This window comes from Ammodytes marinus (genome assembly GCF_949987685.1).
Source record: "Ammodytes marinus genome assembly, chromosome: 17".
NCBI classification, from domain to species: Eukaryota; Metazoa; Chordata; class Actinopteri; order Uranoscopiformes; family Ammodytidae; genus Ammodytes; species Ammodytes marinus.
This window is the reverse complement of record NC_137221.1, coordinates 21,811,770-21,882,303: the sequence shown is the minus strand read 5'-3', so window position 1 is coordinate 21,882,303 and position 70,534 is coordinate 21,811,770. Positions and strand designations below refer to the sequence as shown.

Below are 70,534 nucleotides of genomic sequence, written 5' to 3'. Positions count from 1 at the left end.
CTCTTTGCGCTTCAACAGTTTCTGGATCTTTTCCTCAATATCTGAAAACACAGAATACACACACATCAACACATACACGACACACACACACACACACACACACACACACACACACACACACACACACAGATAAACACACACGACACACATACACTACACACATAAACAAACCATAAACACATACAACACTATACACAAAAACACACTACACACATAAACACACTACACAAACAAACACACTACACACATAAACCTACACTACACACATAAACAAACACATACACTTACCAGCCACTTTATTAGGTACAGCGGTTCATTTTCTTGTTAACACATATAACTAATCAGCCAATCACATGACAGCAACTCAATGCATTCAGGCATGTAGACCTGGACGTGACAACTCATTGAGGTTGAAAACGTCTAAATTCATAAATGCATTAAATTGCTGCCATGTGATTGGCTGATTAGCTTTTTGTTTTTATAAGCCATTGAACAGGTGTAATAAAGTGGCCGTTGAGTGTATATTATACATACACTACACAACACACATAAACACAATACACACATAAACACACACACACACACACACACAAAATAAACATAAAAACACACATACACACACAAACATAAACACACACTAGACACAAACTACACACACACTACACACATACACACACACACACACATACATACAAACACACACTACGCACATACAAACACACTACACACATAAACACACAGTACACAATTAATTGAAATCACGGTTTCTGACCTTGTATGAGTGTTTGTTTGCCGTCCAAGTCTCTCCTCATATTTTCCACTTCCTCCATTATTTCCTTCAGTTTCTTCGCAGCGTCTCCTTGTCCCTCTTTACCAGACGCTTTCTGCTTCAGAAGCTCAAACTGTTTCAGCACTTCACCCATGTCCTGTTGGACAGAGACACAAGCTGATTGGCTGACAGCTGACTCTGGGAACCCTAGCAACAGCACTACTATGTCAACCAATGAAAAGAAACACTCAGGGCAAAAAAGTTGGGTGTTAATACACAGCCTAGGCTCTGTAAACGGCGATCAAAAACGCAGTGGCTCGGAGCGAGTTAGCCACGGTTAGTATAAATCTAATCAAACGTTCTGTGGACATTGTACACCCCAGCCTTTAAGGAGAAGGGGGAAAGGCTCTTACTGGCTTTGTGTCTGCAGTGTTTGTTAAAGCAGTGTCTGCAGTCCTGACTGCTTCTCTGGCCGCCTCTCTGTTCTGATCCGTCTTCTTCTTCAGCGCGTCGATCTCATCCTGTAGATCTATAGGTTTCATCATCTTCGTCTCCACGGCCACCAGTTTGTCTTCCATCTGAAACGTCACAGAAAAACAAACAGCTTTAAAGGACAGTTTGTTTAGCTTGTTGCCTCATTATCATGTTCAAGGCTATAGGCGACAGCAACCATTCCTTTAACTGTGCGTGCATGGCCATGGTCCACTAGGTAGCTTAGCTCAAATACTGGTAGTCAATAGTTAGCGTTAGCCTGCCTCCGCTGATAGACAGAATATACACTTTTACAACACCACTAAACGCTCCTGTGTGCTTGTTGGGGACGCAGTTTATTTACCACTGATATGCGCAAATCACAGAGGATGGACTTGTCTCTAGGTCGCAAAAAACAAAACGCCTGTGCTAAGAAAAGCAACATAAAGTGTTGTTGAATAAACCGTGTTCCCAACAAGCACACAGGAGCGTTTAGTGACGTTGTGTAGGCTAACGCTACTTATACCACTACCACTTTTTGAGCTAAGCTAACTGAGAGTAAGACAACAAACTGAAAACAAAAAAATTAAAAAAACTATTCCTTTAAACACGTCAACATCAGCAGGAAAGTTAAGTGACAGCTGAGTCAATATTCAGTATAAAGACCGTGTTTTTGATGAGATATATAGAATATTGACCTTTTGGACTGAGTCTTTGATGGCGTCTTGGTTGGCGCTGGATGCTTCCAAGTTGTCGTTGGCTTTCTCCTGAGATTCCTCTGCTTCATAAATGTCTCTGGTGATCTCAGTCACATCAATGTTCTTGGTCCGCTCCCTGAAAACAGGCATGAAGTTTAAAAGCTAATAAATTCCTACATGATTAGATCAGCATCCTAACGTGCTGTTGTCAGGATAGAATAACCCTAATCCACAAACCTTTGAGGTGGAATTATTCTTCTAAAGCTAACCAAGTTTCTTGCTCCTCATCTAATTTTTTCTCACTGTAGACTCATTTATTTTACTCTATCTGTAACAGCACAAGCATGGAATAACTCAATTCATCAATATGTATTTAGAGAAGGTTCAGCATGATGACTGCTTCTCCAGTCTGCAGTCTCTGATTGGATGAATTATTTCCACCTGGCTATACAGCACAGCACAAACAAACGTGCCTGCACAGTAGCGCTAAGAAGCGCACAAGCATTTACAGCATCCTCATCATGCAAATGGTTGATTTTTTGTAAATATTTGAAAAAGGATGTGTAACCACTACATCACAGACAACCCCACGAATGGTTCTTTTTCTGAAATCACATTATTTCCACATATTGAACAGTGTGTGTTGTGTCCAGTCACTGACTTGATCTCCAGAGCTTTCTTTAGCAGCTCTTTGGCCGTCTTGGTTGGTCCCTCCAGGTCCTTCAGACCGTCTTTAAAGCGCGAGGCGTCGGCCAACAGATTAGTGATGTCATCGATCATTGATCGGATCTGGTCAGGTGATACGGGCAGCTGGATGTTCAGAACGGCGCGCGCCATTTTCTCTATGTCTTCAGGAGCGACCATCTCATCTGTAAGAACAAACAAAGACTGATCAGTTTCCACGTGTTAAACGTTTTAGTCACTAGGGCTGTCAGCGCCAGGCCTGCCACAAGATTATCTTCATAGTATGTTTGGGTGTTCTCCCTAGACAGAGGGCCTGTTCAGCGTTATAACACTGAGCTAGGAGGTAATGCTAATCCAGGGTTAGGGTTTTGATTTGATTTATTAATAAGGATCCCCCTTAGCAACACACTGCAGTGAGATCAGTATGGAGAATAAACTGTATATATATATACTGTATAAAAGTGTATGAGGTCATATTTATCACACTAACCTATGAGGTCATCACTATGAGGTCACCTCTATCACACTAACCCATTAGGTAATCTCTGACGCGCTTTATCAGCTCCTTGGTTTTGTTCTTCTCGCTCTCGAAGGTTTTCATGTCTCCGTTGATCCGATCCTGCAGATCTTTGGCCTGGTCTTTGGTTACCTGCGCAGCACGTTTGGCATCCAGGATCTATACACACACGCATGCATGCAAGCACACATTCCACACACACAGACACACACACACACACACACACACACACACACACACACACACACACACACACACACACACACACACACACACACATTACACAGAGTCCATCATTCATTATTATTGCTGCGGCCAAAATAACTGCAAGCTGGAATGAGCTAGAAACATCAAATTTATAGCAGGAAAGGGTGTGGAAAAGCTTCCCAAGAAATATGAACCTCCCTGTCCCCATGGAGGAACTATTCTTAACAGATGAAGAATACAGTTTTGAAATTTTCCACACAAAAAAAAAGAAATTTGGACCATGTTGCCGAACTGTGCTATATTCAATCAAAAAACATGGCTGCTATGAATCGAAATATCTTTTTAGAAGTCGGGACTTATAGTTAACATGGCCATAACTCAATAGGCAATGGCACAATCTTTATACGGCAAAGCTGGATTATGTGTGGGCCCATGAAGTGGCTTGTGTGATCCCTGACCAATGTGGCTGTGAACCTGCCTTGTTCTTGGAGTCCTCCAGTCTTAATGGGAGATCGGCGAGTTGGTCTTTAGCTTTCTCTGCTATGTCTGAAGCCTTCTGACTCAGAGGAAGCGCTCCATCACAGTTCAAACCGCCACACTTCCTCTTCCCCAGATCCACACACAGAGCGCCACCACATCCAGAGCATTCTGATAGACCGGGTTGTCCACACACCTGTAAGTGCATACACATGGAGAGAGAAGATAGGATTTAATAGGATAACATGCCTTTTTCGTCATTGTATCATTAACAAACGTAAAATGAAATTCAGAGTGCTGCTTCTCCTATGGCAGTCAATCAAAAGTGCTTCCTATCAAGTATTTTTGTCTACTGTTTTTTTTGTCACTGTGTGTGCACTGTGCAGTACAGAGCAAACCTGCCTTAAGGATTTAGCACACATAAGACTCTCAAAAACCCACTTTCCGTTTAATAATGCTCACTCTCACTCTCACTACATACTACACATATTGCTATGATGTGGGACTGACCCTTGTTGTCAAAACATAAAATGTGTATGTTTTTTGTCCGTTCAGAAATCTTACTGCAGTGGGGAAAAAACTATTTTGAGCCTGTTAGTCCAGGTTCTAAAGATTACTATATATATTGCTTTTATTAAACAGCGTTGGAGAGAGACATAGATGAAATGGGGTAGAGTGGGGAATGACGTGCAGAGAACTGCAGAGTCAAACATATGGTTTCCTGGGAAAAAAAGTGAAAAAGTTCTGTCAATTGAGAATGAACGAAGGGTTGTGAACGGTTTTAATTCTGACCTTCTTGTTGAGGTCGACCACACTGAGCTCTTTGACTTTCTTCTCCAGCGGCTCCAGCTCTCCACCACCATTGTTACTGCTACTGCTGCTGTTGCTGCTGCTACTGCTACTGCACATGCTCAGTCTGCGCTTAATCTCCTGCCTCATGTCCATAGAATCTTCCACCGCTCTGTTCCCTTCCTTCACCTTCTTCTCATCCAACATGAAGGATTTATTAAGCTTCACGATCTCGGCCAGCATCGCTACAAACACACGCACACAGACACACATACAGACACAAACACACACAGACACGTCAAGTCTAAACATGATAAAGTTTTTACATTTACAGTAGCTAGGAGGAAGTTGTAGTTGTTGTAGCGCCCCCTTTGGATTTGATTTGATTTGATTTGATTCAGTTTATTTCAGACATATCAAACATACAAAACAAAATGAAAAGCATGGAAATACAATAAAAAAAATTATGTTTTCACAACAAAAAAAAAGAAAACAAATTATCTGTATTGCTGGATCAAATCGATAGTGTTTTTTTTCTGACAACCGCGCTTGCTGTCCTTAAAGATCTTTGCTAGTACACAATATCCACGTGTTTGGTACATTTTATGCGTGGCGTTTATACTTCTCCTAAAAATGTATCAGATGAATGAATAACTTTTCATTTTGGTCATACAATAAAAGAGAAAAACCTAACAATTTTTGTGATTATGCACACAAAAAAACATACATGCATGCATCAATCCAGTTCACATTTATGCTTTCTAAATGATCCTTAAAATAACCCAGAATATCCATTATGAAAGAAACAAAAAATAAGGAAATTTACTCTAACTTTAATATGGAGCGGTTACTTGGGGAGTGAGTCTAGAGGGGATGCAATGCTCCAATGCAATGGAGACAGTAGGCAAAATCTTTTCATGTTTCATGTAATAGGCTAACAAAAGAGTCAGTATGGATCCTTCACCCCACAGTCCCTTAATACTATACTTTTTATCCCGGTAAGGTTAGGGTGAGACATGTTTGGGCAAGGAGCTCTGTGTGAAGCCCCCTGGGGTGTGTGTGTGTGTGTGTGTGTGTGTGTGTGTGTGTGTGTGTGTGTGTGTGTGTGTGTGTGTGTGTGTGTGTGTGTGTGTGTGTGTATGTTAGGGTTAGTGTTAGGGGTTATTATCCACATCAGTTCCAGGAACAAACAGGATCCAACGAAAGAAAACACCCTTATTCTCACCGCTGACAAAAAGTTAACCTCTGGATCTACACACACATTCTGCTTTCATAACTAAAGTCAAGCCGCACCAAACCGAACAGCACCGCTCAGTGGAAACAAGGCTTTAGACTTTAGACAGTGAGTTGATATGAAAGTGGAGTGTGTGTGTGTGTATGTATGTATGTATGTGTGTGTGTGTGTGTGTGTGTGTGTGCGTGTGTGTGTGTGTGTGTGTGTGTGTGAAATACAAGTGTGTTAATGTTCAGCATATTCCTGCATCATAACTTTGAGCTGCTCACTTAAAGGACTATTTTTATTTAAATTTAGTTTGTAATTATTTAATTATTTATCGAACAATGTTATAATACAAGTTAATAAATGTTAAAAAAGAGCTGTAATCGCAATACTGTGAATCCGTGGGATTTTTGCTTAAAGCTGGGGTATATGATTTCTGATTGGTCAAAGTTAACATGAGCTGACACTTTGACCAATCAGAGCGAGGCTCGTATTCTCTGTTCTTATTGGCTGTTGGGACTGTCCATTCACTTTGGCACGACTTTGTTGGTGTGTAGAGCGTGTCAGGGAGGGACCGTAGGGGAGGGACCAAAGAGAAGAAGTTGAGCGGTTGAGGTATTTGGATTCGAATCTCTAATCCCAACTGCCATTTTCTCCCCAAATCCTCCACCCCAGCTTTAAGGTCTTCATGCCATCAGAATATCATTCCCGCCCATGCCTACATGACCGTGACTTAAATATGGAAGCAGAAAGATGTGTTTGTTTTACCCTCTGGATCTTCATCTCCCTCCTCATCATCATCCTCATCCTCCTCTAGTTTCTGTGTCACCAGGTTGAGAAGCTTCTGGACTTCCAGTCGAACGTTGTTGATGTCGGAGTTCAGCAGAGCGGACGGGTCAATGATGATCATGTTGGGGTCGATGGAGTCTTTCAGCTTTCTGCCATGATGAAGACGAGATGTTGGTTTATCATTGTCCCTTTGATTCAAGTCACTGAGACACTGCAGGTGACTAGAGTTAAGATGTTTAACTTCTACAGACATGATCATGAAACTTTGCCAGTTGATTGCTGACATTAAAACTATTATTATTTTCTATTCCAATTTTCCGGGAATGTTTCATTAAATATGCAAAATCACCGCTTCGATTGGTGTCTGTTACTGTTACTAGGCCAGGGAAATTGTGCTTTCGTATAAAATAAAAAATGTAGGCCTATAGGACATTCGTTTTCAGATATTATTTTGAATGTCCAATTAATTATTTATTTGATTTATTGTATACAAATGCACAATTTCCCTGCCTTAGTTTTTAATGAGGTGTATGTGTTTAGTGTGATGTAAAAAGCACTGATGGGAGGTTGGGGGGGGGGCACTCAAAATGTCTTTGTATCTTGAATACAATGACAATAAAGGCTACTTATCTTATCTTATCTTGACTGATGCTAAGCTAACGGCTCAAGCGCTGAATGAGCGTGTGTATGCTGTGTGAACTTACTCGACCTTCGCGAACATCTTCTCCACCAGCAGTAGCTCCAGTGGAGACTGCGCTGTGAGATTGGACAGGGCGGCCATCTTTTGCCACATGTCCAGCATGCGTGTCCGTTTGCGACGCTGTTCGGGCGACAGCTGGTCTCCATGGCGAGGGATGAGTGTCGTCATGGTCTCGGCGGCACGCTTGACGTCGGTGATGTTTCGGGCCCACATGTCGTAACACGGAGAACATTTCTCACACTCAGGGAACGATGAGTCGTAGCCCAACGCGCATTCTTCACAGAACATCCCTCTGACGCCGCGCCGACACAAGCACTCGCCCGTCTGGGGGTCGCAGGACGGACGCTCGGTGCCCGCCATGTTACAGTCACATGCTGAGGAGACAATGAACAGATTAGGATACATTACAATACAATACAATACAATACAATACAATACAATACAATACAATACAATACAACACAATACAATACAATACGATACAATACAATACAATACAATACTATGTTATCCATGTTACAGTCACATCCTAAGGAAGTACAATAAATACAATATCATCTACTAGAATAGAATAGAATAGAATAAATAATATATTATAATAGATATTAATATAATATCATTCATGTTACAGTCACACGCTGAGGAGGAGACCAAGACGTTAGATTGAAACTCCGGCTTACACACAACATATTCACAGATGGTTTAGGGATAAAGCTAAGACAGATAAGGGGTTAGGGGTTAGGGGGTTAGAGACCACATACTCACAGATACACTGGGTTAGGGTTAGAGCTTAGAGCGGTTAGGGTTAGAGTTTAGAGGGGTTAGGGTTAAAGCTTGAGCCTTAGACGGATAAGGGGTTAGGGGGTTAGAGACCACATACTCACGGATACACTGGGTTAGGGTTAGAGCTTAGACGGGTTAGGGTTAGAGTTTAGATGGGTTAGGGTTAGGGTCAGAGTTTAGACGGGTAAGGGATAAGGGGTTAGGGGATTGGTGACCACATACTCACAGATACACTGGGTTAGGGTTAGAGCTTAGAGGGGTTAGGGTTAGAGCTTAGACGGGTTAGGGTTAGAGTTTAGATGGGTTAGGGTTAAAGCTTAGACGGGTAAGGGATAAGGGGTTAGGGGGTTAGAGACCACATACTCACAGATACACTGGGTTAGGGTTAGAGTTTAGACGGGTAAGGGATAAGGGGTTAGGGGGTTAGAGACCACATACTCACAGATGCACTGAAGTTCTGGATTCCCGAAGTGATTCTCTCCACATTCGTCACATTGTCTTCCTCCAAACTCAGGACGACACGGACACTGGCCCGTCACCTGAACGCAACATGATGGTTAAGACTTATACTTACTTATTATTAGCTTTAGTATGTTCCATCAATACTTATTATTCAATATTTATGAGCTTCAGTGTCTGTAGTTCATGTCTTTTACTGTACAACACATTATTCACATTTCACTTTAATCTGAACAAACTTCAGTGTGAGTCAATGAGAAACTGAACTGTTCTTTTAAGCCTTGTTTCCACTGAACATTAAGGTACGGTTTGGTGTGGTACAGTAACCCTAGACTGTTTTGTGTGTGTGTGTGTGTGTGTGTGTGTGTGTGTGTGTGTGTGTGTGTGTGTGTGTGTGTGTGTGTGTGTGTGTGTGTGTGTGTGTGTTTGTGTGTGTGTGTGTTTTTGTGTGTGTGTGTGTGTGTCTGACCTTATCACAGACGTTGGACAGTGCGTTGGTAGGGTCACAGTTACATGCGATACACCCAGCTGCTCCCTCTATGTTCCAGTATTCGTCCTCACACATGTCACACAGAAGGCCCACGGCCCCCGTTCGACACGGACACTGACCCGTAAGGCGCTCACAGAAACACGGGCCGCCCAGGGGACAACGGGTCACCTCCGTCCCCCGACGATCACAGGAGCATTCTGGGTAAAAAAAAAAACTGATCACAGGGGCATTCGGGGTAAAAAACACCACATATACCACACTACTGCAAAATTATTCATACCCCTTGAACTTTTCCACATTTTGTCAGGTTACAATTACACATGCTAACTTTATGCTAACACAAAGTGGCGCATAAAGTGGTTTTAAATGATTGATTTTTTATTAAAAAAAGTATGGCGTGCAAAGGTATTCAGCTCCCTGAGTCTTTGTAGAACAACCTATCGCTGCAATTACAGCTGCAAGTCTTTTGGGATATGTCTCTACCAGCTTTGCACATCTAGAGACCGACATTTTAGCCCATTCTTCTTTGCAAGATAGCTGGAGCTTTAAATTCAGCGTCAGATTGGATGGAGATAGTCTGTGAACAGCAACTTCAAGTCTTTACAGATATTCTCAATCTGATTTACTGCAGGTCTGACTGGGCCATTCTAACACATGCTGGAAGGTGAACCTCCACCCCAGTCTCAGGTTTTCTGCCCTGTATTTGACTCCATCCACCTTCCCAACAACTCTGACCAGCTTCCCTGTCCCTGCTGAAGAAAAGCATCCCCACAGTGGGGTGATGTGCATTGTTAGTTTTCCGCCACACATTGCGTATTGCATTCAGGCCAAAAACGTCTAGTTTGCTCTCATCTGACTAGAGCACCTTCCGCCACATGTTTGCTGTGTCCCCCACATGGCTTGTGGCAAGGGTTGGAGGAAGGTGCTCTGGATGGATGAGACCAAAATTGAAGTTGTTTGGCCTGAATGCAAAACTGCCAGCAAACTAACACTGCACATCCCCCTGAACACACTATCATCACAGCGAAACATGGTGGTGGCAGCATGATGCAGTGGGGAATGCTTTTCATATGTGTTTGAAAAGTTGTATTGTAACGTTACCCTTGCAGTCTTGGTTGAGAGCATTGCCGTAGTATCCGGCTTTGCACTCCTGGCATTGTGGTCCGGCCGTGTCGTGTAGACAGCGTAGACAGCGTCCGGTCACAGCGTCACAGGCGTCACGGTCGTCGGGGGCGATGTTGTTGCTACAGGGACACGGCTCACAGCTGGCACCCAGCAACGCAAGGTTCCCATAGTAACCAGGGCCGCAACGGTCGCAGCGCGGGCCTGAGGGTCAAACAATGATGATTCATTTAGTTTAGTAGTTTAGGCTTCAATGCTGGGGAGGGCGGGTCTAAGAACTGCAGTGGGTTCCATAATAATAACGCATCCAACACCGGTCTAACAGAGGTTAGAGGGGAAAGGTCAGTTCCTATCTGTGTGTGTGTGTGTGTGTGTGTGTGTGTGTGTGTGTGTGTGTGTGTGTGTGTGTGTGTGTGTGTGTGTGTGTATGTGTGTGTGTCCGTTAGTGCGTTCGTTCGTTCGTACCTGTGTGACCCTCCAGACAGCTGCATGTCAGAGTGAAGGATTCTGGGTCGTGGCTACAGGAAGTGGCGAAGAATCGGCCGCTGCCACGAATTTCCGGACACGAACAGGGATCACAGGAGACCGGGTTAGGCTGGTAGCCATCCACACACCTAAAGAAGGATTAGAACATCACAACATTAGAACTATCTAACCCTAATCATGGGTGAGATTTCACACACCTAAACAACCGGGTCAGAACCACAACATTAGAAAAAATATCTATCTATAAATATATGATGACAGCTATCACCTGACCATTATATATTCTATAGTAAAAAAGCCCATACGTTTTTCACTTCATGTCTAATGAATATGTGAAAGAAACTTTCACTTTTTGAATTGAATTGAATTAGATTAGATAGATAGATAGATAGATAGATAGATAGATAGATAGATAGATAGATAGATAGATAGATAGATAGATAGATAGATAGATAGATAGATAGATAGATAGATAGATAGATAGATAGATAGATAGATAGATAGATAGATAGATAGATAGATTTCTTTATTTATTAAACCTGTCACAGCGAGGTCCAGCAGCGTTGTCCCTGCAGTTCAGACATTCTCCTGTTTCCGCGTCACAAAGCTCAGACAGTCCGTTACATTCACACGGTCGACACGACGGGAAATCCCAGAATCCATTGCGACAGCGATCGCAGCGCCGACCCGTGACATCATCACGACACTCACACTGACCGCTGAGCTGATTGCACGGAGCGGACACGGAGCCGCGGGGGTCGCACTCACAGGCTGTAAAACACACCGCCATTAAAGGGTTAATACAATGCAAATACACACCGATACGCCAACATCATCATGAAAGATTCAAACGTTCTGCTCTGAATCCTTGTTGTTTTACATTTTTCTACTGAGGTTTTCTTACGTTTGCAGCCGTCGGGTCCAAAGCCAAACGTCAGAGGCGCACAGGTGTCACAGCAACGACCAATCACGTTGGGTTCACATTCACAGATCCCGCCCACTTTACTGCAGGACTGTCCGACAGAGCCGTCGGCGTTACACCTGCAAACTGCAAACAGGGAAATAAGTCAGAAGCAAACGTAATGCTGTCTGAAGGTCTGAGGAGATTCAGGATGGAGCATAGGAACACAAACCTACAGCATACAAACCTTCCTGTTCATGTTTGTGTGGTAAACAGTCAAGATGTTTGGTAACACTTTATATTAATGGTACATGAATCATCATCAATTCATGTCTGAATTCATGGGTGAAAAAATATGAATTAATTCATTTAGTAACGATTGACATACCTTAGCTGATGCATTAATTAATGTATTGTTCCTGTGTTAAATCATGCATGAGATACCAAACATCCTAGTGAATTACTGGTAGTTCATGAAGTACTACATGGATGAATTCATTCATTTTCATGCATGAACTCCGACATGAATTCCTGATGATACCCTTAATATAAAGTGTTACTAGATGTTTTCATGGTATTTACTTACGCACGGCTCCGTTGTGGACTCTGGCAGACATGCTCATGCCCAGCTCCTCACAGACATCAGGCAGAGGTTGTTCTGGGTTAGGGTTAGGCTCAGCAGCCAATCCAACGCAGCGGAAACGTCTGAAAGCATCCAGGTCGTTCTGGGAGCAGAAGTCTGTGACAGACTCAATGCTGGGAATCAGACCCATCTACACAGACGACATAAGGAAAATAACAGCGGTTAACTGGAAAATTCTAGAGGAAATTTTGAATCTGCCTGAAAATCCATAAAGCAGATGTTACATGACGGTATTTCAGTTCATGCAAATTAGGCAAAATCCATCATGGTCTAATGGTCCAAGAACCTTTTTTTTTGTAGAGCACCTGAAGCTGTTTGAGAGATTTCAAGTCAATCTGACTTACATGTTGAGAGGTGTGGCCCGGGTCTGCTGCGACAAGGACTGAGCCTCTATGGTACACGCTCTAACCACTATGCCACTTTCAAAAAGTGTTGGAAGAATATCAACACTAAGGGTGTATTCACACATGCCGTGTTTAGTTCGGTTGAAACAAACTCAGATGCACACCTGCCTTCGGTGCGCATCTTTCAGGCAGGTGTGAATACAGCAATCGCACTCGGGGGCGGACCAAACAAACGCTCCGAGACCCAGCTGAAGAGGTAGTCTCGATGCGCTTCCATATGCACTCTGCTGCAGTTTGTTTGTGGTGTGAATTTGTCCGAACTCGATCCGACCCAAATGCAGGACGCACTGTGCCTTTTCTTTCTTTTCTTTTTTAATAAATTGCAATCAGCTTCACATTATGGGAAAGTGTTGTTGTGGTTTGACCGGGAGCCCAGAACAATATATTACATTTGATCGAGAGGCCGCGTAAAATGCTGAATGTGTTCAGATGAAGGAGAGGGGAGCGTCTCCCGCACAGTGCCAACAGGTTCATGCTGCGCAAGAAGTGTGTGTTTTTATTTTGCTTCCCATGTACGGGACCGTCAATACTATTCTCTATTTGGTCTGGACCAAAGCAAGTGAACTAGTGGACTTTCCCAGTGTGAATACACCCTAAGTATGAGCGGGACTGTGTGTGTTTTTCCTCAGTGGAGCTTAGGGTCTGAGGGCAGAGGGTGTCATACTATTTATTGACACCGTGAAGCACAATGAGGAAAACATTTCTGTATTTGTGATATTGGGCTATTTCAATAAGACTGATTTGCTGCTTCTCACCGAGTCTATCAGAACGTGAGCCACGTCAGAACCTGCAGGTTTGTCAAAGACAATATCCACGAAGTAACGACCGCCTGCATTCAGACACAGCGGGGAGTCCAGGACCGCCCCTCTGACAAACACACAAAGAAACAAAGAGGAAACAGGTTGATTCATTTTGTGACTCTCCACGAAACGTCTGAAGATTTAAGACACTGCAGGTGAATAGGATAAAGTATTACACTTATAGATATCATCATGAAAAGTGAATTTGCTTCATGAAGCATCATGTCACGTCTCACCTGGAGTTTCCAGAAAGAGTCACAGTTTTACTTCCTGTTGTTTCGCTGCTGCACCTGCCGTCGCCCGGCAACACTGTGGTGATGCTGACTGTAGCCAGCCAATCACATGGTGCCTGCACAGTTCAAGTTCAAGTTCAAATTGTATTTATATAGCACACTTAAAAGCAGCCATAGTTGACCAGAGTGTGGATGATATACACAAAAAAAATACACAAGACAGACAACAGTAGAAAGAGGCCAAGGTGTCAAGATGGGTCTTAAGCAAGGACTTGAAAGTTTCATCTGTCCGGGCGGCTTATATATGCCTATGTAAACCATTCCAAAGATTTGGAGAAGCCATTGCAAAGGCTCAGAAACCTTATCTTTTTAAATCTTGATCTGGGAACATGCAGGACCGTCTGATTGGATGACCTCACTGCCTTGATTGGAGTATGAACATGTAATAACACTGATAAATAAGAAGGCGCTGAACCATTTCAAACCTTAACAACAAGCAATAGAAATCTTTAAATCAATCTTTAAGCCAACAGTAAGCCGTAAAAAAAAAAAAGTTAGAGTTTCATTTGAGTATTTAATCTCACCTCGGGCTCGTAGCGAATCACCAGTCTGTATTCTGTGGAGGTCAGGAGGTTGTCCACGGTGAACCTAAGCCCCGCCCCCGACAGCACTCTGACCAATCCCAGGCCGGTCCAGGTAACGGGCTGCCCAGCTGTTCTGTGACGGGGGATGATCTGCAGAGCTTGACCCGCCTCCAGAGGGATTCCACTCTGCTGCAAGGAGAAAAACACATGCGCAGTGACGGCTCTGTGAACGGGCATGTCGCTAGCTATACCGTGGCCCCTTTTCTTTGCATACCACTTTACTAGGCTGAGTATTAACGCTGGATTTAGTTTTGTGCACACACAGTATTGACAGGTAGCAGGATTGTGAGGACATACTGCCTCCATCTTTGAAAATAATCTAGGGGAAGAAGGAGAAACTGCTGTTGTAGGTGGAGTCAGAGAGGCTCTGTAAACGGGCATGTTGCTAGCTACGGTGGACCCTCTGTTTGCATACCCATTTTCTGACAGACAATAGAGTTTTCTGAATCGGAATCTGAAGCCTCCCATTGGTCAGAATCATGGATGAGACGTCTCACCTGTCCTTGTCTCCGTCGGCGACGCCGTGTTCTCCGTATCAGAAGGGCCCGGCCTGTGACATCATTGGTGACATCATAGCCCTGCTCTCTTAGGAAACGCTCACACTGAGGCAACAGGCCGGGGTTCAGCTGCAAATACACGGAAACACTATTACATATTTGGTAACACTTTATAATAACTATCCATTGTAACTCGTTAATAGATCATTAGTAAACTCTTAATTAATGATTATTAATGATTTGTTAAGTGTTTGTTAGCAGTTTGTTAAGGATTTATAACAATGGTAGATAGTTAATAGCTTAATAATTGAATCAGTTCATCTGGGAGGTAATCCGAGATACTGACGAGGCTGAAATAGGCTATAGACTATACACAGTGCATGGGCAACTGAGGGCAGCCCCATTTTCAAATATTTTTAAATAAACTCAATACACACTGTGCATGCCATGGACTTGAACGTGACGTGATCAGTTAATCTCGGATTACCTCCCAGATGAACTGATTCAATTATTAAGATATTAACTATCTACCATTGTTATAAATCCTTAACAAACTGCTAACAAACACTTAACAAATCATTAATACTCATTAATTAAGAGTTTACTAATGATCTATTAACGAGTTACAACGGATAGTTATTATAAAGTGTTACCAAATATTTAAATAGTATAGAGATTTTCTTCAAACTGTAGACAATTGTCCACTCCGACTAAACAGTAAAAGTCTCCTTACATATTGTGCGTTGGTAGTGACCTTGTACCATATTGTAGCTTCTTAGGAGCTCTACTTTCTTTAAAGCATTGCCTACCACCACTGGATTTTCACCATTCAGCTATTGTATGGAGGCATATAACTATGAAGAGGTCATTCTAGTTTAAACCTCCAACCTAGGTGTGGGAGTAGCCTGGCAACACCCGCCTAGGTACTTTGGCTCAATTTTCATTTCCCTTCAGTAGTCAGTCTGGGTCTGCAGTATATTAGTGGGTTTTCTCCACCATATTTGTGGCGGTCCAATCAGCGAACAGAGGGAGTGGCTGAGAACAATGACGTTGAGTTTCAGTTCTAGTCCGAATCCGGCGCATGACATAAATCAGGACCAACCGTTATGCGATTGGTTGGCAGATCCAGAGTGGCACTGGGCAGATCCAATAGTTTTAAACTTTACTTTACACAGCCTTCAAGTGAGTTAACGTTTGTGAGTTAAAAGATTCCAGACCTTCTGTAACAATGAAATGAAGTACAATGGTCTGGTCTGGTAGGACCATGCTACGTGTGGGAGAGGTTGTTCCCACGATGCATTTCTGCAATTTACAATGTGGCATTTTTTGTGAAAGGGATGTTTGGTGAGAAACAGAAGAAGAAGTCTCACCTGTCCTTGTCTCCGCCGGCGACGCCTTGTTCTCCGGACCAGAACGGCCCGTCCAGTGACATCTTTGATGACATCATAGCCCTGCTCTCTAAGGAAATGCTCACACTGAGGCAACAGGCTCAGCTGCAAATACACAGGAATACTATCATAGAATACATGGGAATACTATTTAATATACAGAAATACTACACATTAAATAAACAAATAGGCTTACTACATGTTAAATACCACAGGTTAAAGTAGCTAGGAGGAACTTGTAGATGTTGTTGATTCTAGCTCCCCCTTTGGACCAAAGCGGTAGTGTTTTTACCACACCATCACCCGCTGTCTTAAAGATCTTTGCTAGCGCATGCCGGCGGTGCGTGCATTTGTTTGGGAAGCGAGTGAAAGAGAGACAGTAGGATGCATGCATGGTATGAGGTAATCTATATAGCCTACATGTGACTATGTCAGATTACTAAAGGTAATATGACCATGATGAAGCAAATTAAACTATGATTTAGTAGAGTAAAAACAGGCTTTCCCCGTCTGCCTGCCTAAAGGCCAGGACACACCGGCCCGATAATCGCCGTCGTAGAGTCGGGAGGGGGCGGGGACACGAATCTGTTTGGTGTGTGCTGTGAAATCGGTCGTCGTAGATGTCGTCGGGCTTCTTTCAGTTGGAGCAATTTGATTTGTGGAGGGCTAGCGAATCAGTGAAGCCCGGAAGTGAGGCGGGTAGCACAAACAGCTAACAACAATTAGCCATCGTTTTAATGTGTTTGTTTGTTTCGTTCAGCGAGTACTCACATGCATCAACCCTTGTCGACTGCTCGACACCATGCTCGACACTCTCTGCTAAAAATGGTGCTCTTTATGGTTCATAAATATAAATACGTATTTATATCTATGTTTATGGTCTAGAGAGCCGTCCCATCATTTCCGGCTTCCGTATTTTTTCGGGCCACAATACAGATTAGCGCCGCCTGCTGTTATGGAGACATTACGTCCCGCGCAAGCGCAGAGCGTACGGAAAGGCAACAGTCGGTTTGGTGTGTTCTTTCCACTTTTTCGGCCGCGACGGGAAGACTGGAGCTCCCTGAATCGGCAGTCTCCATTTTCGGGTAGTCGGACTGGTGTGTCCTGGCCTTAAATGGTTTGGTCTGAGTTGGCGGGCGAGTATTCAGCCTCGAGCAAAGCCATTAATAACAACCATATAAAAACAGGTGATCATTAGAGGAAAACATTTGATTGTTTCACATTATTTTCAAAGTTCCTAGTATAGGAGGTTTGTATACACATAAATACTGCAGGTGTAATACTCACCAGAGAAGAAGGTTGCTGAGTAGCAGGAATAGGGATATATGGAGGAGGTGGATAAGTTTCAGGAATAGGAACATAAGGGGAAGGTGGATAAGTAGCAGGTATAGGGATATAAGGATAAGGTGGATAAGTATCAGGACTAGGGATATAGGGGGAAGGTGGAGGAGTATCAGGTATAGGGATATAAGGATAAGGTGGAGGAGTATCAGGTATAGGGATATAAGGATAAGGTGGATATGTTTCAGGACTAGGGATATAAGGGGAAGGTGGATGAGTATGTGTAGTATCAGTATGAGGATGATACGGTTGTCTCCCTCCATACAGCGGCGCAGCAAGCTCTGCCTCATACAGGAAGTAATCCAGAGCAGGAAGGAAGTACCCGGGGGCGGGGCTAGAGCAGCGACGACCAATCATGTTTGGTAAACACTGACACTGTCCGTCAACCGGAGAACAGCTGGGGGGAGGCAAAGAGAGACACAATCAACATCTACACAATCAACTTGGTTCCCTGTTTTAAACCGGCTCTTATCCTGTCAGTTTTACCTCGTCGTTCTTAAAGCTATAGTTCGTATAACTACCATCGCCCCCATGAGGAATTCTGAGTAATTACACTTAAACACTGTCGGCGTATCTACCCGTGGTGAATCTTCGATGATCGTGCGTGGATTTTATACCTGCTGCTGTGCGTCCAAGTTTTTTCTTGGTAAAAAAATCAACAACTGAAAACTTTTCTTGGCCGCTTCTTGGGGTTTTCCAGTGTCAGGAGGGCGACACCAGTTTTTAAACGCTGCCATACTGAGAAATACAGGCAGTAGTTTTTAGGAGCTGATAGGCTGGATCAACTCGTTTGGCAATGGCGTCAATGTAACCGTCATTCGCTCATACGAAAAAGTTACGCACTGTAGCTTTAACATAGCGGGGTAGGAAAACTTGTATTTAGAAAGGTCCAGCATGATGACTGCTTCTCAAGTCTGCAGTCTCTGATTGGGTGAATTTTTTTCAATGTGGCAATAAGTCACAGCATGAACACAGCCTAGACTCTGTAAACGGGTATGTTGCTAGCCTTTGTTTACATACCAGTTTACAGAGCCTAGGCTGTGTATCAACACTGGATTTTTTTTTTAGAGCGCACACAATACGGACAGAATGGGGACCGTCATGAGATATTGACTGATTTTGACAAAAGTGATTCTGACGACAGCGTTCACCAGATGAACAAACATACGTGTTTCCTTGAGCTCCTCCGATGTCACAGTCACACGGTAAACATCTGGATCCAGAGTTTCCCAAACCCCAGAAACCTGCCTGAAAACACACACACACACACACACACACACACACACACACACACACACACACACACACACACACACGTTTTAATTAATAACATTTTTATCAAAGGCTTTGTTTGAACATTAATTTATATTCATGCTCAGTTATGTTAAAAAATTTTCTGATCTAATTTTCCAACTGTAGCAAAGTTCTGTCTGCAAAATAAATAATAAGCATTCTCATATTTTGTTTTTTTGTTACATAAATGTTGTTTGTACAGACATATAACTGTGTAATCTGATCTAAAATATAATAATATGATTTGATTTCAAACAGAATGCGGCAGCAGATGTTTGAATTTTCCTGTCTTTGTTAAAGGTGCAGTGTGTAACTGCAAAATTGGCAACATCGAGTGGTGAGATTGTAGTTGTCAACGCTCCCTTGCTAACCGCTCCCTTTGGGAGAATTTACAAAAGCTACTGTGGCCCTCGAGGACAGGAAGCTAGTTACTAAAGATGGCATTCTCCACCACTGCCTCAAGTCTTTCCACAATATCTAAGTAAGGCCGTTACGTTTGTCCATTCTGAGCTACTGTAGAAACATGGCAGTGCAACATGGCGGCCTCAGCGCCCCACTCCTATGCAGATATAAAAGGCTCATTCTAAGCTCGTATAAAAACACAGATTATACACTTATTAAAACCTACTGATGAATATCATATTACATTTCTAGTCGGTTCTGAAAAAATACCATTTCTACATGCTGGAGCTTTAAAATGAAACATGGATCTCACAAAGGTCAGTGTAATCTGAGCAATGATATCCAGTAATATAATATTAAACCTACCAAACATTGGTCACACAGTGGTCCTCTCGCCAAACGCTCACACTGACAACTTCCTGTCTGCTGATCACATGACCCGACACTGCCCAAAGGATGACACCTGCATACTGAGACACACACACGCATGCACGCACACACAGATACACACACACAGACAAACACAGACACAAACAGACACAGACAAACACACACATGCACAAACGCAAAAACAAACACACACACACACACACACACACACACACACACACACACACACACACACACACACACACAGGATTATATGTGTTCTAGCTGAGAACTTAAAAGGTCATAACATAGTAGTTGATATAACTAATATAATATATCAATAGTTTCTCACCCTGGCAGCCTGCTGGGTCGTCGGCTCTCAGATTGTAGAATCCGTGTTTGCAGCGATCGCAGCGTTCTCCGTCCACATTGTCTTTGCAGTCACAGCGACCGGTGAGAGGGTCACACAGGCCGCCGCCATGGGAACCAGAGGGGTCACAGTCACAAGCTGCAGATAGGAGAGGTCAAAGGTCAAGCCTGTATTCGTTGTTGCTGTGTTTTACAGCTGTATTACATTATGTAGAATTATTACTAGGCCGAATATTAAAATGACTTCAAAAAAGTGTTCTTCATGCACTTCTCACATGCTATCATAAAAGGCCTGTCCATCCCAAAGTCCTGGTTATAAATGAACATTGACGCGTACGTATACAAGTATGTGGGTTAGGACTGGGGTTACGAAGAAGCCTTTCAGCGTACATATACAGATGTGTGGGCTAGGGTTAGGGCTAGATAGACGTGAAGTTGTAAAGTCATCAGTGAACATTGCAGCGTACGTATGCAGGCGTTCGGGTCATCCGTGGCTCTCTGAGGATCCTGGAATAGACCTGGTCGACAGCGTTCACACTGCGGCCCCGTTCTGTCATGGCGACAGTCGTCACACACACCACCGCTCCTCCCGCCGCTGGCTTCATAAAGAGCAGCGTCAAAGTGACACGAGTCTGAGTGACCGTGGCAGTTACACCCTGAGAGAGACAGGACAAGATTCATTGGAAAAACAGATTAATATAGCGTAACCAGTGTGTCTGAACAACCAGTTTAAATATGCTAAATATTAAAGTAGGCAGGAGGAACTTGTAATAGTTTTTTATTGTAGCGCCACCCTCTGGACCAAAGCCGTTGTGTTTTTTACCACAAGAGGGCCTGCTGGACTGAAGATCTTTGCTAGAGCATTCATTTGTTAAGGAAGCGAGCGAAAGAGAGACAGCAGGATGCATGGCCATGAGGTAATGTATTCATATGTGTGTCAGATTAATAATGTTAATTAGACCATGGTGAAGCAAAGTAAACTTTGTTTTAGTACTGTACGGGAAAATTCTGAGAATAAAGTTACAACTTCGTAAAGTCTTAATTGTATAGGAAAAAATAATAATAATAAAAATTCAGCAATACTGGTAATCTACAAAACCTGATTTTGATGCAGGGGAAAAGACACTTCTGATAATAATTCTCTAAAATAACACACATTCTAAATATATGACTTAATTCTCATCATGTTAAATTAATATGGTAATTTTCTCCAAAAATACATTTCCCTCAAGGTGGCCCTAAAACTTCATCTTAGATTCTGAACCGAGCAAAGGCATAAATTATAACTCTATAAAAATAGCTCTCTTTCACGGATGGTCTTGTTTGCTACTACAAGTCATTTATGGTCATCAGAGGAAAAATTTGACTATTTCATAAACATTTCAAAGTTCCTTGGAGACACTTTAAGTACACTTTAAATTAATAATAATTGTAGACAAACTAAATTGGCTAAAGACTGATAAATGCTATTTTATTGTTGTAATAAAGGTTTGTATTTACTCCTGCAGATGTGGGCTGTGTCTCCTCCTCCTGGCCTCCAGGGGGAGTCAAAGTGAAAGTCCTGACAGCGCTCACAGTTCTCTCCAGCAGTGTTGTGATGGCACACACACCTACCATGGACCTGCAGAGAAGAAAAACAATATAACTTTACCCGAATGAAAAAAAAATAAACTTTACCTGAATATAAACAAAGCTGCACATTATTTGTATGTGTATTCTGTTAGTTTGTAAACTCAACATTTATGTTTTTTTTTGTTTTTTTTGTGTGTGTGTGTGTGTGTGTGTGTGTGTGTGTGTGTGTGTGTGTGTGTGTGTGTGTGTGTGTGTGTGTGTGTGTGTGTGCTATTGTGGGGGTGTGCCTTTTCTTTTTCGGACAAATGGATGTCCAATTACGTAATGACGACATTTTGGGGTGTAAGGTATAAGGGTAGAGTTAGGTTTAGGTTAAGCTAAGGGTAAGGGTTGAGCAAGTAGTGGTTATGGTTAGGGCAAGTCTCCAGGAAATTAATATAAGTCTATGTAATGAAGTGATAAAAAAAAGCCCAGTGTGTGCATGTATATACGTACCATATTTTCCACTGTGAATACGTCGCCCCTGCCTGGGTCCACTGGTCTACACTGCTCTGCATGTCCGTTACAGAAGCAGCTGCCCCTCACCACCATGTTGTAGAGACTATAGTAATATTTCTCCTGAGGATTCCTGCGTTTGCGTCCCAGCGTGTCCCCGAGCGTGAAGAGACGCGTGAAGTTCACGCGGATATTAGTCAGCGTGATCAGATCTGAGGATCAAAATATACATATACAGTATGTCAATGAATCAGTCAGCTTTGTTGAAGAAACTCGAGGTCCATTTTAAATACATACAACATACAAGTTAAAGCACCCCAATGTTTCTACATATGTGACTGGTATGGTTCAGCAATAAGGTGAGGATTTGACAGCAGCGTAATAATAGAATTATGAGAATCATTCAGTTTGACAGGTACATTTATACATCAGATTTATATGTTTAATATTAGTCAGATGAACTCAACAGAAATATTTTACGTAGCCAATCAGCGAGCAGAAGTCTCACCTTGGATGTTGGGTGCATAAGGGTTTTCTATGTGAAAGATGGGATCCAGAGCTTTCAGCACCACCTAGTGGACAAACACAAGATTATGTCACATCTTTTATTATTATGTGTTAAGATATTCAGGCTGCAGAACATTAAAGGTGCAGTGTGTAAAATGAATGTAATATTTCAGAACAGACTTAGGTAGAATGATTTGAAATGATATATTCTGTGTGTGAGTAAACTGGTTTACCTCTCCATCCGTGGACGGCTCTGACCCGGAGTATCTGCTGTCACACACGACGTCATCGATGCTGTCGGCATGACGATCTGACACCGAGGGGAAATACAGAGAACAGTCCTCTGCAAAGTAACGAAACACTTTCCAGGTCCGTCCAAAATCTTTAGAGCGCTCCACCAACATGGCCGCCGGACGGAAGCTCTGCGTAGAGAGACAGAGAGAGGCTGTTTCTCTATGGTTCTCATGGCTCATTCATAAGTTGAACAGTTGATAAATATTAAAGGTAGAGTCAGTGTTTCTTGAGAATGCTTGTTGTCAAAATCAAGTTTTTTCAAAGTCAGTGAATATCTCTTCAAAATGTGCTTCCTTTCCGTATTGTGTGTGCACTGAACACAAATCCAGTGTTAATGCATAGCCAAGCCTCTGTTAACGGGCATGTCGCTAGCTAGTGGGGCCCCCTTTGTTTACATACTCTTTGTGTACATGCCAGTTCAGAGAGCCTAGGCTGTGTATTAACCCTATAGTTTTTCTTTGCAGTGCACACACAGTAGGGACAGGTAGTGGATCGTGTGGAGGTATTTGAGTGTCTTACCTTGAAGGTGAGGACCATATGACTGAACTGGAACACAGTCTCTAGGTCCAGACGGATACTGACCTGATGAACTCCTGACAACACACAGCTTAGTTAGTGACATCATTATCATATGTAATACATTATCAATCAGGTGTGGGTATTATACATAGTATAATCTGGGTTTTTGTTTTGAACCAAAACCGGCTCATCTTTACAATTTCCAACGTGTTTAACTGTTTTAAATTCAAAAGAATATTTACCATGAGTGTGTTTTATCCGCGATTGATCGTTTAAACCTGGTGACCTTTGTGAGCTCACCGTTCTCAGACTTCCTGCCTGTGTGTGTGTGTGTGTGTGTGTGTGTGTGTGTGTGTGTGTGTGTGAGTGATCTCACCGTTCTCAGACTGCCACCACTTCATCTTCCTCTCGGGGTCAAAGGTTGTGATGACGTTGTCGATTCGGTGGCTGTTTGGGTTGCTATAGCGATCGTACGGCAGCCGCGAGTCACATGTGAAACATTTCTGCTCCTCCTGGACACACACACACACACACACACACACACACACACAGTCATAACTGTTATTATATATTATATATTGCTATTGATCATCATCATTCCATTTATTCAATTTGAAGGTTGACAAAAGCTTGGATTCAATTTTCTCTGTGTCTAAGGTTCCCGTACACACGACAGCGATTTATAATATTTCTCTGCACACCAGCAATGCAAAAACCTATTGAAAACATAGTTCAAAAAAAGAGATGTTTTGCACATCCATGTTTAGTTGCTGGTGCTGAACCAAAATGAATATTCAAAGTAAGAAAGTGTAGTCCACAAAACAGCTCAATGCTCCTAAAAATCCTTTAATGTGCAAAAGCACACATAACATTTCGGACGACAATTTGGCATTCCTCAGATACATTTTGATTATAGTGACCCATGACCCTTATCTAATCTAGTCACATCACATGACCGGAAGGGTGATGCAGTTCAATAAACATACATTCAAATGATATACACTTAAGCATCAAAAGTCACATAGACATTTGTGACAAGATAATTACAAGATATAAAGATCAAAACGATCAGAAACTGCAGTTTTCTAAGTGGAGTAATTAGGATGACAAAACAATGACTTCACTATTTGAAAATGGAACATGTGTCATTTCTGTCTTTATTGAAAAGGCGTGGGGCCAAGAGAAAAATGTTGCCTTTTCATCTACGTTTCAGTTTATCTGGTGCCGGATGTACTACTAAATTATAAATATTGTATTGTGAAGGTGTATGAGCTACACACTTTTGTGTTCAGCTGTGTTCAGATCAGTGTCATTCATATAGCCTATTGAAATTTTGAAGGAACATCATCTTGAGAGGGTTAGGGTTACACAAACACACACACACACACACACACACACACACACACACACACACACACACACAGAGAGAGTTAGGGTTAGGAGAAAAACAGATATTTGTTTAAAAAAAGTGAGGAATGAGGAGGTGACGTGGAAATGATTCCTCAGGGGAAAGAAAAGGTCGGATCGTGAAATGACAAATCAGAACATGTTGCAGTATGAACCAGCCAGGAAACCTTTCACGCACTTCAACAATATTAAGAGACAGCTATTCACACACACACACACACACACACACACACACACACACACACACACACACACACACACACACATAGTAACACACACAAACACACACACATACACGCATGCACGCACACACACACACACACACACACACACACACACATACACGCATGCACGCACACACACACACCCACACACACACACACACACACACACACACACACACACACACACACACACACACACACACACACACACACACACACACACACACACACAGTATCTCAGACATACACGCACACACACAGAACCCGCCAGGAACATTTCAACAACTCTTCAAAGAAATACAGACACACACAGAAACACTACAAACCTTGAACTGTTAAACACACGGATAGAGTCCACATCCATCCTTGGCTTTACTGTTTGGCTGCTGTGCTACACATCACTAACTTACTGTAAAAAGCTTCTGCTCTCTGTTGTTTGTTTGTGTGTGTGTGTGTGTGTGTGTGTGTGTGTGTGTGTGTGTGTGTGTGTGTGTGTGTGTGTGTCAGTGTGACCTCTGACCTCCAGGTATCCTATAATGCAGTAGTTCTGGGGTCCGTCCAGTCCGCATGTAGACGAGGCTGATAGCTGCCCCTCCCGACCCAACATCAGATCACCCAGCGCGGGGTTACAGGAGCCACCGGGGCACTGGATATCCAGAGGACCCGGACGGTCTGGGTTAGGGTTAGGGGAGTTCAGAGGGTCCTGGAGAACTCTAACCCTAGGGTCCTCAAGGTCTGGGTCTGGGTTGGGGTTGGGGTAAGAGTATGGGGGTTCCGGACGGTCTGGGTTACGGTTAGGAGTGTCCAGAGCATCCTGAAGGTTAGGGTCTTGGTAAGGGTCTGGGTCTGGGTAAGGGTACTGAGGTTCCTGGAGAACTCTAACCCTAGGGTCCTCTGGGTCTGGGTCTGGGTTGGGGTAAGAGTATGGGGGGTCCGGACGGTCTGGCTTACGGTTAGGAGTGTCCAGAGCATCCTGAAGGTTAGGGTCTTGGTAAGGGTCTGGGTCTGGGTAAGGGTACTGAGGTTCCTGGAGAACTCTAACCCTAGGGTCCTCTGGGTCTGGGTCTGGGTTGGGGTAAGAGTATGGAGGGTCCAGACGGTCTGGGTTAGAGGGAGGGTAAGTGTATGCGGGGTACGGATGATCCGGACGGTCTGGGGTAGGGGGGTGCAGAGGATCCTGGGGGTTAGGGTCTGCGTAATGGTCTGGATCTGGGTAAGGGTAAGGGTACTGAGGGTCCAGAGGGTCCTGGAGAACTCTAACCCTAGGGTCCTCAGGATCAGGGTCTGGGTTGGGGTAAGAGTATGGAGGGTCCAGACGGTCTGGGCTAGGGGGAGGGTAAGTGTACGGGGGATACGGATGGTCTGGGTTAGGGGGGTCCAGAGGATCCTGGGGGTTAGGGTCTGGGTTAGGGTAAGGGTTCTGAGGGTCCAGAGGGTCCTGTAGAACTCTAACCCTAGGGTCCTCAGGGTCAGCGTCTGGGTAAGGGTAAGAGTATGGAGGATCCAGATGGTCTGGGCTAGGGGGAGGGTAAGTGTACGCGGGGTAAGGATGGTCCGTACGGTCTTGAGTAGGGGGGTGAAGAGGATCCTGGGGGTTAGGGTCTGCGTAATGGTCTTGGTCTGGGTAAGGGTACTGAGGGTCCAGAGGGTCTTGGAGAACTCCAACCCTAGGGTCCTCTGGGTTAGGGTAAGCGTACGGGGGGTACGGACGGTCCGGATGGTCTGGATTAGGGTAAGTGTATGGAGGGTCCAGAGGGTCCTGTAGAACTCTAATCCTAGGGTCCTCTGGGTCTTGGTCTGGGTCTGAGTTAGGGTAAGTGTACGGGGGGTACAGACGGTCCGGATGGTCTGGGTTACGGTTAGGGGGGTCCAGAGGATCCTGAAGGTTAGGGTCTGTGTAATGGTCTGGGTTAGGGTAAGGGTTCTGAGGGTCCTGTGGAACTCTGTCCCTAGGGTCCTCAGGGTCTGGGTCTGGGTTGGGGTAAGAGTATGGAGGGTCCAGACGGTCTGGGTTAGGTGGAGGATAAGTGTACGGGGGGTACTGACTGTCTGGGTTAGGGGGGTCCAGAGGATCTTGGTGGTTAGGGTCTGGGTAATGGTCTGGGTCTGGGTAAGGGTACTGAGGTTCCAGAGGGTCTTGGAGAACTCTAACCCCAGGGTCCTCTGGGTCTGGGTTAGGGTTAGGGTAAGAGTATGGAGGGTCCAGACTGTCTGGGTGAGGGCGAGGGTAAGTGTACGGGGGATACGGACGGTCTGGATGTTCTGGGTTAGGTGGGTCCAGAGGATGCTGGGGGTCAGGGTCTGGGTAATGGTCTGGGTTAGGGTAAGGGTTCTGAGGTTCCAGAGGGTCCTGTAGAACTCTAACCCTAGGGTCCTCTGGGTCTGGGTCTGGGTTAGGGTAAGAGTATGGAGGGTCCAGACGGTCTGGGTTAGGGGGAGGGTAAGTGTACGGGGGGTACTGACTGTCTGGGTTAGGTGGGTCCAGAGGATCCTGGGGGTTAGGGTCTGGGTAACGGTCTGGGTTAGGGTAAGGGTTCTGAGGGTCCAGAGTCTCCTGGAGAACTCTAACCCTAGGGTCGTCAGGGTCTGGGTTAGGGTAAGCGTACGGGGGGTACAGGGGGTATGGAGGGTCAGGACGATCTGGGTTATGGTTAGGATCCTGTAGGTTAGGGTCTGGGTAAAGGTCTGGGTCTGGTTCTGGGTAAGGATACTGAGGGTCCTGGAGAACTCTGGGGTCCTCAAGGCCTGGGTCTGGGTTAGGGTAAGTGTACTGGGGGTACGGTGGGTCCGGACGGTCTGGGTTAGGGGGAGGATGATGATTTGAAGGGTCCTGAGGGTCCTGGAGACGAGCCGCTGGAAGGAAAACTACACAAAGAGACGATGATATGACAGAGAAAATTCAAACCTCTGATTCATGTAAAAATGTTCAAGCAAACATTTTAATATTTCACTCAGTTAAAACTAGCGAAAAAAATTAAGATCTGACTCTTTAGATCTAAACCTGTGTAAAGTAGAGTCAGTGACTCAAAATCACTTTGTTGTCAATTGTCACTGCAGCAGAAATGACATCACATGGACTGAGCCTCCGATTGAAATCAACCAGCGATGAGACCGATATATAAGCGAGAGGCAAGTTCAAGGAGCCATGTTATATAAATATATAAAATAAAGAAGTTAAAGTATATATCCCAACTGCTGCATACTGCATGTAAACTACGTTATTTTTATGATCAGCTGTAGTATGTAGGAGAGGAAAAAGAAAGAGTATGACACTTGGAACGCAGGGTGTGTTTCTTTTAGTTTTTCTAAAACAACATGCAGATTAAGGTGTCAGTATGAGCTCAAACATTTCCCCCTGATTTAAAAAAAAAAAAAAGTCAACAAGTGGAAATATTTTCACCAGAGTTCAACAAGAGATTATGGGTGGCAGAGAGAACAGAGAACTGACAGTACGCCTACCTAATACATATTATTTATTACACATCCCTCCTTCATTCTAACTCACCTATGAAGAAGATGAAGATCATTTTGTGCTGAATACTCTGGCCAGTGGTGAAACACATATCCAGTTACTGAAACGAGTGAAAGAAATGTATAATTAGGCCTACATTACATTACATAATGGTTTCAGAGATTTGTGTCTATTTAGCTTCCAGAACATGTCTTTCATATTAGTATGAATCAAAGTTCAAAATATTATGTTCAGGTGATTATTTGACTAAATCTTGCATGTTTGCGTCTGTGAAAATCTCAACTTCTGAAGCACTTACAACAACTTAAGTTTCCATTATCCTTCTAAGAACTATTCTGAAGGTTATTATGGAAGGATTTGTCCATATGTTCATTGCCTGATTTGTGATAGATCTTCCTCTTAAAAAAATGCCTTTTTAAGACCTACACATAGTATTTTGTGATTTATAAAATGAAGAAAATCTATGGGCAAAATCTATTCTGTAAAAACTGTACATTAACTAGTTGTAAAAATGAAATAAAGATATGAACTCTGGCTCTATCCAAGACCTTCATTTTTGTTTTTAAGGAGATGTAAATGTTAACATAATTAGTTAGATATTAACACATTTGCATATTTATTTTAACATTTCTGACAAAATTGCACTACAAAAAATGACAGTTTTAATGACAGTGATCGACTAGCAAAGTTGCATGATCTATAAGTTAAACAGTTTACCCTATTCACCTGCAGTGCGAATGCCTTAAATATGACCCCGCCCCCCCGTTGCCCCTGGAGCGACTAGTGAACTCTAAAGGGGAATGTGTCGGGGGCCTCAGCTTAAATCACTGACCTTTTTCTACTGAAGTTTTAAATACTAACAGTAGGAATATTTACTCGTGTTTGTCCCAGTCCCTGCATTTCAGTATGGTTTAGTTTGTCCCAATAAGTCAGATGCAGCATGCTGAAAAATACCCACATGTAGGCCTACTACTACATTTGGTCCGATTTGTGATATTGGGCTATGTAAATAAAAATGTATTAGATTTGATTCAGGGAGCCATGTTATGATGATATAAATAAGGAAAAGTGTGTCCCAATTGTTGCATACTGCATGCTAACTAGGTACTGTTTAATGACCAGTGAGTCCTTACAATGTGAATTTATAACGTAGCAATGCTTGAAGATATTTTGTTATACGTAATGAAATCAAGAGAAACAAGTTTATTTAAACATTTCATACACAGAGGTAATTCACGTGCATAAAGTATCTAAAAGATAAATAAACAATAGATGAATAAAAGAGGGAGAGAATAATTGAAAACCATTGATGTACACGAAGAATAAAAAGAGCATTAAAGTCACAATGCATAGAGAAAAAATGCATAAAAACAGCAGAGGACATTGTGTAAACTACGGTCTCCCTTTAAGCTTTGTCAATACAACTGCTAAATTCAGATCAAAGCAGAGGTGAACATGAAGGTTTTTAGTTTAATTTTAAAGGTAGCAGGTAGGTCATCAGAGCAACTTGTTCATTCATAGAACATTTTAGTTCAGTCTATTGTTAAAGAGAGTATTACAATTAAAGATCAGATCAAACTCAGCTAACCCTAAAAACTTTCAGGCTGAAACGTGAAGGAGTTGCCGCTAAAATCACTGTAACTTTATCTGCATTAATGCGAACACAGGTAATAACATTATGAAGCTATTCTTAAATCTTCATTAAGCAACAACATTATGCATTATACATGATGCATGAATGATAAAGTAAAAAAAAAAATCATTAAATAAGAACGACAGTCATAAATCAGCTGAAGGTCGAAGCCTCCGACCACCAGCACAGAGAGGGAAACATTCACCTACCTGCTGCTGCTGCTGCTGGAGGAATGAACAAACCTGGGCAGGTAACAGCACACCTGAGCCACAGCTAGCCCCGGGCTGTCTGTGTGTGTGTATGTGTGTGTGGCAGCGTAAAATGACTGAATACAAAGACGCTGGATTTAGCAAAGTATGGAAGACAAAACATTCCCATCTTCTTACATGTTTGCTCGGGCGGATACAGTTTATTACATCATCCAAATCAAAATGAAACACAAGAATTCATAACTAGACAATTTGCATTACTTGTGTGAATGCTTGATGCTTGATGCTGAAAAGCTGAGACTAAACTGGATTGCTGAAGGAGAATTAAGAATTGAAAAGTTTTTTTTACAATGGGCAGGCCATGTAGGTGGCGAGAATGTGTAAGTCCTACAGCTTAGGTAAGGTTTTGAGCTAAAAGGTGACAAATATGTCTACGTTTTGATATATGAATTGTGTTTTAGAAGTTAAAGGTGTAGAAGATGAGAATTAGTGAGAACATTTTGAAGAATCAGAATGACAGGAGAGCAAGAGTAGATTTTTTTATTTCCTTTATAAAACTCTACACAACATTAATGCAACACACAAAATTATAGAATCATGCCGAGGTTATCAGATGCTGTGATTTCTTTTTTTTTCTCGCAAAATCAACTAATGTACCTTTAACGAATCATCTCACCAGTTTCTGATGTTGTATGTGGTATCATTGTAGTCCCTGACCATGAAAACATGGGGGTGACAGCACCTGTTATACGTTATCATGTTTGGTTCAGGAGTTGATGCAAAATGCATAATTAGGTTAGGAAAGTAAAATGGCCATTTTTCCAAGGAGTGGTTTGGGTGCAAAACAAATGCTTGAAATTAATTCAGAATGGTGAAAAAAATACTTGTTTTACCCCTCACAAGCTACTTAAGGCCGAGGTTTAAGGCTCCGGGTACCATAACTTTTAGCAGCTTTTACGGATTGTCCTAGGGAAGTTGATTTTCAACTTTTTAATATGCGTTATTAAAAATCTTTACAAATACATTGGTGAAGAAATCTAGTGGTAAGGAATGTATTCCCAGACTGGCCCAATATCTGATAATATTCCCTATTGATCTGATCTGACACATGGTATCATGAAAATCACCTGGGATTAATAATGACAGATATACGAGATGGACCGTGGATTAGTTTATATGAAGATTATGTTTATGGTTGAAACACTCACTTCCCAGGGATCCCTCTTGATAAGCAATCAAACAAGATATTATACAATAGTTATTCAGGAAACTATATCACATAACATTAGACATGTTTTGGGATTTTTATGAATATGTTTTAAACATTAGCAAACATTTCTAATTCAAAATAAACTTTTCCAAAACATTCAGTTAATTCCAAACCATTTCCAATTTTTTCAAATTTCATAACTTCATGACTGTGGGAACCCTGTGGGCCTTTCTGAATACAGTATATGGTCTTGGCCATGGACGTATTATAAGGGGTTAGGTTCTGGGTTAGCTACATAGATAGATAATGGATAGATAGATACTTTATCTTTCCCGAAGGAAATTATGAATACTGGTTATGGTGTGCGAGGCGTTTCTTCCTGTACCATCTCAGGATCACTAACGCCGCCACCTCTTCCTGTTTCCTGCGGCGGCTGCTGCTGATTGGTTCATACGTCACCTGAGGGAAACAATCCAATTTAAAGCATAAATAACGTCAATACATCTAAAATCTCTCAGGTTTGGTTTCAGAAACAGGGTGTGCGGATGTTTTTCTATTCAAACATTTTTATAAAAGCAATCGCTGACGTCATGCCATGGTATACGATCATGACTTCACAGCTATGAACCAATCAGATCGCTTGATATGAGTGACACGTTTTTTTAAATAAAGAATAACATTTGAGAAGATTAAAACCTCAGACGGAAACTTTTCCTCCATTCCGGATCTGATGGTTTCCAGATGAGATGAATCACACGAAACCTGCACATTTATAAGAAGAAAATATAGATTAGAAGAAGAACGTTAATAGTTGAACTACCAGTACTAATAATAATGTTGTCATTTGGCATGGGCTGGTTTGAAAAAGTCAGGGTGTTAACATACAGGTTAATAAATGTTCTGAATATTGTACTTGTTGTTAGAAATGAAAATAAATTTAGTTTTTTTACCCAGATATTTCAAAAATATTTGGGAGCTGTACTCGCCATACTCTGATACCATGAAACTTATGTTACTAAAGGTGCTACGAGGAACTTTCTGAATGTATTTCTGAAACGGTCTAATTTTTCCTCTGAAGATCATAAATGACAACCGCAAACAAGACCATCAATGCAAAGAATGCTATTTTTATAAAGTTTTTTCTTAATGCCTTTGTCGTGGGTACGCTTACCCAGGAACTACAGCTGGCGTAGAAAAAAACTCTACCGCTTTTGTCCAAAGGGGGTGCAATAATTAATATAAACTGAAAGTTCCTTGGAGCACCTTTAAGGTTATAATAACGACAGGATATCATTCCAGCCCATGCCTAGTTCATATCATATGAATATGTGATGAGGTGTTGTTACCTGTGCAGCCACAGCCTCCAGAATGTCCTTCCAGTGGACCCTGTCCCCACTAACCAGCGGTAAATCCATGTGTGTCAGTGTGATGCTGTTTGGTTTGGGAATCCTCATGGGCTCCTCTAGAGCGTCGCACAAATCTGACAGTTCACTGTCAAACACAGGACAGACGACCACAGATATTCAAGGTGTTTTTTATATATATTTCATATTAAATTATATATTTATATTTTATATATTTTAAAGTGCCAAATCCCAACAGAAGTCATTTATCTACGGTCCCTTGGCAACAGGTGCACTTTTATTATATATACAGTACCAAATGTTTGTTTTTTATCTAATTCATGTGCACGTTTCAGCGTCTACTGCGTTGCTTTGACCATTTGTAGGCTAAACAGTAATATCGTTGACTCTGGAGCGTAGACGTAATACCGCCCAACACTGATTGATCTTTGACTCCTGTGTGTATGTGTATGTGTATGTGTATGTGTGTGTGTGTGTGTGTGTGTGTGTGTGTGTGTGTGTGTGTGTGTGTGTGTGTGTGTGTGTGTGTGTGTGTGTGTGTGTGTGTGTGTGTGTGTGTGTGTGTGTGTGTGTGTGTGTGTGTGTGTGTGTGTGCTGTCAAAATTAACGCGTTAACGCAGGGTGATTAACTTCTGGAATTAACGCGTTCATTTCTTTAACGCAATTAACGCATGTGCAGAATGATCCGCCCCATGCATCCCACCCGCTCTACACTACAGTCACTCTAACGATGTGGCTGACCCAGGATCAGTAGCTGCGCGCGGCCAAACATAGCAGCACGCTAGTCTGTTTTAAACTGCTAACCACGGACCTATAGTTGCTGCTAACGGCCACGTCTGTGTCGTGCGCGGCAGTTGCTCTCGGAAGCAACAGGAGAAACATTCTGCTCCGTCTGTAGTTTTCAGAGGTGTGTGTGTTTAATACGTGACATCAACCTAACGTCGGCTCTCTGTTACAAATGAACAGTCCCATAGAACGTGGTCGCGTGTGCAAACACACACACACACGCACACGCGTGCGAACTGCAATCAGGTTGTATTCAGGGATGCAAAACCATGGATTCACCAAATAAATGCCATTCTATAGCCTATCCTATATTTGCTCAAAGACAGGAATAGAGACAGCCAAATTGAAGTATGGTGTGGTAGCATATGTTCTAGTTGATTATAATTTATTTGCAGTATTATTCACACCATCATTTGGATTTTCAATGAATAAAAATGCATTTAAATGTATATATTCACCTTCAGTCCTTTATCTTTCCATTCATACAACAATATGCAGAGAACATTTTTAATTAAATTTTTCGGGCCTATTTCGAATGGTATAATTAATCGTGATTAATCGTGATTAATCCACAGAATCCTAATCCTTTGACAGCCCTAATAACTATATCTTTTATGCCGGGACTCACCTGTACGGAATGAACTGCGAGCCTTCAGGGTCGAACCTCTTCCAGGTCTTATAAAACATTGGGAGCTCTGCCTTGCTGATTGGCTCGTCATCCTCTGAGTTAAAGGTTTCCATGACGACTGCGATGATCATGTGGACAACCAGCAGGGAGCTTATCAGGAAGTAGGAAGTGAAGAATGCTACGGTTAGCATCGGGGGGCTACAGTTCCCTCTCACGGTGAAACCTGGATTCTCTGTGTCTGGGTCACAGTGAGGAGGCGTGGCCAACAGCCGTTCCACCATGTCTGATGACGCCACCATGAACATAAACGCCAAGCTGCTTCCAAACGTCTCAAAGTTAACGCTGTCCAACATGCCGTCCGTTTTAACCAAGGCAAAGTTAAACATGCCGAAGACAGCGAAGGACACCGTGACCATGAGGAGCAGGAAACCAATGTTTAGCAGAGCAGGAAGTGACATCATGAAGCTCAAAAGCAACTTCCTGATTCCACGGGTGAAGCGGAAGAGATGGAGGATACGCCAGATACGAGCCAGACGCAGAACACATGAATAGTACAGAGATACGAAGTAATTAACCAACAGATCTTGTAGGAAGACACCTGGTAGAGAGAAAACAAGACAGAAGGAAACATTTTGTAGTGGCAATCTAACCACAAAAGGCCCACTCGAGGAGAAAGCCATTTAAACACCTTTTATTGAACACAACTGTTCAAAAGCAAAAGATGAGCTCGTTCAACTTAAACAAAAGACAGAAACTCAGCAACAAGACAAATCCCTAAAACAAACACAGGATCACACAGACACACACATGCACGACTGAAAAAACGGTGTGGCTTCCACCATTCAAAGCCAATGCGCTGATCGCCCGTGACTTCCTTATATAAACTACGTCACCCCGTGATTGTCAACGTACGGTATATCCACAGCTGCCCAAATGAATCATCAAGATATCAACAAACATTACCCCACATATCTATACACACAAACAGCACATTGTAGAGATTGGCTGGAACACGTTTAAAATAGAGATTCGCCAATGTATATCAGCTGATATCCACCCTGTTTACGAACATTGGCCATTGGCAACATGGCCAGAGCAGACTATGACATCCTGGCTCACCTACGACGGCCAGGAGGGTCACGGTGAAGTCCAGCAGGTTCCAGTTGCTGGTGAAGTAGTGTCGTCCTACCGCTGTGATCTTCAGTATCACCTCTATCAGGAACAATACAATGAAGCAGAACTGCGCCCAGTACAGAATGATCTCTTTGTCCTGACTATCATCATCCGTCTCCAACATTAGTGTCAGCACGTTCAGGCAGATCACTGTTACCATGACGACCTCAAACCACGGGCTGGACACCAAGGCGTACAGTCCCGCCCGACAACGGTTCTATAATGAGATGGAAACAAAAAGGTTTAGAGAGGTGGCTACAGGAGCTCCTAGTGTTCAAACCAGTGTTATTAAGCTGAGGTTTAATGGGACTTCCACACACAGCAGGGGCATTTGAACAGCTCAGGTTAACCCACCTGCGGTCGGGGAACAGGTGTCTGCGGTTGCCTGATGAGCCATTGGTTCACAGTCCGCTGCTGCTCCGTCATGAAAAGATATTTCCCTCCCATGTAAAGACACAAGACAGCACGAGTAAAGACACTGTTGCTATGGAAACCACAGAAATGTATGTCTGTCTGTCTGTCTGTCTGCGGCACTCATTTATCAAACAAGGAAATAGACGTATGCATTCATGCATGGGGTCAACTCTAGAGGCCCCTATACGTCATTGGCCTGATTTGCATAACCTTCCTGGAGAACCTGGATCTAAAAATTCATGGGACCTTTGGTGGAAAATGTTGCGATTTCCTATGCGATGTCCACGCTGATTACAAACTTTGTACACAAGGTGAGAGTCCAGTTAGATCAATGCTGCGGCTTACACCCAATATCCTGCTGTAAGGTATGTATGAACGTATCTTGTCTGTGTGCAGTTTAAATGAGTGAGTGTATAAACGTGTGTGTATATGTATCTTGTACGTGTCATGTGTCGAGTGTATACAAAGTGTGTGTGTGTATGCGTGTGTGTGTGTGTGTATTTGTATAAACCTATCTTGTCCGTCTGCAGTTTGTCCACGATGCTTCTGATGAAGACGTTGATGATGAAGAAGGAAACAATGATGAAAAGGACGAAGAACAGGGACATGAAGAAATTGGCCTCATTGGCCGGCTGAGACTCCACCTTCACAATAATACACACACATACACACAAACACACACACATACACACACACACACACACACACACACACACACACACACACACGGTTACCTACACACCCAAAGGCTGGCTGTGGATCCACCTTTATACACAGCAGGCAGAGACATTTATCATGGACCGATTCCATACATATACTGTATACAGTACATGCCACATACATGCCACACACACACACACACACACACACACACACACACACACACACACACACACACACACACACACACACACACACACACACACACACACACACACACACACACACACACACACACACACAAAACACTGGCTGGGCTCCCCAACAACATCTTTGCATCATCAAATCCCTGGTCAAAAGAGTCCGTCAACAGGGCAGAAAGCCTTCTTCAATTCTACTGCAGGTCTGACCATTCACAGGAGAGGGAGGCGCTAATAGCTGAACTCACTATCAATCCAAGTAGTTGATTGTTTTGTGTATGTTCTCACCTGTGTGGAGTCGGCAGCTGAATACATGAGATGCATCCCCTGATCATGTGATGTGGAGTAAACCTGACAGACACACAGAGGGTCAGAATAATTAAAACACTGGATTGAAGTACAGACAGCTCACACTGCAGCTAAACATGTTTTGTAAATATTAATGGGAAAAAACAGCACTGTAGACCATAGTAGGAAATACATTGTTTTTACCAGGGGCTTTTCGTTTGTCCCTGTTATATGTTATATGACCCTGAGAATATGTTTCCGGGCATGTTGGTTCATTTCCAGGGCAATTTGAATGTTGGGTAATATCTTGTTTCTTCTATCAGGATTCTTCAAATCAAATGTGAAGATTGTTTCAGACCTTTAATGACACTTAAAATGATATATGTATCTATAAATATATTACATACAGTTAATCACTGTACGTAAAATTGCAATCTGAAATTGGTTCCAGGGCCTTATCGGGAAAAAGAATCCCCCCCTGGGGGCCCCAAGAAGGTGTTCAGGAAAAGCACGGAGCAGCAATGAATTATGAGCAATAAACCTTTTTAGGAAGGTTTATTGGCCCGAGGCGCAAAAATGAGTTATCATGAGTTTTTGGCCACGCTCAACAGAAAGAACACCATTTGGGATGTTGTGCATATTTTCGCAATTTTCACATTTAAATTTTTTAACAAACTCCTCCTAGAGATGTCATGCAATCGACTTCAAACCACTTCAAACAAAGTCTGAACTGCTGGATCCTTCATGACTCACCAGTAGTGAGAGGAATCCATTGAGAACGCTGTCGAAGGTATACCTGGAGTTGGTCCACTGGATGGTGTCATTGTACCACATCATCGCAGTGTAACAGTCGCTCTTATTGCTCACGTCCTTTAAGTGGAAAATTTGCTCTGACGTCTCATTATAACAGTAATAAAACTTTCCAGCAAAGAGATTGACTCCCAGGACGCTGAAGACCAACCAGAGGGTTAGGAACAACGGTACAACCTTTAACATGGACGGGACCGTCCACACCAGAGTCTGCAGCACAGCCTGAGACACACACACACACACACACACACACACACACACACACACACACACACACACAGGTTAGGAAATACATTACTGCTGCTAATGCAAACTGAGCATGTCATTGCATTGGCCAAACGTGAGTTGACTTTCATTTTGAAAAGTTGTCTTACCCTCAGTCCCGGGCAGCGAGACAGGATCCTCAGAGGAATCAGCGCTCTCAGAGAACAGAACCCTCCCAGTTCATAGAATCCAAACACGTCGGCCATTAGACACACCAGAGACACCTGCAACATCACAGTTCACCATGACATCATTCTCCTCACCATGACATCATGTCACAACACAACACAACACAACACAACACAACACAACACAACACAACACAGGTACACCTCAAGTCCTATACTGAAGCATTCTGCTTTATTTTATTTTAAACACAGTATTTTATATATATTATTTTGATTAAACTGTTCTTACTTCTATGATGATTTATTTATCATTACCTAAATTGGCGTTGTTGACATCATAATAGCTATTTGGAGCTATTATGATGACATCATTCAAAGGTGAGTTCCTTATGTCAGAAAGTCACATGTTCACATCACATGCCTCGTTCTCATCCCTACGTTTGTTTAGCTTAGCATAGCTTAGCGTAGAATGAAGACAGCGCCTTTGCCGTGGTTACCTGTGGCCTAATCTTTTCACAGGTTAAAGCGGTGTTTCTAGCCTATCAGGAGGCTGCTTCCTGTTGAGTTTTAAGTATATTACCCATAATCCCTGTGAATCAAGGCCGTCATATAATATATACTGAGGGGGCACATCCCCTATAGAGTATATATATATATTCATTTTCATCTACCCCAATATATAGATGTAAAAAATATATACCATAAATATACAACAAGCAATTGCGCACTACCATCCACAATAGTATTCATCAAATGTAGTCAAATATATTTGTTAAATTGTCATAATTATTACTACCAGAGCAAGTATTATGATGTACTGCTTCATTTTTTTCTTACTATTACATACAATGAAAAAATACCTAGGGGGCAAAACCCCTTTTTTTTTTAAAACAGACATGGAGCGTTGTAAAAGGTTCTTCACCAGAAATGACATCTAGGACCTTCCAGGATCCCAACCTGGGTGGACAACCTGGTCAACTAGCTGCTGGAAAGCTACAGGGGGCCGACATAGAGCAAATCAGAACCACTGTTTAAGTGAATGGGGGTGGGCTAATAGGGAATTTTTTAAACTTATAGATATCATTATGAAACTTTGCAAGTTGATTACTGACATTAAAACAACAACTTTTTGTATTACAGTATTTTCCAAAAAGTTTGAATAAATATGAAATATCATCAATATCTTACTAATGATGCGAACATTTGCATATCTGCAAAGCCCCAAAATCTAGATGTTGGACAAAAGCAGAGTCAATTTGTTTTTAAATTTTTAAAACAAAACAAGTGTCCAACTGCCTGAAGCCTTTCCTAATCACAGTTCAAATGTAATCAATAACCCTTAGAAAATTAATTTTTTACACAGTTTTTTCCAAGGGAATGTCTAGCCGTTTCCTAAAATACCAGCTGGAGACTCCAAAAGGACACTTTTGGTCCATAGCACATGAAATGTAACTGTGTAAAAAAATTATTTTCTATGGGTTATTGATCAAATTTGAACTGTGATTAGGAAAGGCTTCAGGCAGTTGGACACTTGTTTTGTTTTCAAAATTTAAAATCAAATTGACTTTGTTTTCTTCCAACATCTAGATTTTGGGGCTTTGCAGATATGCAAATTTTCGCATCATTAGTAAGATATTGATGATTTTTCATATTTATTTAAACATTTGGGAAAATACCGCAATACAAAAAGTTGTTGTTTTAATGTCAGTAATCAACTGGCAAAGTTTCATAATGATATCTATAAGTTCACAAAATTCCCCATTAGCCCATCCCCATTCACCCCCATTCACTTAAACAGTGGTTCTGATTTGCTATGTCGGCCCGCTGTAGCTTTCCAGCAGCTTGTTGACAAGGTTGTCCACCCAGGTTGTGATTGTGGAAGGTCCTAGATGTCATTTTTGGTGAACAACCTTTTACAACGCTCCATGTCCATAAAATCACTTTGCCCCCTGGGTATATAGACATTATTTCAAAACATAAATATAAAACTCCAGCCAATGTGTTAGCATGTAGTTTACATTTGAAGGCAGACCATGAAGTTACAAATTTAGAAATGTTTCTAAAAATGTAAAGGCCCCTGAATGTTGAATATGGTTACGGCCTTGCTGTGAATGTTTACTCTATGTTCTTCTCACCTGTAGAATGAGGAAGTCCACCCAGCACCAAACGTCTGTGAAGTATTTCTTCATTCCGAGGCCGATCCACTTCAGTAACATCTCCGTGAGGAACAGAACTGTGAACAGCTGGTCTGCTCTCTGAACTATCTCCTTCAGAGTGGGACGATGGGGTAGGTACACGTCCTCACACACCTGGGAATATTGGGAGCAGAATATTGTTTTAAGTTTGGTTTTATTGATTACGTTACAAAAAAAATTAAAATAATTGTCTTCTATGCCCCCTGCTCTCCACATAAGTTCAAATTCATGTTGAAAAAGTATTCCATAGTGTTTTTTAAAGGAGTAGTACGTTAAGATTTTACAAGAAGTGATCCATTAGAATAATATCCGTAAGCCCATAACAACGGTGAATTAGCAGCGGGTATTATCAAGAAAACATTGACAGTGGAATGCCTTGATTGACCAATCAGAACACAGGATTTATCAGTGCGGTGTAATAAGACAAAATAGTGTAATGTAGGCCTATAATGTGACACAATATTGTATCTTACAGAATAACATACTGTATATTAATGTTTGTCATTGCATATTGTTGTTCAGTAGTGTGTGTCTGTGTGCGTGTCTGTGTGTGCGCCTGTCTGTGTGTGTGGAATAATGTGTGTGCGTGTGTTTACCAGCACTGTGCTGCTAAGCACGATGATGACGATGATGAAGATCGTAAAATGTTTATTCTGTACGATGAACAAACAGGTTTTCCTGAAGTTAGACCAGACCGTCCCAGGGCGGCGGGACGTGTCTATATCCAGGAACGGACAGCAGCGGTAACACTCTGAAACACACACACACACACACACACAGTTACACATAATCATTGATCATGTGTAATTTCATGTATTTTATGTATTTCATGTATATAAAGCACTGTCGTTTGTGGTAAAGTGTCCCGTACTGTGGCTGCAGCAGTCTTCAGGTGTGTTTCCTTTTAACTGTTTGTGTTCTTTGTCCGGCACATCTTCACACTGAACAAACACAATCATCAGAAATGAATATCATCACCGTTTGATTATTGTTCTTATACAAATGAACAGTCTGTTCATGTTACATGCAAATGTGCCAAAACTCTCACTGCATTTTAAGAATTTAAGTACTTTTTCCTGATTAAAGCCAACTTATAGACTTCTACTTAGGCAACGTTAATGCAGACTTTTACTTTAGCATCTTTGAGCATTATACATTCCACACAAGCTAAACACTCTTAATGCTAAATTACTTTTAATGAATCATTAATCATTTTGGACTTTAACTCAAGTGTCATTGTAATAGGTGACTTGTAACGGAGTAATTGTTCTAGTGAGGTATTTCTACTCTGACTCAAGTATGTTTTTCAGGTTCTCCATACACCTTTGTGTATCAGAGCTCTGATTCACAACAGCAGCTAAGGCTCATGGGTAATGTAGTATAAGGAGCCCAATTGACAGACGCGACCAGGGGCCTCATTTATAAAAGTGTGCGTAGAAACCTTCCCAAAACATTGCGTTCGCACAAAGCCAAGAATGTGCTGCGCAAAAAAAAAGTTGAGATTTATAAAACTGTGCGGCGCACTGTTGCACGCAATCTTCCCTTTATAATTATCCACCTGCGGTGAATTGTGCGCAGACGATCTCCGCCCGTGTCATCCCACTTCACCTCCCAGTTTCATCCCACAATCTACCACACATGGCGAATGCTAAATAGCTCCTGAATATGATGACGCTCTTAATAAGCACAGCATTTTTACTGACATGAGGAGAAAAGGGAGGCAACCGGCCGCAAAGAAAGCGACTAGGAAGGAAGAAAGCCTGTGCATGCGCCGCTGTAACTGGCACACAAACACAAACACACACACGCGCACTGATCACATGATTGGCATGATCTTTGTTAAGCTGTTTTGGCCAACTTTGTGTATGAAATATCACGTTTTAGCGAACCTGTAGGACTATATGTAGGCCTATAAAAAATGTGTTGCGAGAAGTGAAATAATGCATTAGCATATAGTCTATTCCAAAGCATTGTTTCCCTTCCGTGAGATCCACACATTTCCAACAACATCAGATTATAGTTTAAACTTCCAGGGTTAGTTGTTATGGGAAAGAGATGCATATGATAATTTGCTAAATTCATAACATGATTTTATCAAACGAAATATATAGTATTAATTAATATTTTTGGCCTTAACTTTGTACAAAAATACTTTTTACACACAGCCTAAAATATAGACTATTTGCTCACCCGCTGGCCACTCACGGACACACCTCCCGACGTACAGTATATGTTAACATTATCGAGTAGAACTATAAGATTCAATTTAAAAATATAACCAAAACATGTATAGACCTACTTGATAAGTAAATCAACCAAATCATTACTGCATGCCATAGACAACAGTAGCCTATATTCGCAACAAAAAACTGTGTGTTAAACATGTGTGACTTCACCTTTCTCTGTTTTTCTTCTTCTTCTTCTACTCCATTGACGTTGAACTCAAGCTCTGCCTCGGCGATGGGAACCCTCCTCTGGATGCACGTGTCCTCTGACCCAGGCTGCTCTGCTCTCACTGAGGTCAAGGCCAAATACTCCTTCCTTTTATCTTCCTCAATGTCACTCGCTTATGATAGAAAATGAAACCAGAAAAATATGAGAAAAGATATGATACATAATACTCTCCATAAAAGGTTTACAGTGACAGTGGCAAGGGTTATTTTGATTCCCTTCCCAACTTTAGACAGTGGAAATGCAAATAAATGCAAAATGCCAAACCGAACCAAACTGCTCAGTGTAAATGAGGCTTTGGTTCTGGTTTTACCTGGAGTTTCTGAGGCGACGTCTTTCTTCTTCTTTCCCATCAAAGCCCAGAGCGTCCTTCTGATGGTTCCCACGGCGATCTGAAGGCTGTTCTTCTTCTCTGGAACCGTGAGATGATCAAAAGAACTCAGCAGCAAAACCAGGAACAGATTCACCATCTGGAAATAGACCAGGATCAGATGGCTTTACATTCATTTCATTTTATATACATTTTTCATATTCATTTGCCAGGGTTCCCACAGTCATGAAATTCCTTGAAAAAGTTATGAAATTTGATTGTAAAAACTAAGCTCAGTTAGTAGCCTAGAAAGGAATTTTTTGGTTATTTTTAGGGTAATCAGATCTGATTTATTTGGTTTTATTTATTCCGAAAGCAGATTCGATATAATTTTGGCCAGTATCGGCCCAATAATGATACAAAATATCTGTCCGGCCCAGCACAGACCCTGGAGGAACCTGCTAAAGTTATGTCCGAACGTACACGGATATTTAAAACAACTCATTTTTTCCCACTGTTTTGCAGGAAAGTTCCAGTACGCATTTTAGAATATCTCTCCAAAGCAAAAAAACAGAAACACTAAAGTAATCATGGCAGGCCAAAAGATGCCGATAATGATACATTTCAAACACCACAGAAAGGGGCGCCCTTAGCTCAGTTGGTAGGGCGTCCCCCCCATGGGCCTCGGCCAGCAGCGGACCCGGGTTCGATTCCAGCCCGCGGTCATTCTCTGCATGTCACTCCCCTCTCTGCCCCATTTCAACTCTGTCTCTACACTATCAATAAAGCATAAAAATGCCAAAAAATACCTTTAAAAATAAACACCACAGAAGAACACTGTGAGCATGCACATCGATTAATTGCAAATTTTTGTTTGTCATTTTATTGTATTTTACGTCATTTTAAATTGTATTATACGTCTAATGTAATACATTTTTTCTAACCCTTTCATGCATGAATTATGATATCCTTAGTCTGGATTTTTTTTCTCAAGTGATTTTATACTTCTTTAGGCATGAAAAGAAAAAATATAACTTAATTTTTTTAAAACACACATTTTTCAGAGAGTTTTACACATGTCCACTCGGGTGGACTCCATGCGTTTTGACTTCTCAACTTTGCACTTATTTATTTAACAAAACAGTGAAAAAAGTATATATTATCTGAAAACTATAAAATAATATATATTTTCAATGCCTGTTCACATATATTAACATATTCCAATCCCTCAATCTAATGCAAAAGTGTGGAATAATTTTTTCAATCAAAAATTTCTATAAAAATAACAGATAACTTTTTCCTTGGTTTTCCAATTTCTCTTTTTCAGATGTCATTTTGCAGTATAGCCTACTGACCTGTACATCACTTCATCAAAGCTATTTTAATATGAAAATTGGCATCATAGTGACACCGACTGTTTTACACATAATGGAATGGTCTAAAAAAATGTTTTTTTTTTTACACAAATACTTCAAGTTGCATTCTAATAACATAAATCAATTGATTTAAAACCAAAAAGTTGCAGCAAAATAAGCTTTTTCAAGCAAAACACATCTGCAGTCATAGTATTTATTGAAGTCCGTGATGCATGATGTCCAATTTAGTGGACATGTGATTAAACCTAATTTCCTCCCAATGTAAAATGAATAATTGGAAATTTGTACAACTATATGACTCCTAAGATGTTAATTGATGTTGCCATATTTCTTTTACCTGCCAGAGTCTGCTATTTTTGAAGTATTTACAAGATATTCCTGAGCTACACAACTTTTCTGCTCCCTGTCGGCCATCTTGGTTTTGACTAATTGTGGCTGCTCTTACAATGGTTGGCCACTGGTTGGCAATGCATTGGATGACACACAAGAGTCCACTGTAGTGGCTGATATGCAACTAGGCGATCTACACCCATGCATATTCAAGAAAACAGCATTTGAATAGCTGTCCACTGTAGTGACCACTATGCGTGAAAGGGTTAAGTGGCTTGTCAAAATCAAAAGTCAAATTTAGCATATAGCACATTTAAAAGCAACATCAGTTTACCAAAGTGCTGTACAAGATACAATACAAAATAACATATAAGATACATGAGAAAAAAGAGTCTCAACTTTTGTTAAAGGCCAATGCAAAAAAAAGTGAGTCTTCAGCAAGGTTCTATGTCCCGCTTATCGAGCCGCAATTGTAAATAAGAATGTATTCTTAATAACTTGCCTGTATAAATAAAGGTGAAATAAAAAATTCAAATTGAGGAGGAGCATGCTCAGTAGATGGAAATAAAACATTGAGGTCATGACGCAGTCTTTCCCAAATGCTCCAGTTTCCTAGCCCGCCTACCTACTTCCGCTCAATTTTCATTTCACTTCAGTAGTCAGTCTGGGGCTGGGGTGTGTTCATGGGATTCTGCTCGTTCAGATTTTTGGTTATCCAATCAGCAAACAGAGCGAGATGCTGAAAACGACGACGTCGAAGTCGCGCTCCAGTTTCAGTTGAATGCTGCGTTCCTTTATACTCGGAACTCAGAAATTTCCGACTTGGTAGTTCCGAGTTGCGACCTGTCTGTGTTCCAGTGCATCTGCTCGGGAAAGTATGGACGCCTACAACCTTTCTCATCCAAATAACTAAACGTTAGGCTCTAGCAAGTTACCGTTGCCAGGTACCGGTAGACCCATAGACTACAATATGTAGTGAAATCGGAAATTTCCGAGTTCCCTGTACAACTTGAACGCACTGTCAGAAGCCGGCTCATGACATACGTCACAACCCCAAACGTTATGCGATTGGTTGGCTAATCCAGAGTGGCACTGAGCAGATCCAATAGTTTTAAACTTCAACAGACACCCGCCTCCAAGTGAGTGAACGTTTGCCAATTACAGCAGTTCCAGACCTTCTGTACAAATTAAATGAAGTACGATGGTCTGGTAGCACCAGGTTACCAGTTTCCCTGTCCACACCAATACAAAAATACAGAGTTCTCCTTAATCTCCACTTTGGGTGGAGGTTTCAAAAAGCTCCAGTTTGAGTGTCAGGTTGTGATGTTTGCATGTGGACAAAAGGACAAATCACACAGTTACAGTTACCAAAACACCTGTGTACAGTACATGCGGAGGTGGACTGAGACTCACTAGCAGATTTCCGATGCCGATGATCAAAGTGTAATATATCAGACAGCCAGCCTGACCTGAGACCTCCATACAGTCCCACAGGGTGAGGGCCCAGTCTCCCCACAGCGCTCTGAACACCAGCAGGAAGGAGTGGGAGAAATCATTCATGTGCCAGCGAGGGAGGCCACAGTCAGACGAGATCCGGCACGAGCACTCTTTATAGCTGCTTCCAAACAGCGTCATGCCCGCCACGGAGAAGGTGAAGACAGCGATGGCTAGGAGTACAGCCAGGTTCTTGAGAGACTGAAGACATCTCCATATAAGCTTTAAGAAGAGCAGGAACCCAGGCCACCACCGGGCCAAGCGGAACACTCTCAGCTGCAGAGACACACAGACAGAAAGGCAGTGATATTATTTGGTATACATACGGGTGAATCTAAAAAAAATTGAATATGAAAACTTTCATATATTCTAGATTCATTACACAAAGTGAAATATGTCAGGCCTTTCGTTTGATGATTGCGGCAGACAGCTAATGGAATAAAAAATCCAGGCTCAAAATATTAGGGTTATTTATTTCATAAAAAAAGGGATTTATAATACAAGAAATGTTTACCTTCTGAAAGGTGTGTTGATTCTAGATTATTTTAACTTCATGTGTAATGAATCTAGAATATATGAAAGATTAACTTTTTGAATTAAATTACGGAAAAAAAAACCTTTTCATTGATATTCTACGTTTTTTAGATGCACCTGTAGCCCATGGACCTAATAAAAGAAACACACTGGATCTAAAAATGGCTCCCTATTCATTCCTATGGAAAGTTGCTAAGTGGTAAGTGGTGGCTTCCTGGTCGTGGGACCATAGACTATGCTCAGTGTGTTTCTAACTGAACGCCGTGAATTCAAAAATATATTTCCTACATATTTCTGGTACTTTTTATTTTTAACTTTTACTACAAGAACATATTTGATCTAAATATAATTATGATCCCTTCATTGATATCCAGAACATGTTTTCATAGACAGAATCCTGTTGTATTGGATACAAAAAATCCATTTCTGGATCCAGGTACCGCAATAGACAGGCAATATCTGCAATACCAAGCTTGGCCACTAAGACCATGGTTGCTTGCCTAGGAAACTAGAGCTGATCTTGAGATGGCTGCGTAAGGTAAAACCCCATTATCTTACACTAGAATAGACTAAAATGGCACAGACATCTTTGATAAAAGAAGAAAAACCAAGTTCGAAAAAATCAAATGGTATCGAGGATCTGTAGAACGTGAAACCCCTAGTTGTTTTGATGATGTCACGGTCCCACTGACCAATCGGAGGCAGCGTAGAAGACCGAATGATTGTGTGTCAATTAAAGACAGCTCCAGCAGACTGACGGCAACTATGATGCTTTCAAAGATGTTCCAGCCAACCTGTAGTCATTGAAACACACACACACACACACACACGTTACCATGGAGACAGCTGTCAATCACCATCGTTGATCCAAAAACAAACAGTTATTCTGACCTGCAAGTATCCGCACAGGCCCAGAGCCACAAGTTTGACCACCATCTCCACCATGAAGACTGCAGTGAACACCTGAGGGGTCACAGGCATAGACATATAAAGAGTTTGTTATACTCCTTTGATACCTTTAGCAACTGTGCGTAATATGGGAGTATTAATCAGCATCTAGTATAGTAGTAAGTTTGTAGATCGCAACGCTCCCTTGCCAACTCCTTTAGAAGCTATGGTGGCCTTTAAGGACAAGAAGCTAGTTAGGCTATATAACAATACAAATATTTCCAGAAAAGTTCCAGAATAAAAGGAATGAAACATTGACCAGATGAATGATACATCTCCTCATATTGAAACTTTTAACATAAAAACATGTATAATATAAATATAATATATATTGATAATATTTCCTGACCAGATGAGCGTCACTCAGCATTTCCTCAAACCGATCTCTCATTGGGTAATGCTCCATGGCCATGAAGACGATGTTAACCACTAGGAAGGCTACAATCCCCAGGTCAAAGAACGGGTTGGAGAGCCACAGTTTGAGCCTCGGCCATCCGCCACAACAACAAGCAGAGGGCAGGAGCGGACAGCGGCCTGAGGGAGAGGATCTGTCATTGCTATGGATTGGTGCAGTAATAACAAACATACAGTACATTTGTATAAAGCAGCATATTAGTCCAGGACGGCAGGGCCATAGGCTAGCACAGCAGGGTAAATTGACTTTGTTACTGTCCACTACTGACCAGAACAAGAAGAACTGATATGAGCTTATAAAAAATAACAACAACAACAACAACAACAGCAACAACAACAATAATAATAATAATAATAATAATAATAATAATAATAATAATAATAATAATAATAATAATAATAATAATAATAATAATAATAATAATGAACCAGCATGATACCTCTGTTATGCAGAGAAACCTTCAGAATATTTCATATCTTGTTAAGTTTTTTATGATTTTAACTGGTCACCTTCGTTGCTCTTCTTCTCTGCTTCATCTTGTGACGGTGAGAGCGCCGCCCTGCAGGCCGCCTGCTGTGATAACACAAACACACACAATTACACACACATTTTAAAAGCTTCATTTATGCCTCGTTTCCACAGAGTAGCACAGCTCGGTTCGGCAGGGCACGGTAACCCTACATCTGCCTTGCGTTTCCGTACTGACATGTACTTGGTAGACGGGGTTTTTTAATGTTCAAACTAGAAGCTGTGTGTGTGTGTGTGTGTGTGTGTGTGTGTGTGTGTGTGTGTGTGTGTGTGTGTGTGTGTGTGTGTGTGTGTGTGGGTGGGTGTGTGTGTGTGGGTGGGTGTGTGTGTGTGTGTGTGTTTTCCACACACACACACACACACACACACACACACACGCGGACAGGTAGCTAGAAGAATCGCGAGGAGATATTCACTGATTTTGTCTAAAAGTGTTTGACAGCAATTGTCTCCAGAATGACTGACTCCATCTTCAATAGATGACCTCACCTCCTCTTCCTCGCTCCTCTTCAGCGCATCCATGATCAACCTGAACTCTTCATCTCTCTGTTTTGCCTCAGCGAAAGACTCCGCCTCCCACTCGCCAAACGCCATGGCTACCACCGTAACCATGAGGCAACGCAGGAGGAAACAAGCGGAAAACACAATGGCCATGAAGAACAAGGTCATGTGATAAGTTCCTGTTCTCACCATCTGGAGAGACACACAGTACATTACTAGTCATTTTTTTAGTAGTTATTTCATTCAGTCATTATAAAACAATCATTTTAACCATATCAAATTCTACACACATCCAACCACAAATAGTCAAAAGGCTTAAGCTATGTCTATCCTATATTGTCGTCGGTTAAATCTACCCACCACAAAAGAGAAGAAAAAAATACAGAAACCAAGATATAGGTAATACAACTAAGAAATAATCGATTCAATTTTCAACTCCCGAGGAATAGCATCACAAAGTAAAAAAGCTAAGTAATCCGTAATCCTCAAAAAACAGTTAGCATTACAAATCCTTTTCTTGAAAACAGTGGGAAAACATTCGAAAGTCCTTCATTTCTTGTATTAAACCAGTACAAGCAGTAGAACAGTCACTGACCAGTGGCAGCAGATTATCTAAGAAATCCCGGGTCAGAATCCTGAGCAGAGTCAGCATGGACCAACCCATGGAGTCAAAGTTGGTGAAGCCGTAGTTTGGATTTACTCCTCCCCTGATACATGTAAAGCCGTCTGGACAGATTCCCCCCCTGAACAAACCAATAAAACCATTGTTTTATAATGACTGAATAAAGAACTACTACTGCTAAAATACTTCATGACCGGCATCTTCATCATGTAAATGTGTGTATAATGAACTCACCCAGTGGAGTTTGAACAGGTCAGAGCATCAATATGATGAGGCGCGAAGTATTGGTTCTCTATGAGTGGACGAATGGAAACAACATTTCAGAGAGAACTGACTTTAAAGCCTATAAAGGTCTAAAATAGCAGAATATCAATGTATCAAAGTTGTGTGTCTCAATAAGCTTTTACATTTAACTGATTGAAAGCAAATGTTCATTTACAACTTGTTACATGTTACAGGGCTCAACACTGCGGTTCCGGAAGTAAAAATCCGGTTCATTTTCTCCATAGGGGATTTGATTATATAAGCCATAATGTAATACCCATCCAAGGCAACCTGACCACTAGCGTGAAACAATGGTATACATGCTCCGGAAGATGACACAATGCGAAATTCGGCTTTCCGCTGGCCGCCATTAAGACTGTGCAGAGAAAAAGAAGCTCAGCTGTCGGCAGCTGAAAGCGTAGATAATGGGCGTTTTCTTTTTATTACAGAGGAACAGCAGTGTAGAAATGTAGAGATGTATGTAAAATGGTCTGTGTACATTTTGAAACAAGAGTGCTAAACGCTCGTTATGTGGGAAAAGCTCGGAGATCGTCAAGGATCGTGGGGTGAGTAGTTATTTTGCTACCAGAAAAATTATGTGCTAATGTGAATTTGCTTTCGTTTGGGCAGAGCCGCTACTCCTTTCAGTAGAAAGGAGCCAGTTGAGGTAGTTGGGGAATCTGGTAAGAATGACCCCTGGGCGCCTCCCCAGGGAGGTGTTCCAGGCACGTCCAGCTGGGAGGAGGAAGACCCAGGAATAGGTGGAGAGATATTATCTCCACGATGGCCTGAGAATGACAGTTGAAGTGGCCCGGCATAGGGTTGTTTGGGGTTCAATGGAGCTGCTGCTCCTTCAACCCGCCCCAGAGAAGTGGTTGAAGATAAGAGGAGATCTTTAATTTGGATTGATAAATATGCCTTACTCTTTTCAGATTCTTACTATCATGCAACTAACTCCACAAATTACATTTCTGGAGGGATTTAGTGGATTTGAGTTTACAGGGGGTTTTAACATACCTGGGCTGTTTAGGGAGCTTAAGTTCGTTGGAACAAAATAATAACATTTGTTCTTTAGACTTCCCATGAAGCTAATCTGAGCAATCAGAGCAAAGACGCTGAGGCACAATGCCGTCATGACGACCACTCCAACCAGACGCTTCACTGATTGGATGAGAGCTCCGAAAGTCATCTTTGGCCCTGGAAGAGAGCAGGTGGAGTTTATACACACCGTACACACACACTCAATAATACATTCAATCAAACACACACACAGATACACTCACACACACACACTAACACACAAACATATTCACACACACACACACACACACACACACACACGCGGACACACTAACCTGGTAGAACTGGAATGATCTTCAGGATTCGTGGAATCGTCTTCAGAACAGAACATTTTCCCAAATCAGCAAAAACTGAGAGAAATCTGAAAACAGACAAATATAATATCAATAAATCAACATAATGATCATGTATATTTTAAGATTCATAAACAGTGATTCTCAATCTGGCCAAATGTATGTGTCACCTCCAGCAGCTTTTCTGCCATCCCATAATAAATCCATAGGCATTCATATGGAGCTGCAGCTCTAACAGCTTCCACTGTTATGGGAAGGCTTTCTACTAGATTATGACTGTCTATGGGACACGTTGGTTCAATTACCTTTATAAAGGCAGACTGCATTGGCTAGCAGCTGGATTTATTCACCAATGGGACTGAATCACACACCTGGATTACATCATTTTGGGACACACACTTTAAGCCATATAATGTGTATTGTTTATTATTGATTGGTGGTTATATTATTGCTTATTGATTGGTGATTACCCTGTGCTGATGACCAGAACATCCAGCCAGTTCCACGGGTTCCAGAGGAAGGAGAACCTTCCTACACAGAACCCTCTGGAGAGAACCTTCAACACTAGCTCCAGAGTGTAGACGGACAGGAAGACGTATCTGTGAACGCAAGCAAGGGGGAGATCAGGGGTAAACGATTCTAGTCCCCTGTAGAAACAGATTTTGTTTGTCCCAATACATGATGTCAGATGCAGCATGCGTGTGTGTGTGTGTGTGTGTGTGTGTGTGTGTGTGTGTGTGTGTGTGTGTGTGTGTGTGTGTGTGTGTGTGTGTGTGTGTGTGTGTGTGTGTGTGTGTGTGTGTGTGTGTGTGTGTGTGTGTGTGTTTGTGCACGCATTTGTCTTACTCCACAGTCTGGCTCCATTCCGGGGGGTCATTGAACGTCATAAACACACAGTTGATCAGAATCGTCATCAGGACGAAGAAACGGAACAAAGTTTGTGTTTTAAGGAAAAAATAAATAAATAAAACCGAGTGTGTGTAACTGCTTGTGTGTGTGTGTGTGTGTGTGTGTGTGTGTGTGTGTGTGTGTGTGTGTGTGTGTGCGTGCGTGCGTGTGTGTGTGTTCAGGCAGTGACATCATAAAGGATATGGTCGTGTGATGACGTTGATTGCGCCGCGCCTCGTGAAGCTGAACGGACTGAACAGGGAACAGGAATCAGCGGCGTGGAACCTGATGAGGTCAGAGCCTTTAGCCAGCACGATGAAGGTCTGCAGGGTCAGAGGGGAGGGGGGAGGGGTAACACCTGTGTGATCATGGCATGTCTGTAACAGGTTCAAAAAAGACCATGTAATGCATATCCATTTGTTGCTGGTGCGGGATTATAATAAGTATTCAAAGAACTAAAGTTACGTCCACACAACAGCTAATAACCTAATTGACTTGTTTGTAGAAGACCTTCTGTGATTGGCTAATTTCATAATTGTAAGTACTTTGATCGGAAACCATTATTCCGGTGGTGAAAATGAAACCAAACAATATAAAAAACAATTTCTATATAACAAACCAGAACTATTCCTCCATACAAATTGGTGAAAGCCAAGTTGTGGTAGAAAATGCTTTGGAGAAAGTAAAGCTCTTAAGAAGCTACAATATGGTAGGGTACTGCCACTTCACAATGTGTAAGGTAGCAGTGACCTTTGACCACCAAAATCTAGTCTGTTCATCTTTGAGTCAAAGTGGACATTTTTTCCAAGGGTTGAAGAAAATCCCTCAAAGCGTTCATGAGATATCGGGTTCACAAGAACGACAGAAGCATAATAAATAAGAAAAATAGCTAAAGCTCAATTTCTGTGCTCTCTATATAGCATATTTATTTAATGTGTTGCTGTGTTTTTTCTCTACTATTATTGAAGCCCTAGCTTTGTTGTTTATTGTTAATATCAATGTTAATTAAGTTTATAACAAAAAGAAAAAAAGAAAACAGACCTTCTGTGATTGGTAGAACGGATCCAGATCCTCCAATGGGGTGTGGAGAAGTTCAGGGGGCGGAGCTCCAAAGGTGAAGGGGAGGGGTTTCCCAGCCTCCAGTTCAGGGGCTGGACAAGACGCTCTGTCTGACACCTGTCAATCACAGAACCAGCCAATAAGAGAGCAAGATATGGTGTGACATGTTAATGAGCAACAGTCAAGTAGACCAATGGAAACAGATACGTACAGTTCAAATTATTATTTGCCTCCTTAGTGAAATCAAACCAAACTCTTTACCTTTGTTTGGGAATGAACAAAAGTGTTTATAGTTTCATTTACAGATATTTCACTGATGAAAGCAGCTGGATAGTTCAGTAGGTAACACCACTGACTTTGGTACAGTAAACCAGGGTTTGATTACCGGTCAGGGCAAAGTCCAGTGAGGACCCTTATGGAAGACCCTTAGTGCGAACTGCCTAGCCACAGTTGTAAATCACTTTAGATTGAAGCGTCTATCCAATAAAAAAAATCACAAATAATCTGAATAATTCATTTATTCAGCCTTATTATAATTCAAAGTCAATCTTTGTGACTCACCACCAACAACAGGCCTCTGAAGGCCGTTCCTAACTAGGTAAGTTACTTATATGGTTGGCACACTTCTCTCCAGGGATCGTATTTATTCACAACATTTGCATGTTTGTGTGTTACCTCCTTGTTCTTCAGTGAGCTCTGAGTGAGGCGTCTGTAAACCTCCGTACCAACAGGGGGCAGCAGAGACACCATCCTGCTGCTCTTCAGCGCCAAACGCACTCCACTGTCACCTAGCAACCGCTTCCTATGGAGCCAAAAATGACCAATGAGTAGCCTACATGACTGACGTAACCCGGGTTAAAAGGAATAACCAATAAAAGTGACTTAAAGGCCCTGTTAACCTTAATCCACCACATCCTTCGAACTATGTAACTTAGGGAGTTAGTTGCATCTGAAAAGAGTTAGGCGTTTTTATCAATCCAAACTAAAGATAGTTTACTTTTAGATTTACTGTTGTTTAAGTTTGATTAGCTTTACAGAAATTTGGTTTAGATGAGGCGGGCTATGCTCTAATGCTTAGCACACAAGAACCAATCACTGCAGTTCTCTGCCTGAACGTTCTATAAAAACTGACTGTTGCAATGGAGACCGTTTGATACAGCCACGCCCACACAGTCCTGTCAAATGGTCTAACAGTAGGAAAGCTGTTTTTTTTAACTGCCTTTACCTTTTTTTTTACCTTTACCTTAAACTAACAAACAGAAAAAGGGCAAAAAGAGACTTTGACTACATTGGCTGAACTTTTACAACTAAATTGAAATGTCCTATATTTCATGTTGTGTTTTTTTTTGTTAAATATAACATTTTTGTTCAATACACTAGACCTGTTATATTTGAAACGTATCCTGTGTGAATAGTTGTGTGACACTATTTTTTTCCCAGCCGAACCAATCTTCTGTGCATTTTTGGTGTATAATGAATTAATTATTTAAGTGACTTTTGGAGAACATTAGAACATTTGATTCAATGTGACTATTTAAATGATTTAAAAGAGTGCCAGTTGAGACAGTCTGACTGCCTGTAGGAAGAAAATACTTCCCACTTGCCCACATAAACCATTATTGACCCCACCCCCCAGAGAGATTTTGGTTCTTTCAGCTTTAGAACCTAATTTAATTATCTGTGACATCATTTCATTACTCGTTTTCTATATTGTATACATCTAGTCTGAGGACAGAAAGCCATTTGTTTCTTGTCCACATTTCCTGTTATGGTTTGTGAACATCTCTGTGTGTGTGTGTGTGTGTGTGTGTGTGTGTGTGTGTGTGTGTGTGTGTGTGTGTGTGTGTGTGTGTGTGTGTGTGTGTGTGTGTGCGCGTGTGTGTGTGTGTGTGTGTGCGCGTGTGTGTGTGTGTGTGTGCGTGTGTGTGCATGTGCATGTGTGTGTGTGCTTGTGTCCCTAATGCAGCCTCATCGGATAGAACTAGAATCATTAGATCATGTTTGAATCAGAGCACAGAATATCTGATGTTAGAAAGGGCGTGGCAGGGACTACTGTGCACATGCACACACACATTTTCTATTATTCTTTAGGACAGATCAAGTGAAATCAAAATAAATAGTAAGGATGTGGACCTCCTCCTGTAGAATAAAACTATTTTTCTTTTTACATTATTGTTGTTGATCATTCCTTTAACAGGTTAATGTCATGATTTCCAATTAAAGGAATCAGCAATTCTGGAGAAGGCTTGTTGTCACAATCACTTTTTGTCATAATCAGTGAATATTTTCTCATGATCCAGCGCCTGTCCGTACTGTGATATTAACTGATGTTGATGCTTTAATTGAAGCTTGTTCAGACTTACAACTCTGTGGGAAGAAGGCTCAGCTGATTGGCTCTTTCCATAAATTCTCCTCTCTCCCGTTTTCTGCTCCAGAAATCAAAGAAGGACGTTTTCCTCGCCATGGCAGCAGTGGTCCACCTGCCTGTCTCTGTCTCTGTCTCTGTCTCTGTCTGTGTCTGGGTTGATTCTGCTGCTCTGTGTGTAACTCCTCTGTATTTCGCTTCAGACCAGAGTGGTATAGGGTCTAGGGTTGACTCCACAAGGCTCTCAGGCTGATAACATCCTGTTGCGTCAACCGTAACTCTACAACACTCTGCTTCTCCAAAACTCAAGAGCTGTTGTTCTGCTGCTTCATTAAATCAGAGCCAAAATAGTACATGCACACACGCACGCACGCACACACACACACACACACACACAATATTACACACAAACACACTTCCTGTGGTTAACCGCATGCCTTCATCAGAAAATCTAATCTGTGCCTTGACACACTCAAAAGCTCTGTCCAACACACACACACACACACACACACACACACACACACACACACACACACACACACACACACAAAGAATGGTATTGTTTGATAAATGAGAGCTTCAGAAACATTAAATGACAGAGTTCATCATCAATTTGAACTAAATATGAAAGTTCCAGCTCAAATCTGAAAACACTGACTCCTTTCATGGAATCTTTTTCTCCTCCATGGATTGTGCTCAGAGACTTCACAACAAACACCAGACTGAACGCCCCAACAGTAACGATCAACACAAACCCCAAATGTTGTAAATAAAGCCAAAACCTTGTCTTTAAAGAACTCTTCTCATGATATTTTTTACTCTGCATTTTTATATTTGATATTTTTTATTTTCTTATATTTGCATACCCTTATGTTTACTGTTATGCATCACCAGACCACGGCATCTTACTCGTATGTGTGAATGAATCCTCGCAATAAACCGTTTCTGATTTTTTTTAAAAGACAGAACAAGCATGTGCACACAAATAATGACAACATCAAACAATGATAAGGGGATGTCGTTGTGACAAAAAAAATTGAAATTAAATTTAGACCTGTACGCCTATGGTACGTGCACAGGACTTATTGGAATTGGGTATAGAAGAGAGTTAAAGAGGAGAGGAAAGAAAGAGAAAGGAACCTAAAAATTCTAAATTCTAAAGTCTGGATGTGTCAAACGCAGACATTGTTATGTCCCCCCACTGAATCCCAAACTGCTCCAGATGGTTCAGCCAGCGCCTTAGCAGCTGCTGCCTGTCTCTGTGTGTGTGTGTGTGTGTGTGTGTGTGTGTGTGTGTGTGTGTGTGTGTGTGTGTGTGTGTGTGTGTGTGTGTGTGTGTGTGTGTGTGTGTGTGTGTGTGTGTGTGAATGGGTAAATGTGGCAACACAATGATAACCAGGGGCGTAGCACCAAATTCTGGGCCCCTATACAAAAAGTCTTGATGGGCCCCCTGAAAGGCGGTCTTACATTACACATGGCTCTCTGAGCCAGACAACTCCACAATATATATTATTTGATGAATGACCAAATCATTACTTTTACCAGTGTTTCCCCCAGAAAATGTCTTAGTGAAGGTGGTCACTGGCCAGGGCAACAGGAGGCGCCGCGGTGAAAATTTTGGGGGTATTTTGCTCAAAGATGCCAACGCGCACTTTAGAAATAAACAACTGTTTACTTGAATGCAAAAATTCAACAGACACTGACCTTACAGTTGTGCAATTCTGTTTGCTATGTGCAGGTAAAAATGTTGTGCAAACATGCAGACAGTACAAAACACAATTAAAGAAAACTTCTACTGTTTTGGTGCAATACTATGCAGACACACTAAATACAAATAATAGACCACACACTTGTGTATGCACATCAAGTGCAAATTCAACTTTTTAAAGTTCCTTTATGGATGGGGGGCTGTGATTATTGTGGACAATAGGCCTACTGTGATGTGATAGCCTATAATTCATTAATGATTATTATTAGCCTACTTGCTTGATTTATTTTTAAATACGGTTATTGGTCGTTTTGGAACATGTCTTTCACAATTTAAAACATAAAAATAAAGCAGCATTGAAAATTCAGAAAATAAATCTTGTTGGCCTACACTAGCATGCTGTTCTACAAATAACTCAATAGTTGAAATAATAAATACAATGTGTTTTCCCCTTAAAATGTCTAAATGCATTTCAAAGACAGTAACAGTGTGGCACTTCTGTAAACTTACTGAAAGGTGCCTGGGCCATCACTCTCATGTATTCATCAGACTTTTCTCTGCGCTGTCTGAGCGGATAGATAGGTTGTGTTGCCACGGTAATGTGGAGTCTTAAACTAGTCTAGCTTTGCACAGCAATTTCTACAGCTAAATATCCCCATAGAAACATCGTTGCGTTTATTTTCGCAACAAGCTCAATTCAATGTCGGCTTGCTCCTGCTTACTCTCCCGCATACATGCCTATTTAGCTCTCTCCCTCTTTTATTAGCCCACACCTAGGCCTACACACACGTTAATTCTCACACATTTTATGTAGCTACAAGTCCAAGTGGTGGGCAATTCTGGTGCCGACTAGTTAGGCAGCAGACGTTAACGGACTATGCATCCTTAATAAATTCACGTCAGGAACGCCGCCTGTGCGCTTGCTTGTGCGCGTGTCATCTCATTAGCATCTGTACTTTGGCCACGGCACACCTCTCCCAAGTGTGCCGTGGCCAAGGGGCTGTTACGTGCTGGAATACGGATGGCGTGGTCACACTAGCCAAACGTTCTAGACTTTAGTATGCAAATGAGCTCGGGCACTGGGCCGCGGCCCTAGTGTGAGTGGCCCCTTAGTCATGTGCAGGCCCCTGATCTCCTTGCAAGGGTCAGGGGCCTATCATGAGCCAGTCAATTATTTATTTTTTTGGAATGGCATTGTTCAGGGCATTCGAATATCGGGGGCCCCACATTGAGCTTGTTAAAAAAAAATAAAAAAAATATGGGCCCCCTTCTGCCTTGGGCCCCCCCACGACTGTATCACTTTCCCCCGCAGTCCGTCGGCCCTGATGATAACCGCTTTGAGGCTGAGAAAATCAGCAAAAAAAAAGCTATATAATGGAGTCCATTTACTATTTTACTAAATGTTGGCCTCAATAAAATTCCTGCATGTGTTCTATAAGGCCCAGTAACCATGGACACCAATGTGTGCCTCTGCATCAATATCTGGTGTAAATGTCTTTATTTCTGTAAAGGAAAAGACAACATTCAGGTTCCCGCCGACACAAATATAATGGAGTATAATGCAGTAAGGCTCTCGGGCATTCTGTATTGCTTAACATCAGACTGGGAATCAGCTCAACAAACAGAGATCCATGTGGGAGCTTTGAGCAGGAAACCGGCAGAATGAAAAGTTATTTATTCAAGGTTGGGGGAGTTTTCCAGATAGAGAATTGTTATCTCTCTTTCATTAACACGATCCAGCTGTTCTACAGATGTTTGTTAACTTTATGATTTCCCAGCAATGACTCAATCAGGAAGCAGCATGATGCATCAGTTATTTCATGACAATGAAGCACTAGATTTTAACAATAGAAACTCAAGAAACAATTTCATATAACATTTGACATGTTTTAGGATTTTTATTACCATGTTTCAAATACTCCTTGGGGCGCCCTTAGCTCAGTTGGTAGGGCGTCCCCCCATGGGCCTCGGCCAGCAGCGGACCCGGGTTCGATTCTTTCGTTATTGGGTTCCTTTTCTAGATGCAGCCTTTGGAACACATGTGATAACCAACCCCCCAAAAAATGTGACAACCATCCCCAACTTGAATTTCTTGCTAGCACCAATTGTTGTATTAACGGGCCATAACCCTCTTACCTTCTTAAACTCTCTGCAGAACCCTAATCAGAGGCTAATGAGATGGGCTCTGTTGTTGCAACTGTACAACTTAGACATCCGTCATATTAAGGGCATCCTTAACATCATGGCGGATGCTTTGTCACGTGCGCCTTTGTAACTTCTTGCACCTAATAGCATCATCTCTTTTATCCTCTGCAGTCTGTTTCTCTTCCTCTTAAATTGTCCCACAGGCGAAGGTGGCTGGGGATGGAGTTGCGGAGACGGGAGAGAGGTTGGAGTCATTTTCTTTAAAAGGGGTGTTTGAGTTATCTGCACACATTTAAAACTGGATTCATGACCGTTAATAGAGAGTGGTGTCACCTGTTATAGTGTACATTAGTTTATGCCCTTTATCACTTTACGGGGTAGAACTCCTGTCTTATGGGGGGAGTGTGACGGCAACAGGGTTGCCTTGAGGTGTTGTTGCTGTTGTGTTGTTGCTTCTGGTGTGCTCTGTCTTGCAGGTGGGCGGAGCCACACCACCTAACGGGATGCAGCTCACCTGAGCAGGTTTGGCTCAGGAGCCTATAAAGCAGCCCTGACAGACTGACTCTTCCCTTCCCTGGCCTGCAACCTGCTCTTTTGTTTCCTTTATATTTGGTTGTTCACATTATTATTTTTTTTTTTTAATATATTTTTTGGCATTTTCCATGCATTATTGATTGAGACAGAGGTGAAATGGGGCAGAGAGGGGAGTGACATGCAGAGAACGACCGCGGGCGGGAATCGAACCTGGGTCTGCTGCTGGGCCCGGCCCGGGGGGATGCCCTACCAACTGAGCTAAGGGCGCCCCGGTTGTTCACATTATTCTTTATTAAATTCCTTATGTTTATCCAAGACAGTGTGGCCTGACTGGCCTCCCCTTTATTGTTGCAAACCATTGAGCCAGGTTGTAACAATAGCTTAACTATCCTTAAATATATCAGAATAGAACATGTGGCTGGGAAAAAATACATAAATAACTCACAATTTCAAGACCTTTTTTGTGAAACTAGCCTCCTAGGTTTTGCTCTGTGGACCAACAGAGCTATTACACATTTCACTGTGAGACTGGCTTAGAATTCACTGACACAGCCATAAAAAACCTGGTTGTTTTGCTCCACCTCATGGCCAATGTTGTTTTCAACCTCATCTTAGTATCCTTGATTTAATAACCTGTAACTATAGGCTGCTTAGAATAATGCGAGTACTCATGCAAAGCTCGAGGCCCATACACATCATATAGCTTTGTGAAATGACTTTGTATATGATGTGTGAGGTGACAGTTTCCAATCTCAGGGTTCCTCAACTCAGAGTGACCTTCTTAAAGGGATATTTCAGTATTTTTGAGGTGGGGATTAATGAGGTAGCCTTCTTATGATTGTCATTTTGTTTCTAGAAAGTGAATTTGTTATGCTTTGGGTAAATGAAGCCTTTTCCTTTTTGAAACCTCCTTGTGAGTGACTCCTCGTGTCTTACTGCTTGGTCCCTCAGAATCATCATAAATATAAGACACTATTTGTTCAGGAGCACTCTCTGTACCCCAGCTGAGAATATGATGTTCTTTGAAATGTTGACCCTATTTGTGAACTTTGTTTTAACTTATATTAGCCTATAGAATATGCATTATCTTTTTAAGATACTGACGTTTGTATTGTGGTATAGTTAACAGACAGTTAACAGAAACGGAAAGTTAAAAAAACATTTTCCATTAATGAGAATAGATTAATATGGAAAGCAGGTATGTTCATCACTTCAGGACAGAGAGGAGTCCCGAGCACCTCGATTGTAAATAAATAAATAAAAAGGCAAAAAGGGGGGTGGGGGGTAATGTCCCAAAAAGCCTTAGGGCCAGTCAACTGAGGCTGCACTCTTGCTTAAATAAAGTAGTCAGTAGCCTAAGTATGGAAAGTAGTTGGCTTAATATGTCTATCATTTAGACATATTTAAGGGTTAGTTGTGCAGTGTGCACCGTTTTCTAACGGTACAGTCTTACGTCATGGATCTGCTTTGGGATCCCAGGCTGTCTGCAGTCGTGCCTGTGAACAGAACTGCATCAGACAGCAAGTCTACGGAAGAAGTTGCGGCATTGCAGTGAAATCCGGTGTCTCCTGAACACACCCTGCTGCAGCCCGCAGAGCAAAGCGGCCACACATCACTGACAGCACGCTCAGCTGTACACCTTGACTGAATACATAGGAATCCACGGCGAAGGTAGGAACATCTGCTAACCGCGTTCTAACCAAGAGACAGACAGGTAACATGGGAGAGAGGAGAGGACGGAGTGTCATTGAAAACAGCGCTGATGGACGAAGCGTCGGGGATTGACTTGGCATCTGAATTGATTTGTATGGACACAGTTCTCAGGAAAGCAACAATAGTAGTGAGTTTGTCATGTGTGTGCCCCCCCAAGGCACACACATGTTTTTTTGTAAACTATAGGCTATCTTTAGAGTCCTGCACCTGCACGGAACGGCCCGACTGTGGCGTCTCCTGGAGCGGTGCCAAATCTCACTGCGGTCCCATCAGCGGACTGTTCTCTCTACTCATCATGCTGTAAAGCTATGTGTCCTCGTTCTAAAGCTGAATAAAGCGCTGAATTAAATTCAAAATGAAACGAGGATTTTTCTCTCTCTGTTTCTATGTATAGCTTAAAGAAATGAACCATCAGAAATAGTGTAGGCTATTTTTAGCTGCTGCAATCAATTATTCAAAAGGTCGACTGCACATCTGGAATATTCTCCAAGTCAATAAAGGAAGTCAGTTTAGTTTAATTTGTTCAAACACTGTGTTTCATCACTGGCACATAAGCAGTAGCAGAGATATAGGCCTATGTTTGCTGACGCAGGGCTTGTATTGCTTGATGGAATTGATAGCATTCTGTTGTGTGTGTGTGTGTGTGTGTGTGTGTGTGTGTGTGTGTGTGTGTGTGTGTGTGTGTGTGTGTGTGTGTGTGTGTGTGTGACATTTATGATATCATAGAAGCGGCACATAATGCAGAAGAATATTAAGTTGGTGCTAGTAGAATATTTAACATGAAGCTGTTTCATTAATATCAGATGATGCTGAGGAAAGAAAACACAATCACATTGGTTTTTGTTTTGTGTTATTCCCATCCTCTCTTATATTTTCCTTCCACATTTTAATGTTTTAATTTATTTTATTAATCAAAGCCCTGGTGAATTGAAGTGTAGCGTTGCATAACTGGTTTAACTAAAAAATGCACACAAACAAAGGTGCTAAATGTGTGTATTCATATTTCAGCAGGCCTTCCTCTTCTCCTCTGTTGTGTTGTGCAGATTTTGGTTAACACTCTAATACATTTTCACTAGTTCAGTGTCAATTTCAAACTTTTCCAAAACACTCATTCCATTCCAAACCATTTTCAGGCCTGAAAAATAACGTTTTCTCAATTGTTGTAACTTTTACAGGAAATTCATGAACCATGGGAAGTTACCCTGTAGTATGACGTTAAACCAAGGCACATCACAATATAAAGGCATTGACAGTATGATGATTAGAATAAATGAGCTCTTTCCTTCACTGTTAAACCAATAGGCAGCAGGATGGCTGGTGATGACAAAGACCCGGAGCCAGCAGTGGCGAGCCTCTCCCCGGGACAACTGCAGTCTCACCTCAAGATGGAGCCAAAGACTCTAGGGGTGAGTCTGAAAACCAAACCATATACATACAGTAGTACATACAGTATATATACCCTGTTGGGACAAGCATAATGGGATTATATCCTCACAGGTTCCGCAAAAAAAATCTGTTGTTAATACACAGCCTAGGCTCTTCGAAAGGGGAATGTTGCTAGCTACATGATCTTTGTTTTCCTACCAGTTTACAGATTCTTGGCTGTGTATTAACACCCCAAAAAAATATTCACTGATTTTGACCAAAAGTGATTTTGACAACAAGCAATCTCCAGAATTGCTGACTAAACCTTTAACTGCTTATTTCAGTGTATTTTTTTTTTATCCCAATAACATGCTTAATTCCTACCGTTTTGTGATATTTTGAATGCATCTGTAACATGCTGACCCCCTCCTCTCCCTGCCTCCCTCCCTCTCCCAGGCCATCCAGATCGTTATTGGGGTTTTGATTCTCTGCCTGAGTGCCTCTGTGCTCCAGATACATGAGGTCCACTTCACAGAAGACGTGGCCCTCTTCCTGATTGTTGTAGTACAGGTCAGTTAGAGGCGAATGCAAAGTTTTTTTTTGTTTTGTTTTTACAACGGTGGTAGATTCAGTCAGGACACAGCAAATTCATATCAGCACTACATTATGATATACAGTATCTTACATTCCATACATTTCCTCCATGAAGTGAATATTATTGTCTGTCAACCCACAGGTGACCTTGTCTGGTTCAGTGTTGATCCACAGTGGGAGGACACCTACTCTGTTTTGGGTGAGTCTGAATCAAAAGCACAACTCTGTCTTAGGGCGCGTTCACACTTAGCCCAATTGATCCGTATCGTACTTAAGCGTGCCCCCCCTCCCCCCTTAATTTACAAGTGTAACCCAGTGGATCAACTTGTATGTATACCATTGTCAAGTTATCTCCCTTTTGTGTGCAGTCTCCACTTGAAGGAGATGGACATCTACACAGAGTTGCTTGGTTTCACTCAACCACACTTTTCTTCCTATTTATTTATTTTATTTTGTAAGGTTTCAAGGTTCAAGTAAGTAGGTTGTAAGCAAGGTGAAAACCCTTTAGAAACAATAAACAAGAAAAAAGTTGTTTTTACAATGTGCAGGAAAATATACATTTCAACAATTATTGCCTTTTTTCTCTTAAATTAAACAAAGTGCAACATAAAGTCTCCCACTGTTATCATTATTAATGTATTTAGGGATTCTCTTAACTTAATATTACAGATTTTAAATAGTTTACATTTACTTGGGCTATTTAAATAATGTAACAATAATAATATAATTTAATCAAAATAATTTTAAATCATTTATCTGTAAGTTATAAACTCACTAAACAATAATGACATCATTAAATCTGTTCCTAATTTAAACAATAAGCAAATTATGAATGAGAATCAATATACTGGCATTTAAAGGGTTAACCATGCATCGCCGGTTCGGCCCCGTGGCTAACGCTAGCGGCTAGCACCTGCACAGCATTTCATTGTAATTGTCCACAGTCTCTGTTGATGGGCTCGCGGTGTCTTACCGGATGCCTCTCTGGTGTTTTGTAGATGCTTTGTTTGCACGGGATTGCCGTATAGTGTAGATTTTTTGCACTGAACTCTGCTTCAGCTGGCGTCTTTTTCTCTTTCACTTCCGTATGTTATGTGCCGCTTCTTTTATAACCCGTGCGGCAACTCGGACTGCCGAAAGGTTCCTTTCAGGTCTGCGACTTGTTGTTCTTTTAGGAGGAGGACAGTTCATCCTTAAGTGTGACTATATAGGCTACATAAAGCCATTGTTGTCTGACTGAAGCAGCCAGCCTACATAACGTGTAGTACAGTAAACAGTAATAATATTTACTTTATACTGTATATACATGTCCTATATTTCCATATACTGTATATGTTTTATTTTATAGGTCTACCTAGGCCTACATTTTGTATATATAGGCCTATATAAATGAAATGTGAAAATATATATTGGGCAAAAAAAAATTGTGGTTTTGGTTAGGCCTACATAATGTTCATATATATTATTATATTATATCAAAGTGAAATAAAAACTGGCAGGTAATGTAGGTGAAGTTTTATTGAAACAAAAGATACCAAACACAGCAAGCTTACATTTCTTTTATGTGCCCTCTGTGTCATGGTTGACAGAACTTTGAGGAATTTGGGGAAAACGCCTATGTATTCACCTGCTATTTGTTCATAACATTTGTATTTAGGTTGATGCCACCTCAATCAAACTTTTACCAAACCATATTGACCTCCCAATTATTTATTTTCAGCTTTCAAAAAAATTCTTTATAAATGTTTGTGTTACACATGGTAAAAATAATATATTTTCAAAATCCGTTTTTACGTTTATTGTGTGGTTTTGGGTCCAATATGATCATATATTATGTCAAGATGAAAGACATAACTACCAGGTCATGATGGTGAGGATGTGCTGAACAAAAAGATACCACACATTGGCTTGATAAACATTTCCTAATGTAGTTTAGTAAGGATAATTCAAAAGTATGCAAAAACGGCCAAAATAGCCCCACGCCTCAGAGGGTTAATTCCCACCGGTCATCATGCATTTGCATGCATTTAGTCATATAGAGCTGGACAGGACAACTTGTTGAAGCTCAAACCGATCAAAAAGATGGGGAAGAAAGGGGGTTTGAGTGACTTTGAATATGGCATGGTTGATGGTGCCAGAAGGGCTGGTGTGAGTATTTCAGAAACTGCTGATCTATGGGATTTTCACGCACAACCATCTCTAGGGTTGACAAAGAATGGTCGGAAAAAGAAAAAAATAATCCAGTGAGTGGCAGTTGTGTGGACGAAAATGCCTTGTTGATGTCAGAAGAGAATCGGGAGAGTTGTTCGAGATGATAGAAAGGCAACATTAACTCAGATTCCATACTTAAAAAGTTGTCTCTAGCATATGTGTATTCTCTCTCTCTCTCTCTCTCTCTCTCTCTCTCTCTCTCTCTCCTTAATGCTCTCATCCACTGTTGCTCTATCATTCCTATGTAACCCTCGGGTGAGGTATTCTATCTTATGTATGAGTTTGTAATATGAGGTTGTATCGGGGTTTTGTTCAATGAACACTTTTCTGTTGTGCTTGATTCGGGTTCAGGTGAAATGTGTGCTGGTGCTTCATCTCATCAGTGCTGCGTTTGCCACCGCTTCCCTGGGTGTGATGTCCAAACACCTGCCCTACCGCCAGGACTCCTACCACTGTGAACACTGCCGTAGACTGGAGCTACATGCCGTGGTATTGTCTTTAAAAATAAACTACATTAGATTCCATTCATTAGATTGATCTGATGATCTGAATAGCAATATCAGTTAGCTAACTGCTGTTAGGATGCAGTGTGTTTTTGTCTGACCTTGAGGACGGTCATATAACAGCCAACATCCCATAGCACATCACCACATTGCGTATTGAACTAGAAATAAGTGTTGTTATTTAAACTGACCTCTGGCCTCAACAACATCACAACATTGCTGCCAGAGAGTTTTGTTATTTAGTTAGATGTTATAAGTCTTGCCTGGTGCGAGACTGAAACAATGTTTGCACGGCAGAAGTGTTTTAATCAAATTGTAATTATTTTTTCCACAGTGACAACAATCGCTGTGTAAAACTATGACAACATAGATTTTCTGTGGTCACACGTATCACACCAAAAACATTTACTGCTCGCGATGTGAGTGGATAGTGTCTACATTTCCTCATGGCCTCTTTATGATTTTTTTATCAAAGTTGATTTGTTTTGACTTCTTAAAAAAAGCATATATTAAGTTGTTAATCGGGACCATTATTGTTATTGTTTGATAGTTGCTCTCCTTGATTTCATCAATAGGGGGCGTAAAATGTCCTACCAGCTCACTGTTATGTGATACATGGGAAGTTTGTCAGGTTTGAAAAATCTAAAGAGTGAGTTTCAAGGCCTTTTGTTTTTATATTGGGACATTGTTTAGTAATGTAATAAAATAAGAGAATAGACTGTAGTGAACTAAACACTTTGGGCAAATGCTATTCAGTATTCTTTTGGTAAATCTCAAATAATTTCAGGGAAAAACATAGAAACAAACCAACAAAGAAAAACAGTGCATAAGCCTGTCAAGTTGTGGTCCATCTACAACAGTTATTCATTTCAGCCAGAGACACTTACATAAAGGAATCTGCTATTTAGGTGGCAAATTGTAATGCAGTAAGATTTGCTGCTTTGCTTAACATAAACGACTATGAAGCATCAGACAAAGGCAGCACTGATCCATGCCTGCCCTTTTCCCTTAGTTTTAAGAACATGTATTCATAGCTTTTTGCACTACATGTTATAAAAAAAAAAAAGCAGACTCCATGTTTCTTTGTCTTCACTGTTTACTGCAGCAACATTGTTTCAGGAAATGCACCGGGCTGATCGAGCAAAAGTGTAAAGTAAGTGGATGGACTCTACTGTTACAATGAATATACTTTGGTCAGATGAAGTTATGTTGTGTTTTCTAGTAGAATGCACGTAGAAGACAAATGAAATGTCACAGCGACACACACTTTGTTTCAATTTGTTTTTCTCACCATGTGTATGTATGCTCTCTTGGGGTTGGTGCGGCTGTTAGCTGTTGATTGATGGGATCCTGGGCACGCTGGTGATTTTCCTGGTGCTGGAGCTGTTGATCTGTATCACTGCCATGCTGTTTGGGCTCAGTGTGCTGGCCGCTGGTGGCACACAGGTGAGATCAGATACCTTTTAAAGCCTCATCAAGCCATATTTGATTGTCAGACAACCTTTGGGCTAAATAAAGAACATACAAGAACTATTTTATTCCCCCACAACAATATGCATTTCGAACAAGGCCAAATAGACAACCCCTTTGTAATGCAGCTTTGCTTTACACACATGCTTTTACTGTTTTATTGGACTGTTTGTGGGATTTGATGTGAGTTTTCAGTTGTATTCATGTTGTGGGCCTCAAGCTGAAGGTTGTCAATTGTCTGTCACTATGTGAGAAACCATAACGTTTTGAGTTTGACCTCAAGGTGGCAGCAAACACTAAAACGCATAGACACAGTCTTAATATGCTGTCATTTAAAAGAAGAAAAAGGCAAGGGTTTAGTTCAGTTCACAGATGCATAAAATAGTAGGTTTCTACGGTGCATAGGATAAGTGATACGATTCATGGTGAACTGGATAACATAAGAATGAATAAGTGAGTGAGATAGGTAGAAGTATTACTTAATAAAAAAAATATATATTAATTCCATATTATACATATTATAAAATAAATTATAATCGATAAAAAGTATTATAATAATTATATATATATATGCTTTTTACTAAACAGAAGAACTGTTTAAATTGTGTGTGTGTGTGTGTGTGTGTGTGTGTGTGTGTGTGTGTGTGTGTGTGTGTGTGTGTGTGTGTGTGTGTGTGTGTGTGTGTGTTTGTCCCGTAGGCTCGAAGCCAGAGACCTGTCTATCCACAGACTCGCCCCCCACCTGTTCCAGCTGTGAAGGTTGCTCCAGTGGTGATTGAGCATCCTCAGGTACTACACACACACACACACACACACACACACACACACACACACACACACACACACACACACACACACACACACACTCACAAATGAATTACTGAAATGCCCTTTGCTTAAAGAACTGTTATTTATTTTGTGTAAGTGCTGTTTCGGAAATGGGCTCATCCCCTCTATGTGGTACAAGTCGATAATTAGCCCAATACCTAAATCTAGTAAAAATTATCCCAGGGTCCCATTAAATTATCGGGGAATCAGCCTTTTGAGTACCGCATACAAACTGTATACGTCAATTCTTAATAGAAGGCTTACAACCTACTTGGAAGAAAACGACTGTTTAGTTGAGGAGCAGAATGGCTTCAGAAAAGCCCGAGCCTGTGTGGATCATGTATTCTCCGTTACTACAGTAGTCAGGAATAGGCTAATAAGAAATAAACCATCATTTGCTTGTTTTATAGACTTTCAAAAGGCTTTTGATTTTGTCAACAGAGATTTATTATTTTACCGCCTGCTAGAAGAAGGGATAAAAGGGAAGTTGTATTGGGCCATACAGTCTTTATATAAAGATCCAGAAGCCTGCGTTAAAGTCAATGAATACCGTTCTGGTTGGTTCCCTACACCACTTGGGGTGAAACAGGGTGATTGTCTCTCCCCTACGTTGTTTGCCATATTTACGTTTGGGTGTAAATTATGATGGATACAATACACTTGATATATTACTTTACGCAGACGATATCATTTTGTTAGCGGAAAATTAAAAAGACCTTCAGAAGATGCTACAGTGCGCTGAGAAGTGGTGTAAAAAGTGGAGACTTCGAGTTAACTACAATAAAACACAGATCATGCACTTTAGACAGACCAAGGACAAAATAAGCACTTTTCAGTTCTACTTTTGGGACCACAAACTGGATTATGTTGAAATTTACAAATATTTGGGTTTTATGTTGGGTGATCATATGGATTTCCAGCATGGCACACAGGTACTGGCTGGTTCTGCGGGTAGGGCTCTTGGTGGAGTAATAGCTAAAACTAAACAGTTGGGAAATCTGGGATATGCTACCTACTCTAAATTGTTTCATACAGTGTGTCCAGTCTTGGACTATATGGCGGGAATATGGAGTGCAAAAGTAAACGTGAAAGGAGAGACAGTGCAGAAAAGAGCGATGCAATACTTTCTGGGAGTTCACAGGTTTGCCCCAGTCCTTGCAATAGAGGGAGACATGGGATGGGAGCCAAGTGAAGTAAGGTGGAAGGGTTGTATGTTGGCTCTATGGAACCGTTTAATAAAAATCCCAGAGAGGAGGGTTGCCAAGAAGGTTTTCAAATGGGACGTGACTGTGAAGGGTGCATGGGCAAGTGAGGTGCAGGAAATATTCACAGATATTGGAGCCACTCACCTTTTCCAAAGTGAAAATACAGTAAATATAGTGTCCGCTAAGGAAACTCTTTCCAATACGTATCAAGATAAATGGGCACAGGACATTTTATTTAAACCAAAATTGAGGACTTATGCTTTGATTAAGAACTATTACAGGAAGGAGAAATATGTGTGTGCTCCTTTATCTAAAAAACAAAGATCACTGTGCGCCCAGCTACGCTCTGGAATCTTGCCCCTGCACCTGGAGACAGGACGTTACCGCGGGGTCCCAGAGGAGGA

General features: G+C 41.6%; 2 protein-coding genes across 2 annotated transcripts in view; both read right to left on the bottom strand.

The window, feature by feature from the left end:
• The window catches only part of lamb4 (laminin, beta 4), a 28,861-nt gene extending 330 nt beyond the window's left edge, over positions 1-28,531 (bottom strand). Inside the window, exons 1-35 of the mRNA XM_080044950.1 lie at positions 28,468-28,531; positions 25,483-27,827; positions 23,708-23,843; positions 23,332-23,405; positions 22,752-22,940; positions 22,520-22,583; positions 22,012-22,223; positions 21,445-21,565; positions 20,412-20,600; positions 19,928-20,083; positions 19,573-19,676; positions 18,680-18,759; positions 17,458-17,908; positions 16,153-16,275; positions 14,783-14,911; positions 14,226-14,414; positions 13,645-13,757; positions 13,364-13,475; positions 12,148-12,334; positions 11,565-11,708; positions 11,200-11,431; positions 10,640-10,788; positions 10,154-10,378; positions 9,032-9,249; positions 8,546-8,642; positions 7,325-7,694; positions 6,600-6,769; positions 4,616-4,857; positions 3,825-4,019; positions 3,154-3,298; positions 2,600-2,807; positions 1,939-2,074; positions 1,183-1,347; positions 773-926; positions 1-41 (exon numbers count right to left, since the gene is read on the bottom strand). The exon at positions 1-41 is cut by the window's left edge and continues 330 nt beyond it. Of these exons, the coding sequence (XP_079901076.1) occupies positions 1-41; positions 773-926; positions 1,183-1,347; positions 1,939-2,074; positions 2,600-2,807; positions 3,154-3,298; positions 3,825-4,019; positions 4,616-4,857; positions 6,600-6,769; positions 7,325-7,694; positions 8,546-8,642; positions 9,032-9,249; positions 10,154-10,378; positions 10,640-10,788; positions 11,200-11,431; positions 11,565-11,708; positions 12,148-12,334; positions 13,364-13,475; positions 13,645-13,757; positions 14,226-14,414; positions 14,783-14,911; positions 16,153-16,275; positions 17,458-17,908; positions 18,680-18,759; positions 19,573-19,676; positions 19,928-20,083; positions 20,412-20,600; positions 21,445-21,565; positions 22,012-22,223; positions 22,520-22,583; positions 22,752-22,940; positions 23,332-23,405; positions 23,708-23,843; positions 25,483-27,827; positions 28,468-28,525 (7,923 nt within the window). The 5' untranslated portion in view covers positions 28,526-28,531. The remainder of the gene's footprint in view (positions 42-772; positions 927-1,182; positions 1,348-1,938; positions 2,075-2,599; positions 2,808-3,153; positions 3,299-3,824; positions 4,020-4,615; positions 4,858-6,599; positions 6,770-7,324; positions 7,695-8,545; positions 8,643-9,031; positions 9,250-10,153; positions 10,379-10,639; positions 10,789-11,199; positions 11,432-11,564; positions 11,709-12,147; positions 12,335-13,363; positions 13,476-13,644; positions 13,758-14,225; positions 14,415-14,782; positions 14,912-16,152; positions 16,276-17,457; positions 17,909-18,679; positions 18,760-19,572; positions 19,677-19,927; positions 20,084-20,411; positions 20,601-21,444; positions 21,566-22,011; positions 22,224-22,519; positions 22,584-22,751; positions 22,941-23,331; positions 23,406-23,707; positions 23,844-25,482; positions 27,828-28,467) is intronic.
• Positions 28,532-30,877: 2,346 nt separating this feature from the next.
• On the bottom strand, positions 30,878-56,004 carry LOC307264484 (sodium channel protein type 4 subunit alpha B-like). The gene is made up of 31 exons (XM_080045896.1): positions 55,853-56,004; positions 54,165-54,291; positions 53,472-53,606; positions 52,649-52,753; positions 52,389-52,477; positions 52,013-52,141; positions 51,525-51,610; positions 51,187-51,366; positions 50,140-50,197; positions 49,879-50,026; positions 49,272-49,475; positions 48,764-48,827; positions 48,189-48,373; positions 47,783-47,854; positions 47,584-47,685; positions 46,277-46,633; positions 43,161-43,317; positions 42,793-42,962; positions 41,268-41,337; positions 40,993-41,147; positions 40,337-40,510; positions 38,184-38,297; positions 37,753-38,031; positions 37,000-37,062; positions 36,367-36,495; positions 35,792-35,884; positions 35,384-35,654; positions 34,265-34,862; positions 32,833-32,977; positions 32,183-32,248; positions 30,878-31,945 (listed from the first exon to the last, which is right to left on the bottom strand). The coding sequence occupies exons 1-31, from the start codon at positions 55,951-55,953 to the stop codon at positions 31,829-31,831; spliced, it is 4,743 nt and encodes a 1,580-aa protein (XP_079902022.1). The 5' UTR covers positions 55,954-56,004; the 3' UTR covers positions 30,878-31,828.
• Between the last annotated feature and the right edge of the window lie 14,530 nt (positions 56,005-70,534).

Coding starts and splice junctions, on each gene's coding strand:
- LOC307264484 (XM_080045896.1), bottom strand. CDS start 55,953: ATGGCGAGGAAAACGTCCTTCTTTGATTTCTGGAGCAGAAAACGGGAG. Junction 52,478..52,648: donor CGAGGCGCGGCGCAATCAAC/GTCATCACACGA, acceptor AAAACACAAACT/TTGTTCCGTTTCTTCGTCCT. Junction 51,367..51,524: donor GATCATTCCAGTTCTACCAG/GTTAGTGTGTCC, acceptor GCTCTCTTCCAG/GGCCAAAGATGACTTTCGGA.